Source organism: Trachypithecus francoisi, unplaced genomic scaffold, assembly GCF_009764315.1.
Source record: "Trachypithecus francoisi isolate TF-2019V2 unplaced genomic scaffold, Tfra_2.0 Lachesis_group17, whole genome shotgun sequence".
In the NCBI taxonomy this organism is placed as follows: Eukaryota; Metazoa; Chordata; class Mammalia; order Primates; family Cercopithecidae; genus Trachypithecus; species Trachypithecus francoisi.
The window spans coordinates 10,279,332-10,351,420 of record NW_022681462.1 but is presented as its reverse complement, the minus strand read 5'-3'; the positions used below and the strand labels follow the sequence as shown (position 1 = coordinate 10,351,420).

General features: G+C 42.9%; 1 long non-coding RNA gene across 1 annotated transcript; it reads left to right on the top strand.

Moving 5' to 3' along the window:
- Positions 1 to 35,750: 35,750 nt before the first annotated feature.
- Positions 35,751 to 47,357, top strand: LOC117099678. Its single transcript, XR_004443947.1, has 4 exons — positions 35,751 to 37,867; positions 38,429 to 38,535; positions 39,025 to 39,149; positions 46,501 to 47,357. It is a non-coding gene; the product is annotated as an uncharacterized LOC117099678 (long non-coding RNA).
- Positions 47,358 to 72,089: the final 24,732 nt, after the last annotated feature.

The following is a 72,089-nucleotide window of genomic DNA, read 5'->3' as shown; positions in this document are numbered from 1 at the left end:
TTTTCACCCTGAGTACTGATAATGATTGTGTTATTTTGAGATTAGTAAGTACAATTTTGGACACTTCTTGCTGGATAGAAGTCCTTCTTGAAGGAACTTGGGAAGGTTTCCTAGGAAGGCACGCTGGCCAAGGCCTGGTTTGGGAAGATTTGGTGGATGTTCATTATGATTGTTTGCAGGAAAATTCAATTGATGTGATACTTTGAACATGTCACCCAAAGAATACCAATGTTGACCCCAGACACTTGGGATCTCAGCTCTTTGCTGGAGCTGGGCATTCTTGCTGAGTCCAGAAGGAAAGGAAACAGCCAGGTGAGCAGGACACCAGGAGCTCCAGGTCTGTGTGGCTGCTGGCTGTGGTGCAAGGCTAAGGGCATGTGCCTTGGGAAGTTTGTGCCTGATGCAACAATGAGGTTTCCAAGAAGTCTTTCTATTGCTCTATTATTGTTTATAAAGAAAAGAAAGTTTTTGTTTTTTTCTTTCCAAACACACAGGTAGAATTTGTCCAGTAGAACTCAACACCCTGGGCCAAGGAGGAGGGAAAGGAAAGTCATTTCTTATTGTCTTATCGGTGATCGCAGTTGTCGTTCTGAGACTGGCGTTGTCCAGGGTCTGGCATAGTGCAACATCCTAGGAAGTTGTGGGAACATTTAGTATTAGCCTTGGCATTCAGATCCAGGAGCTGTGTCAACACTGGGGTGGTGACATTCTCTTATCTGTTCACTTAACAAGTTTCCTCCCTACCGCATTTATGCCTCATTCTTTCTAGAAGAGATGCTATTTTCTGAGAGAATGTTTTGAAACATCTGAGGATCCAGTGGTAGAGGCTGTGGTGGGCAGCCCAGATTCCCGCTTCAAGACCAAGGCACCCATTGTCCCAGCTGCCCAGGAAGAATCAACTGCTGATGGTCCACAGCTGGACTTTCTCTGGGACCAGCCCTGGCAGAAGGAAGTGGCCTTACCCCATCTTACTCCTATTCCTCTGGGGAACCCCGCAGCCAATCAGTTGGCTGAGGAGTAGAAATGCTGGGCTCCCTTGCTCTAACTTGGGACAGCTCAGAAGGGCATCCCACCTCCAGAGCTCCCTAAGGGAAGGAGGAAGTCTCTGTTACAACCGCACCCCACTTCAACTCCCTCACCTGCCTCCTCCTGCTTTCCCTTTTCCCTGACAGGGGTTGTTCCTGAGTGTTCCTCAAATTGCTCTGTACCACAATCTCTGACACAGAGTCTGGTTCCAAGGAATTTGATGTAAAGTAAGTCTCTTGGCACCATGATTAGGGATGTAGCGGTGTCTTTAGTCTCTGTCATTTTCTATCTTTTCTAGAAATGTTCCCTTATCATTTTTTTCCAGCAAAGATCTTGGGGGCGGGGACTTTCAAACCCATCTAGGTCAAAATTGTTTACATGCATATATCTGCATGTCATGCAGATGGAAAATCTGAACGGACACTCTCTGAGGTGTTCACAGTTATGGTAGGAAAGGAAGTGAAGAACGAACTCCGATTTTAACTAAATAAACTTCTATATTGTTAAGATAGTATAATGAAAATGAATTAATGTATCACCTGTATAATTACTATTGTTTCTTACATTTTGGCCTATTTTAGAATCTGAGGGTGATCATCTCACCAACCCATGTATCCGAAATCCCCAACCTTGTCGTTTCTTCCTCCTCACCTTCCTCTCATTCTGTGGGAGCTCCGTGCAGCTGGTCCTGAGTGTTGGGGTAATGGTGGGGTGAGAGGTGGGGAAGTGAGGATGACCCCAACCACAGGGGTTAGGGGTCAGCTTCTGCCACTCGCTTATTGAGATGAGTCAAAGTACAACAATAATCTGTATCCCTTGCCACGATAAGTTGATGAAACCTTCCTATCCCAGTGTTAGAGGAAGTGTTTACTATTTTGTTATAGTTAACAAGAAGGGCTTCCCTTCTTCCTGATGAATTCCACATAGAAGCATGAGGATTTAGTGCAAAGCCAGCACTCTGATGTGGCTCTGTCTTTCCAGATCTTTCATGGTCCAGAAGAACATGTCTGGTCCCTGATCTACTGATGAGGGATGGTTAGTTATGAGAAGGGGCCCGTGGATGGCTGTCTTTCTCCCCGAAAATTGGTTTCAGTGTTTAGAGCTACCTCTTTGGTTTTGCAACTTATCTATAATTCAAGGTATCAAGGTCTGACCCTTTTCAGTTGGGGCAAAGACAGGCTGTTTTCACTTTGGGGAGATGGAGAGGGGTGAACTTTCATACTCACTCTCTCTCCCGCCCCTCTGTGAGTGCCAGTCTTCTGTTTCTCTCTTCCAGGTAGTGCTGATTACTCAGAGCACAAGATGTGAAAGGACATGCAGGCCACAGACATCGAATCTGTTAAAATCATTAACAATTGAACAGTAACTCCTGAAATGGAAGCCCAGATCCTATACCTTGTTCTAAGAAAAGTTACTCTCCACCATCATGCCTCAGTTTACTCATGTGGAACATTGAAGTTATAGCACCAAACAGAGGCTAGAGGGAGTGGGTGTTTGCTAAGTGGGACCTGGGGCTAACCTTTCTGATCTGGCCTGCCTCCCTCAGGGGGCTGTTCAAGACTCAATCGGGTTAATGAATGTGGCTGTATAAAGCAGAATGTTTGTAAATATAAGACAGTCATCAAGTTAAAGCAAATATATGGTTTATTTGCTTTAAATAAGGTCTTCAAATAAACATCTTCCTGGAGGTCAAATGCTAAAGTGCACATTACCATGGGTGGATAAAAGGAGACTATTTTGTCCTGGGGCACTGTTTTCCAAAATGTGTTCCAAAGAACCCAAAGCACAAAAGATGTTGCTGTAGAAAAAAAGCTGTATGTATGTATGGATGGATGGATGTATTTATGTGATCAATGTGTTTGGCAAGTAATGCATACACATTTGGGTGAATGAGGCTATGAAAGTGAATTCTTATAGAGGAAAAAATAAATAGTTATACAGTTATTAAAACACTGATAAATGCCACAAACATGACAAAATCTAGAAAACTCATGTAATATTGTTACTCATTAATTGCTTGACATATTTCTATAATACTTTATTTTAATCTATATTTTACAGCTATGCACTCTTTGCTCACCTGTTCATATGACAACAATTTTGAAATCTTTTCTACAAAGGGGCTAGAAACATAACTTAGTCTTTCCCTAACATGACTGATGAAAATTTGTTTTATTTTGTTATTAATAATTAAGAAAATGTCAGCTTTGTTGCTTGTTATTGGTACTATCATGTGAAGTTTTAGGATTGATGACAAATTTGGGACATCTCTTAAGTTTCCTTCATATGTGAGCTGTAAGATTTCACTATGTTCTGAGTTTTCCATTGCAGTAATTTATCTCACCTATTCTTTAAACTGATGACCCTCATTAACCAGGCCTTGCAAGGGCCCTATCTAGAGAGGGGCATTGACACTTAAGCTTTATTCCTGTCAAGGTACATTTGCCCCTTTACAAAACCTCTTCTCCTATCCCTCAAGTATTTATTCAGAGAAATTTCAAACCTAAGGAAAAGTTGGAAGACTAGTGCAGTGGACACTTGTACACCACTCACCAACATTCACCAATAAACATTTTGCTATATTCGCTTTACCTCTTTCTCAATCTCTACCTCTCCTACTCTCCTGTTTACACACACACACACACACACGCACCCTACCAACACATCACACACCACACATACACATGAGTTCAGGCTATATTTTCTAGGAATGAGGACATTTTTGTACATAGCCATAATACTATTATCATGTCTCATAAATTTTACATAGACATTATAATGTTATCTAATAAACACTCCGCATGCTATATGCTTATACTAACTGGTATCAAAAGTCCTTTGTAACCTCTTCCTTTCCTTTCCTTCCCCTCTCTTTCCTTTTCTCTTTCTTCATTTCCTCTCCTTGCCTTATCCTATCTATTAATCTTTGATTACATCCTTACATTTTGGTTCACAACGTCCTAGGATCACATTGCTCTATTTTACCCTCAGAGCTGAAATCAGCCATTCTCTCCAAGGAACTCTGGTTCAAGGATCCCTGTCAAAAACAAAACATCTATTAACATGTGGCGGATGTTGGGACATTACACTGTGGGGTGAACACCTGTTATATCTGGATCCTTGTGTCCCTCTCCCCTCTTTGTGAGCCAAGTCCTTGGGCTTGCTACTTAAGTACCAGGGAGGCCACAGATGTTGGTGACACCTGGAGACTTTTTGTCAGGTATTTGAGAGATGCAATTTGTTCCATGGAAGAAGGCTCAGTCTGCAGACCCCTGGCCTTCTCTTGTGTACTCCTCCTGTGGTTGGGAAGTGGGGTGAGGAGAGAGTAGACCACAGAGACAGCCTGTGTTAAAGGAGGAAGAAATTTCTGGAAGTTTTTCTATATCTAAATACTACTCCTCCCTGTTATTGATTTCCAAGTCATTGTTTAAGGTCCAACTCAGTGTCATCTCTTAAAACACCAGTATCATGTCTTTAGATAGCTGGGAAGTCAGTCTCCATCTGCATCTCTGGACCCTGTGGTGGGAGCCTATGAAGAACAACCTGAAGCTTTGCCAGGGCCTTCAGCTATGGGTTTTAACATTGTGCAGAAACAACCTTATAAATTTACATAGGTTTACATAGGTTAAATTTACATAAATTTAAAAACTCCCCTTACAACCTCTGGGAGGACAGCTTTGGAGACCTGCGTACACCTCCTGAGCTAGGGATAGTCAGCAGGCCTAGGCCCCTGAGGGGCAACCAGGGGTGACAACCAGTGTGTGTTGCTCAGCCTTGCTTCCTGGTACCACTTCAGAGGCATTAATATGTTTCTTCTGAGAACTGTCCTTTGAAAGAACTCCTGGAGTGGAGCTGATTCTGTAAACTTGATGCTATCTGGAAACCAGAGGACCAAACAAGCAGCCTGTGGAGGCCGGGAACACTGGGGATACGACCCAGGTATTAGTTGGAGTGCCCAGGAGAGGCCCCAGGGAGGCGCTGATGAGGTGGGACAGGACGTGATCACTACTGTGAGCTTCTAGGTGGGGGATGGGGCAGGAGAAGCCCCTCCCAGGGCTTGCCCCGAGTAGGTGCCTGTGCTGAGACGGAGGACCTTGGCAGGAAGCCCTTCTAGAGAGACAGGATTTTCCATTTTTCTTCTACAAGTGGCTGAAGGAGGAAGATGGAAAATCAGTTAACGTTTCTCCAGTGCGATCTCTTCACCTACAAAGCTGGGGATTAGATGACTAGTTTTCATGAATAAAAGAATTTTAAAAAATCAGCAAAATGAGACCTTCTGTGGAAGCCCAATTAGGTAGAAGTGTAGCTGCTCTATTTGAAGAGGACCCCAAAGCCTTCCCAGAAGCCCCCTTTGCCAACCTTCCTCCACCCCCTCCGTGGCCCCTGAAAGGAGCTCTGGTTTTCTATAAACAGATTCCATCTGGAATAAAAAACAAAGGTCTGAAAAGTTTTTCTCAATCTAAACATGCAAATACAGGCAGAAAATTGATTATTTGGAATCCTGCGTGGAATGCACTTGTGAGGGCTGGTGAGGAGGCGCAGGAAGTGCCTTCAGCATCATGTGTTTAGATGGCCGGGCAGGAGGGCCATCGAAGGACCCTGGAATCATTGGGACTATTGGTGCTGACCAGGGCTAAGTGGACCAGAGAAACCCCTGTCCTGTGGCTGTGGGTCTTGGCTGTGGGGAGTCAACGGAGCCATTGGGTCCAAGTCTGAATGTGTCCTGAAATGTCTCCTAAAGCCTTCATTGTTTCTGGTCTGCTAAGCACAGGTCTGCGTTAACATTGTGTAGAATGGTTATAGCCTTCCTAGAAAATAAGAGCAAGGACGGTAGTTTTGAGACACTCTGTCCTATGTAATTCTTGTTTTAGAAGAGGATTCATTCTATGTTTGCCCAAGATCCAAGATCCATAAAGAGTCTGTGCATACTAGACAAGAACTGACACTTCTGGAAGGTTTTAAGTTTCAAAGAACATCTTATGATCTCATTTGATCCTCACAACAAATTAGAAAAACAGGCAGGGTAGGTATTACACTCATTTTCAGATGAACAAACAGAAGCCTAAGGGAGGGTGAGTGGCATGCTCACACATGGCTGGCACCTGTGAAGCTGGGACTGCATTTTCGATTCTCCAAGCCAGCCTCAGCTTCCCAGTTCTGTGTAGACAGTGGATCAAATGCAGGTGGTTAGAAAAGAGTTTTGTTGCTTTGGCTTCTGTGAGGAAGATCAGCCACAGGCATGGTTAAAGGTGGAATTAAGATCCCTTACCAGCTCCACTAAGTGGCTACTCTAGGCTTCAAATGCCACTGCACATTTTGGGATCCACTGGGGAGAGTAGTGCCCACCCCCACTCCTGCCCAGCCTTCATTTGTAATTGCTTTTCCTGTAGCTCCCTGGGGCAGCAGGATGTGGCAAGAGTCTACGGACTTGAATGCTACTTCTAACTCTACTGCCAATGGTTCTTGTGTCTTGGGCAACTTCATTGACCCTCAGAGGATATTGAACTACAGCAGTGTTTCTCAAAGGGCTGTGCTGGGGCCACCTGTGGCAAAGTTATGTGTGTGTGTGTGTGTGTGTGTGTGTGTGTGAATGTCCTTTGTGTGTGTGTTCCCGGGCTGCTCCCCACATCCACTGAATCAGTCTCTGGGGCTTGGGTACCTTCTCCTTTGGTGATTCAGCAGCACACTCAGGTTTGACGACCACTAGGCTGGAGAATCCCCAAGTATCCTTCCAACTTAATGCCTCCTTTCTGCAATAACCCTCTTCCTTGACTCTGGGTGGGCTGAGATTTCTGTAGCAAAGGGTAGCACTTGATTTAACAGTAGATTTAAAAAGCTGTTTCAGGCGGACTTGCAAAAACCTGAGAGTCCAAGGGGGAAGTTACAGAGTAGGGGGTGCAGGAGTGAATGTGGAGTGAGAAGGCACCTGTGTGCCTGTTTCAGAAATGAAGGTAATTTCCTAAACTCTGCTCATGCCAAGCAAAAATATGGGGACTATGTTGCCTCTTACTAAAGACAAAATAAATCACTGTTCCAGGGAGACACTTCTTGCCTTTTTTTGCTATCCTGTGTCTACTTCTCCATGATTCAGGTGTTGACGAGGACTCTCACCTGGGAGAAGAGCTCATTCTTGCTTCCATTTCCCTGGGAAGAACATGGCTGAAATGACTTACTGTACAGACCACAGAAGTGAGACCAAAAACACTGAGATGAGGAAGAGGTCAGCAAAAGAGTCATATTTTAAAATATGTGCAATACTTATTATAATTGTTCTGTGCACTCCTATGGTGTGTTAAAAGATTTCACACTTTATAAGGTCTGGCTCCCAAGCTGAATATGATATTGTCTTGTACTCAGGTTGCATATAAAAGTGGCTATAACAGCTTAAAGAGCTAGTCTTAGGAGTAGACTCACAGACTGGTGTTAGATAGTTTATGCTTATGAATTTGAATTTGAATATTTTAATACACCAGGGTTGATGAAGTCATCAAAAGTGTCATGGTAAAAAGCCAATTCCTAGGAGGAGACCATTGTCTTAAAAAATTATTAGCATTTATAGCTTATGTGGGAACGTAAGTTCTACTCATCGAAGACTATAGAAGAGGTGGTTTTGTGATACCAAATATGCTACCTGTACAAATTTAATGTGAAGTCCAAATAGTGTACCTATGTGAGTGGGACACCATGCAGATAACTTTTGGTTATCCAAGGTCTCCTTGTATAATTTAGAAAGTTATTTGTTGTCAGCAAATACTTATAAATTATTTCCAGCTGCCATGAACTAAATTTTAGGTACACTCTTTTCTGTGAGACAGAGAGGTGCTCATTTGGGAATGGATTCTGGCCAAGAAGTATGCAAGATCTACTGGAACAATGGGAGGTAACATTTGGAAGAAGGAAATAAAATTGGCTGGGCGGGGTGGCTCACGCCTGTAATACTAGCACTTTGGAGGGCCAAGGCAGATGTATCACGAGGACAAGAAATCGAGACAATCCTGGCCAACACGGTGAAACCCCATCTCTACTAAAAATACAGAAAAGTAGCTGGGCGTGGTGGCATGCACCTGTAGTCCCAGCTACTTGGGAGGCTGAGGCAGGAGAATCGCTTGAACCCGGGAGGTGGAGGTTGCAGTGGGCGGAGATCACGTCACCACACTCCAGCCTGGCAAAGGAGACTCTGTCTCAAAAAAAAAAAAAAAAAAGAGAAAAGAGAAAAGAAAAGAAACACTGACCCCCACCTATGTCCTGGGTCTTTTGTTCTCACAGCGGATCTCAGGTCAAAGCTGCAAGTTGTTTTAGTATCCTGGGATCTTCTGTAGCAGAGCCAAGATTTGAGTTTTTTCTAAACTGGTAGGCTTGTTCTTCCTGGCCGGTATCTCTCTCCCTGTGGCGGTTGCAGGGTCCATCCATGAACAGCCTCATTGCAGCTGCCAAGTCACCAGCCAGCCTATTGGACAACTGGCCTTTATATTGAAGCAGGAGCTTGACATTCCAGCCCTGTTTCCCTGCTGCCACTGCTGCTTCCTCCCATCCAGTGATACTGAAATAGACTGTTCAGGTGAAATGAAAATATCTAGAAAGAGGCCTATAACTGAGTCAGTGGAAAGCTACTTGGGATGTGCATTAGCTCTGCAAGCAGTAGTGTGGGGAGATACTCATCCTGCCGGGGTAGCTGTCTCCATGTCAAACATCTTAATTTGGGTTTACTATAGTTAGAATATTTTGCATATTACTGTTCTTTATTTCAAAATTATGCCTACTTAAAAAATAATAGTTCTTTAAAGAGTTGCTAGGTTTCCATTTCTTTTTCATCATAAAGACAGAGCATTATGGATATTTCGAGAAGTAAAGATAAGGGATAATATCACTCATGATCCCTCACACGATTATTATTTTTGTTTATTTCCTTCCAGCCTTTAAAAAAAAAATGCTTTTATCTAGTTGTAACCACAGTGTCATACTATTTCCAGTTTCTTTTCCCACTTAGCATGTGTCGTTTTGCATTTTTCCATGTTACTGTGCGGTCTTTATCCTCCTAATGGCTACATGATGGTCCATGGCTGTGTATCATAATTTACTTAACCGTTTACCTACTGTAATCATTTTGATTGCTTTCAGTTTCCCACTGTTAAAAGTCATATTGTGATGGGCATATTTATGCATATTGTTTTTTCCATATTTGTATTATTTGTTGCATTTTTAAAAAAGTGTCATTGAGGAACCAGGATATTTGCTCAACAGGAGGCATTGCATTTGAAACTAATGGGGAAAAGGTGCTTTATAGAACAATTACAGTGGGAAAATGGGGCATTATTTAACAATGTATTGGGTCTTCACTATTCCATAAGTTGAGGAGAACGCGTAGCATTATGGTATTACCACAGTCATAGGCGTTCAGACACCTTAAAAGTACCTGTGATTCATTCAGAGGTCTTATGGTGTTGTTAGGACTCTTCTGTCCTTCACAACATGCTTATGTGCTTTGGTGCTGGTTGTTATTGCTTTATTGCAATTTCACTGCCATATGCAGGTACACAAGAGCCTATGTGAAAAGGTGTTAAACAGAGCAATCAGAGTATTCTTTGGTCAACATCCTCCAGGAAGGATATCAGTGATATCCTATTTACCTGAACTTCACCTAAGGTGTGGGTTTTTGTTGTTGTAATAGGAATACCATTCTTGTCTTTTTTGTTTGTTTGCTTGTTTATTTTTCCTCAAAAGGGAGTCTTGCTCTGTCACCCAGGCTGGAGTACAATGGCATGATCTAGGCTCACTGGAACCTCCGCCTCCTGGTTTCAAGTGTTTCTGCTGCCTCAGCCTCTCGAGTAGCTGGGATTACAGGCATGGGCCACCACGCCTGGCTAATTTTTTGTATTTTCAGTAAAGACAGGGTTTCACCATGTTAGCCAGGCTGGTCTCGAACTCCTGACCTTGTGATCTGCACACCTCAGTTTCCCAAAGTGCTGGAATTACAAGCATGAACTACTGCACCAGGTCCATTCTTGTCTTCTTTAATGTCAGTAATATGGCACTCAGTGAGTGTGCAAATGAAGGCTGTGATCCTCTACTTAATATTTTGGAGGCACTGGATGTATTGGCCACCAGCATGCCAAATATGAGCTTGTAATTACAATGACATTCTCTTTTTTTAAGGTTTGTGAAGGTTTTATTTAATGAAACATGCTTAAGACTAACTAGAACACCTTTGTGTCCCTCATTCTACCTCTTTGTTTTCTCCATTGAACTTCATGACCACAGAGTGAATGTCAAAGGGTGAGTTTTGGGAGGCTGGGAACCAGGGTGCACAGTAGTGGGTCTATGTGAGTTAATAGCAGGGAAGAAAAATCAGCACTGCATTTTTTAAATGGGGGAAAAATCAGGAAAAAGGCATGCATAAAGGATTTATCCTTTCCATGAAACATTGATTAATGAAATCTAGTATAAACGGGTGTCATGCCCTTTAAATATTAGATTTCATTCCTTAGTGGATGGTAGGCTTCTGAAAGGGGATACCCTGTCTCTGCTGGCTCTTTATGGACACAAATGTTTCATGCCCTTGCAGTGATCAAAGATTCAAATGCCTTGGGTAACCGAATCATGGGACAGGGTGAAACATTGTGCTGGACAGATGTGTCGTCAGGAAAGGGCTTTGGTGATAAAAGGGACAGCTGCCCTCAGGATGGGGGTGGGGGAGAAAGGAGTCAAGCAAGAGGGAAGGAAGTATGCAAGGGAAGGTGACCCAACCACACGAAGCCAGCTACTTGGGCCCCCAGCTGGGAAACTCCACCAGCTTGCTAGCTCTTCCGGTTCTAGTAGGGCTGGCCAGACATCTGGCCTCTGTTCTAATTAAAGTGGGCAACCAATTTGGTGGCTGCAGTGAAGAAAGCGGCAGTGAAATCTTGATGGCTGCAGGGTCATAATAAGGCCCCATACAACTTTCCAAGACTAACGCATTGCCAAATTATTTCCATCTCCTAGGGGCCATTCAGTCCAATTCTGCTTAGATTTACTGAGCACCACCTATATGGAAAGCCCATACTCTGGCTCCAGGAAGCCACTACCTGTTGGGGAGGGCACACGAGGAGACTTTGGTGTAAAAGAAACGAATTAAAGACCATGATAGAGGCACATGCAGTGTTCTGTAGGAATGTAACAGGGAAATAATTCATTCCTATTGAGAGAATCTGGGAAAGCTTCCTGGTGGGGTTGGCATTTGCTCTGAACTGTGAATTCTGAAGTTTGATTCTAGGCAAACATTCTGGAGGATGAGAGGCAAATTTGTCTCTCATGAGCAGAGAGGCAAATTTTCTGAATGGAATTTCTGGAATTTGTCCTCTATGGGAGTGAGATAAGGTCATTCTAGTATAGTCACAGAATGCCCCACATTTCATGGGCAGAAGCCCAGGCCCTGTGGCCCCTAAGACTAGGACTTGCACAAACAGAAGGAGCTGGGAGCCTAGCTTTTCACCTGACTTGAATTGTTGGAGAAGGATCAGGTTGGCCCCTCAGTATCTGGCTTATGTTTATGCTCCAAATGGTGCATATGGTAACCTGTTACTATTAGGAATAATTAAGCCGCAATATACCCAAGTTATCTCCCGCTAGGTAGTTAACCTGCACTTGGCTCTGTTGGTGGCACTGGCGGCAGGCAGAGTGAGGGCTGCCCACCTTCACGGAAATGAGCCAGCTGGAGCCCATTTGTTAACCATTTCCTTCCCTTTGGTGCCCCTCCTCCATCCCTCTCCATGCGTCCTCCATCCGCCTCTTCCCTAAGGCCTTTCCAAGTACCAAAAGAATGGCTGGCAGGACTGTGCCAGGAATCAAAAAACTCCCTGATTTTATCTTTGTAACTGAAGGCAAAAATGATCTGTTATGTATATTTTATAAGAAAATGTGTTTTGTTTATAGTTCTACAGCCAGCCCTCCCTTTCCGCCCCCTAATAAGCTCATATCAGAACTCTGAAGTCAGTTTGCCATAATGGTAGCCTAAAGGACATATTTTGTAAAAATGAAAAATGAACATATTATTTATATATCAATAGTGTAAAAAGCATTGATCAGTGCAAGCAGCCTGTTGTTTTGTTTCTCTGCTTCCCCTCTAAACCTCCTTCGCCATCTCCTTCTTCCCCCTCCCTTCTTGCCCCAGGTGCCCACGACACTTCTACTATTTAGAGAGGGAGTTCTAGCCTGTCCTGGTCAGTTTGTGCTGGGATTCGGTCTTTAATATGGAGCCTTCAACGGCTGAGCCTCCAAAATGACTCTCTGACAGCCAGCCATTAATTACCATCATCCGCGTCTAATTCATTCATCCCTCTCCCTCTCATGTAGAGGGACAGCTAGGGCTGAGGGCACTCAGGGAAATGTAGGCACGATTCCATGTTCTTTATGCAGAGAGGGCTGCCGGAGACTTTGTTGGATGCAGGGGCTTTAATTGAATTGGCTTGCCAATAAAGCTGTTGTCATTCAGTAAGTGAATTTGTTGTACTACTCGAAGCACAGCTGCTGCAGACAGCCCGGAATTTCCTGAAGGCAAGCCAGGCCCTCGGCTCGCCTGGGTTCTGCCTTTTCCATTGATCCTGAAGGCCATGAAGAGTGTCCCCCTTCAGGGCTTGGTTTTGGCACTGATTTGGATGCCTTTGAGGAGCACAGGCAGGCTGGGATTCAGCAGGAACCTGGAGAGCCTGTGGGGTGTGATCCTAGGGGTTTATAGGGAAGAAATAACTCATAGGAGTGTTAGGGGTGGTAGCTATCAGGCAGGAAAGGCCTACGTACCACAATTGGGTATTTTTTCAATGCCCGCAAAGACGCTGCCCTCAGCTCCATCAAGCTAGTCATAAGAAAATATCACTTCCCATTGTAAAAAAAGAAATTGAGAATATGACAGTGAATATATTTGTAGGGCCTTGTTTAAGAGGTCAAGTGGTATTGAGAAAATGCAGCGGCATTAGAACTGGCATTTGTTACTAGGAGATTGTTGGGCCAGAAATGCTCTACTGCTCCCCACAGTTTATAAAACACAACAAGATTGGCAGGTTGCATGATTTATGATGGTTTTAAAGTAACATCAAGATTAAGGAAAGTTTTTCAAGGGACTGCAGGCCATTTTTATTTTCTGCATCCACGCACATGAGTGTAGTGGGCTCAAGTGAGTAAGAACAAGTGTGGGAGGCAGATTTTCATGTTTCTGGTGGTGTCCTTACACTTTAAAATAGATGGGGATTGCTCACTGAGCTCTTCATTCAAGGGATTTTCCCCCTTGTAATCTGGAATGATCTGAGCAGTGCTTGAGCCTTTTCAGGGAGCCTACTGTCCAATTGCAGTGGAGGGTTCACAGAACACAGGGATCCCTGGTTTACTTTCAATTAGTCAGGACTAGAGGATTTCTCAGCTGTTTACACCTGTTCTCCAGGGTCTGTCTACCTTTTGGCTGTTTTGTTGTCTCCTTTACCAGGAGGCTGGACAAAAAGGACCCTGTAAGTCAAACATAGTTTTTGTTTGAACCCTAAAATTCTGGCAGCCCAGAAGCTCTTTAAAAGAAGCCTATGTATTGGCCCCATTCATTTTTTTTTTTTTTGATCCAGGGTCTTGCTCTGTTGCCCAAGCTGAAGTGCAGTAGTGCAATCATGGCTCACTGCAGCCTTGACCTCACAGGCTCAAATGATCCTCCCACCCAGCCTCCCAAGTAGCTAGGACTACAGGCATGTGCCATCAGAACTGGCTAATTTAAAAAATTTTGAACAGACTGGGTCTCCCTTTGTTACCCAGGCTGGTCTTGAACTCCTCAACTCCTGATCCTCCTGCCTTGGCCTCCCAAAGTGCTGGTATTACAGGCATGAGCCACTGTGCCCAGCCTTGGCTCTGTTTTTGATGTGGCAAGTGAGAGTTGGTTCCCTACATCACACATGTAGTTTGAAGCTTATAAGGAAAAAAAATGGTGGAAACGCAGGTGAGAGAGGCTTTGGGACTTGGTATCAACATGAATATCTAGCTGGTGTGTGAGAGAGTGATGTATGTGTAGGTGCTCGTGTGTGTGTGTGTGTGTGTGTGTATTTTTGAGAGACACAGGTTTGCTTCAATGCCTAACTTTGGCATGAAATAGAGAAAATGATGTTCCTTACTCTAATAAGTAAACCTTTCGACCATACTTTTTGCTAGGTACAATCACATCTTTGTAAACTCTTCCCACAAATCAAATCGTGACAGAAGATGTGGCTGTGGAAACAAAATAATTACTGTTTTGTTTCAAGAAGGTGGACTGAATCACAACTCAAGTGGAAGGTCCATCTTCTGAAGTTTCGGGCTTATACTAGTACTAGTTTTTTTTTTCCCCCAAAATGGTTAATTTTTTTTTTGATGGAGTCTTGCTCTGTTGCCCAGTGGCACGATCTCGGCTCACTGCAACCTCCGCCTCCCGGGTTCAAGTGATTCTCCTGCATCAGCCTCCTGAGTAGCTGGGACTACAGGCGCGTGCCACCATGCCCGGCTAATTTTTTGTATTTTTAGGCGAGATGGGGTTTCACCGTGTTAGCCAGGATGGTCTCCATCCCCTGACCTCGTGATCCGCCCACCTTGGCTTCCCAAAGTGCTGGGATTACAGGCGTGAGCCACTGCGCGCGGCCCCTATCTTCTCCTCTTCCTGTGTTTTCTGTTCTCTTTCTTCTGGGCTTTACATTCTTCCTATTGTTCCCTACTCCTCCTTCCTGGCCTTCCGGGTCCTCCCTGGCCTCCTGACTTCTCCTTTCTTTCATATCTCTTTCCCTCTTGATTTCATCATATATCAAACTATCTAATATTAAAATTTTACTTGTCTTATCTTTACACACATGATTTCATTAACCTGCTTCTGCAAGTGATTATTCTTCCTCCCTTTGCTTGGTGAGGTTTGCGTAGCTGCTCCTCTTTGAGGAGGCCGCCATGACTCTGGCAATTTGCTCCGAAACACTACTTTCCACCAACTACCATGTTGGGTGGAAGAGGCAGATCCAGTTTTTAACTTTCTAAAGCAATAAATTCAGGAAACCTCAGCTGAGGCCAACTCATAATATCATTCATTTTGGTTTCTGCTTTTCATAATTGAGTGCCTTTTCGTACTTCTCTTTGTTTTTTTTTTTTAGGATGGAGTTTTGCTCTTGTTGCCCAGGCTGGAGTGCAATGGCGCAATCTCGGCTCACCGCAACCTACACCTCGCAGGTTCAAGTGATTCTCCTGCCTCGGCCTCCCTAGTAGCTGGGATTACAGACACCCGCCACCACGCCTGGCTACTTTTGTACTTTTAGTAGAGACAGGGTTTCTCCATGTTGGTCAGGCTGGTTTGTGCTTCTCTTTGATAAGTGGATTTAACATCTCCATGTGAACTGGAAACGCTAAGTTGGTGGTAGTCCCTTGAGGATTTTGTGTCTTGCTCTGACATCTTCAGTGACTTAATCAGAATTTAGATGTATTAAGGGATCAAGGAGTTGGGCTTATGTGCATGAAGTTCTCAAAGTGTTTGGAGAGCCTGTTCCTAAGCCAAGTTCTGATGGTCCCTAGGAGAGAAAACTTTTCACATGCCAAATGAACACAGTTTGGTGGAAAAGTTCATGACAAGCCAACGTAATACTTTAATCATTTTCTAGCAGTGACTCAGTGGTTATGGAAAATGACTATGGGAAAAATACCAAAAAGTTCTTCTTTTCTGTCTTCCCCTACTTTGGTAAGCATTCTTTTACCTCTCCTTCCAAGATTCAGAATTCTACTTTCGTTCCCTTGTTGCTTTTCTTCTCAAACTGGGGAGTGTCGAGTGAGGTGGTGGTATGCTGGGTGAACCCTGGGCTGTGGGATAAACATGGCAACTTTCATGGAGCATTTATTTTACTTAAGAATTTTTGAGGAAAAGGTAGTTAATGGAAAGATCATCCTTACATGATGGAGTCAAATGCAAAATTGGCATTAATGTTAAAAGCAGGAAATTTCAAACTTTTGTTGTTGTTGTTGTTGTTATTGTTGTTTTTTGTTTTTTTTTTTGAGCCAGAGTCTCACGCTGTCACCCAGGCTGGAGTGCATGGAGTGCAGTGGTGCTATCACGGTTCACTGCAACCTCCATCTCCTGGGTTCAAGTGATTCTCCTGCCTCAGCCTCCTGAGTAGCTTGGATTACAGGCACCCACTGCCATGCATGGCTAATTTTTGTATTTTTAGTAGAGACGGACTTTTGCCATGTTGGCCAGGCTGGTCTCGAACTCCTGACCTCAGGTGATCTGCCTGCCTTGGCCTCCCAAAGTGCTGGGATTACAGGCGTGAACCATGGCCTCAGCCAGGAAACTTCAAACTTCTGCTTGAGGTTCTCCAGTTCAGCCCCCATCTCACAGTCTCCAGAAGTAGGATTCTGCTCTTCAAAGGGGTGGGGAGGTGCATGACCCTTGAACCAATTACTCTAGTGGATTTCTTATCAGAGCTGACACAGATTATTTGTCTGAGAGTGAATCTTAACATCCTTGGAGCATGGATCTTACTACATCTATAATTTCAACTTCAGTCATCCCTACTAAAGGCACTAGATATTTGCAGTTGTGTTATCTGCAATGTAGGAAGGGCAAAAGGCTTGGGTCAATTTTAATTCTTCTTAGTTTATGAAAATGTCTGGAGTACATATAGGCAACCCAGAGTCATTTGGGGACTTGTTATTTGTGTGTGGATTATCTCCGCTTCTTATGTTCTACATTTCCATTTATCTGCTTTTGGACATTTCTTCACTCATTAGGTTACTTGTGATGAGTCAAATCCCAAATACACAATCCCAGATCAGGCTCAAGGGAGATATGCAGAGTATGTGCTCTTGGTGAAGGCCTCCTGATTTCCACAGGACTTTGACCCCATGCTCGATGTGAAACTCCTTTTCTCGCTGAATCTGCTGCACCAGGCATGGGTCTCAGGACTCCCTTAACCCTCCGGCTCAAAGCCAGCCTCAAAGCAGTCTAGTAGTCCTGTTAGTCCTTAGCCCCACACTCTGATCTTGGTCTGTCAAGTTTCCCTTTTGGAACAAGAGCAAGCCCAGATCCTCAGGGAAGAGCAGGCAAAGAGGAAATTTCTCTTGAGGCCAGAGAAGAGTTGATCCAAGATGCCCACTCTTGGCCAACCCTCACAGGTAGTGGTCCCAGGCACATCTTGTCCCTCCATGGCAAGTGGATACTAAGCGAGAAGTATGAATAGATGAAACCCCAAAGAGCACCCTGAAGCAGGCACCCACACTTCCTCACCCTTCTCTCCTCACAGTCAGAAACTTGGGAGAATTAGGGTAGCAAGGCAGGCGTGAGGGGGGCAGGGTTGGAGGGAAGTTTAATGTTCGGAAGTGTCAAGTTTCTCCCCATGGCTGGAGTGTGAGACTAACATTTTGCCCCTATCAAAGGAAGGCCATGCCTGAGAGAGACAATGATATTACATGCAATGCTTCTTTCTTTTCATTTTTTTGGTTCTTAGGTGTGGAAAAATGGCTTTGTTGTGGTGGAAGATGAATTGTCTCAAGGGGGCGGAGGACTACCTGTGCGCTTCCCGGACACGGAGTCTGAGACCGGTGTTTGCACAGTCCTTAAGGAAAGGGTTTACTCAGGAAATTAACAGTGTGAACAAGACTGCAGGAGGGACCATTTACCTACCTGAGAACAAACTGTTTTCTAGCTCTTTAGCAGCACCACTTACACACAATTTTCATGTGCTAATGGCAAGTGATTATTACCTAGTTAGTGAATCTACTTGGAAGACATAAAATAGCCTTTACTATCCCCTGGTTGAGACAACTCGCTAACTCAGACTGGGCGCTCTGAATTAGAGAGGTGCGACAGGAGTGTTCTCTTGGATTTTTGGCGTTGAGCATGCACGCATGTGAGCAGAGTGCCATTTCTTCAGAAGAAATATAAACAACAACATTCTGTTTTGGGGCTTGAAACTTCATGACTGAAAACATAAAGGTGACAACTGTGATATGCTTTTTTAAATGAGGGCAGAGATGTCAAGAGAAACCAGCCTTCTAGGAACAAAGCAATACTCTGTCAGGTGCAGTGGACTTAAGACCTTTTTCTCTCTTGGAATAATGTCCTTAAAAATAACCAAATTTTCCATTCAATAGAAAAATGTTCATCCCTTCCTCCCCATCAATATGAATTGTTGTCATGGAGCATGGGGCACTAGCAAGCCATATTGATTTTGGAAATTAAAATGGGAATGTTGAAGAGCGTTTTCAAAGAATTATATGGGATTTTAGCCATCTGAATGGCTTTCTTTTTAGGGTCAGTGAGAGTATTCTGGCTAAAATGTAGCCCATTGCTTTAGAAATAGTTTCCTTAATGTCTTTCCTGTCGCCCCTGCTGGGTCTGTGCAGGAAATGTAAACCAACATACAATATGTGTGTTTATTTTCATGTCCCATTTTATGGGAAATTGGATGGGGTATTCCACTGAGGCTTCAGCTACGGTGTGTTGACAATATAGGGGAGTAGGGCAGACTATTGCTGAAAGAGTTTACAAGGGAAGAAGGGGGTTCTATAACCTTTGAGACCTATGGGGAAGAGCCAGGCCTGCCAGTGAGAGCTCCGTTACTCAGGGACCGGAGGGAGGCGTTCAATAATGAAACCGGCTGGTGAGTTGCTCATCCATTAAATGACATCCTCACCAGCCAGCCCCAGTTTCCAGCACAGTTGGGATGTTGTGCCACACCTCATCTTGTGGGATGTTATGTCTGATACTGTGTGGTCTTCCTGCCTCTGCTGGCCACAGGAAACTCAGGCTACCAAACACCCAATCCAAAATCCATAGGGGTCACTAACTGGGTGGGGGGCAGAGTTACCCGGAGGACCCCTGCAGGACTGCAGAGGTTAGAGATTGTCAAACCAGTCATATCCTGGCCATGTGCAGGTGGTGGTGAAACTGAACCTTTCCTGGGATCCTACTGGAAAAGCAATTTAAAAAGTGTCTGGGTAGCACGGGTCCTGCTCAGGGAGTGTGGGTCCATGTATTTCCTGTAAAATGTTTGAAATGTCAGTGTTAGGCCCATCTGTAAGACAGCAGTAGGTGTCAGTGGGAATGCAAGTTTTTCCTGCAGAAGGAAAAAGTTAGTATGTTTGCATTTTAAGCTCATAAACAGCTGCAGCCCGGACCTTCATGGCAAGCACGTTGGGGCTGGAGGAGCTGAGTGCTGCTGTTTGCCGGTGCACCGTGGCAGTTTCCAAGTTGTAGACTGAAATACTGTATAAATCTCCAATTTCAATAGGACTTTGTTTTGTGTTTCTAAACAAGGAAATTGAGGAGTGTCAAATTAATTTTGTAGTCCTGGTCATTTTTTAATTCCAGTTGGCCAGCTCAGCCTGGATTTGCGCAAATACTGATTCCAGAAAATAGTCGAAGTATTAAACTTGGTAAATAAATGTGTTTATCTTTCAAATAGATTCAAGATGAAATACCCAGCACTTCTCCAGGGCATTTCTGTCCCTGCCTGTTCATTTTAGCAGCTTGACCAAACTAATTCCCTTCCCTTAGTGTAATATTTAAATGGACTTCTGGCATCTGATGCATTGCCTGCTGCTCCAATTCCCTAAGAAAGTCATTTAAATAGATTTTGACTATCTTGCATCTACTATAAAGCCAATCAACTAAAAATCCTGGTCACTTCTCTCTAATTTTAGATGAGCCATGTGGAATTATTGGCTTTTGAGAAAATTCATCTTATCAGAGCTGAAAGTTTTGGATTTAATTTTTAACTATCTTTTATTTTTTTTCTTTCCCAGCAAGAAAAATAAATGAAAAGACAAATAGGAAAGTGTTGCCATACAAAGTTAGCGAGCTGTCAGAGAGATATCACTGCTAAATGAAAGTCCACATTAAACTTTTGGGGGAAGATTCTCACCCCGCCTTCCCTCAACTCCCAGCCTTTGCTCCATTCTACTCATGCCCAATCTGAGAAAAGAAGCAAGTTTGACAGTTATCTTGCCTTCCAGGAATTTGCAATCCAGTTGAAAAGACAAGCTCTACCCATTCAGAGGATGGCTTGTGTGATTTGGGTTTTCTGCTGGGCACAGGATGAGGGGTGCAGAGAGGAAAGGGGAAAATAGATCCTTATGTATTGGCTGGGGACCAGGACTTGGGGGTGTTATAATAAGTTGGCCTGAAGGAATAGCAAGAGGTGGGTATGTGAAAAGCAAGGGAGGAGATGCTGATAACAGCATAGAGATGGCAAATATAAGAGGGAAAGTGGCCACAAAAGTGAGAAATGGAAGGCCAGGGGTAGTGGCTCACACCTGTAATCCCAGTGCTTTGGGAGGCCGAGGTGGGTGGATCACAAGGTCAAGAGATTGAGACCATCCTGGCCAACATGGTGAAACCCTATCTCTACTAAAAAAATACAAAAATTAGCTGGGTGTGGGGATGCACACCTTTAGTGCCAGCTACTCAGTAGGCTGAGGCAGGAGAATTGCTTGAACCTGGGAGGCAAGGGTTGTAGTGAGCCAAAATCATGCTACTGCACTCCAGCCTGGCAATAGAGTGAGACTCCATCTCAAAAAAAAAAAAAAAAAAAAAAAAGAGTAAGCAATGGAGAGCAGCAGGTGGAGTTGGAGGACAGGGACTTGGCCAGTCTGACTGCATCCCCAGGCAGAGAGGGGATCCTATGGAGAGTGTGGGGCTATAGTAGGGAGGCATGGAGTGTTGGGCCAAGGAGTTTAGATTTTTCGTTGTAGCCAGTGGGATGGGGTTGTCATGAGATGTGATAGAGGACACAGAAGCCTGAGGCAGAGAGGCTCCTGTTCTCCACGCTCTGGGGCTTGGGTGGTGTTTATGTTAAATCATGACATGAGTCACCAGAAGGAGAGCCACCCAGATGCTGGAGGACAGAGCCTCTCTCTGAGTTGGGAGTAGGGAGAGAACGCTGAAGACTGGAGTTGGCTGGGAAGGTGTCTTGGAAGATGAGGATTTTTGCCAGGTGAGAGGGAGTAATATGAAAGTTATGGCATTTTGAACCATCTTCTACCACAGGAAGATGATTATTAAAGCAGCACTAGACCCTACCTTGGCTGTCAAGTTGCATGAATAAAAATACACTTGTCACCAAATTTACTTCCTGTTCCCTTTCTTCCCGTTTAAAATAGTAATTGATGCTTTCATTTTTTAAAACAGATGTTCTCAATTTTTCAGCATGTTGTGGGGTTGCAGAGTATGCGTGGGGCAGCAGCTGGCGATAACATCTTTTATTTTTTAATTTTCTGGCTGTGGATTGGAGTTAGAATCAGGATTTAGAAATGGGGAAGCCGTGGCTTGTGGCCTGCATCCTGACATCTTACATTACATCTCAGGTAGCAGTTTGTCCTTATGAATCAAACCTGCCATGCTACTGACAAATAGGAGATATTTTTATATTATGTAAGTTATACCTGCTTGCGGTAAAACAAAACCAAACCAGAAGGTTTCCTTTTCTCCTAATTTGTCTCTCTAGAGGAAACCGCTGTTAACAGTTTGGTTTATATCCTTTCAGTCTTTTTTCCTTTGCAAATAATAACGGTGGTAAGAACTAACCTTTACTGGGGAATCTGGACATGCCAGACACAATTCCAAGTGCTTTACATATATGAACTTGTTTAGTCCCTGTGCCAGTCCTCTGAGGCAAGTATGACTGTTTTCCCCATTTGACAGATAAGGAAACTGTGATGTTAAGTAATTTTCTGGAGCTCACATAGATAGTAGGCAGTGAAGCCAGGATCAGTATCCAAGTGTTCTGAGTCCTAAATCTGTGCTCTTAGTTATAACTTTATGCTGCTGCCATGAATATGTATAGTGCATATACATATTACTACCTAGTTCTTAAAAAGATGAAATCATAGTATCTGTGTTGTTCTGTGGTTTGCTTTTTTGACAAACACTATAATGGGGACATTTTCCCATTTCAGTATATATAAATTTAATTCTTTTTAAAATGTGCCTACAATTATACTGATGTAGCATCATTTTCAAAACCGATACTCTTCCTGCTAGCCATTTGAACTCGCTCCAGATTTTTGCTATTATAAACAATATTACAGTGAACATTTCAACAATAGCAGTAGCAACAACTACCATTAATCCTGAATAATGTGCTTACTGTGGGTGGGGTCCTATTCTAAACCTTTTCCATGTATAAACTCATTTAAACATACATCTTTATATAAGTGGGCTTGTGTTTCTATAGGCTAGATGCCTGGAAGAGGGATTGGTAGGTTACAGGCCAAGTGCATTTAAAATTTTGATTGCAATTTTTCCTCCCCAAACAGGCAAGTATTTATTAAGTGTCAACTCTAAATGCAACACTCTCTTAGGCATTCGTTGGAATGCACAGACACATGAGATAGGGGCCCTCCCAGAGGTTTACAAGAGTGGAGAGACAAGCTGGTACAAGCCGCCAGGTGATGAAAACAGTCATTCCACAAGGCAAGGCTGGTGGCATATGCTAGGAGCACTACAGGTGTGTAGAGAGCAGGGAGGTCTGTGAGGGGTGGAAGGTATCAGGGGGAGCTTCAGAGAGGAACTGGGGCCGAATGAGGCTTGGAAGGATGGAAAGATGGAGGGAAGGGGTGGGAGAGCAATCCTGGGGAAGGGCCAAGAAGAATGAGGCTTAGGCGGGAGGTGGTGTAGTTGAAGAATGAGACAGTGAGTCTGTGGGATTGCCGTCTTGACTGAAGCAAAGAGCGTGTTTTGGGAACTGGTCAGCCAGCTGATCATCAAGAGAAGAGTAGAATAAGAGTAGAATAAGAGTAGAAATGGACATTCACCTGTCACATGACTAAATTGCTTAACACAAATAAAAGCTAATCAATTAACAAATGAAGCTAATCAGCTTCTAAACTGTGTGCTATTCTTCTGCCTTGACATAAGAATCTTTGACCTGCAACAGGTTAGAATTTAGAATTTTCCCCTCCATGGACTATGGCACTGGAGGGTGGTGAATTATATTTCCCAATCAGTGCCAATAGAAAGAGAATAGGGCTTGTGATAATCAAGTATATTTGCCTGAGTCACTTGGATAAGCTTTTCTCCTCCGACAATGCTGAAGCACGCTGGTGCTGGTGTAGCTGTTTTCAAGAGCAGGAAATCACAGCCCAGAGAAGGTGAGCGGGTGCCCTGTTCACACAGAGCTTGGAACTTCTAATCTCTGACCCGAAGTGAGACATTGAAATAGAAATCTTTCTCTTCCTCCTCCCTCCTTACCCTACCCCCAGCCAACAAAGAAAGAAATGCAGGTGCATTTAACTTTGCCTGTAACTTTCTGTTCTGCAATGAAAATGGCCTCCCATGTTTTTGTTTCACAAGCACAATTAAAAGTCTAATTTCAAAGCTACAATAGGGAAGCAAGGGTGACGGTAAGAAACCCAGAACTTGATGCAAATAATTGAGCCATTTTTAATTTGTTCGGTGTGATCAGGTAGGGGGAAATTCTATATTTAAATATAACCAACCACCTTGAACCTTGTATGGAAGTAACTGTGTAAGAAATGTTCGGTAACGCATTGCTGAAGTTGTAAAATATGTACCTCCCAAAACAAGGATATTCAAAAGTTAAGTTTCTCACGGTGATATTAACACATCCGCATCACATTGCACATGCTGTACAATTCTGCATCATAAAAAATGGATTTACAAGCTTAACTACTACTCGGGAATATTACATGTGTGGAATGTGGCTGGGTTAATGTCACTGTGAGACCCTTAGCCGTAGCCAAGGAGGTTTCCTGAGCCTCATCTGGGGCCAGGCGGGGGCAGACTGGAGAAAGCCGCTGCTGCCTGGGCCTGCAACTTTGCCTAATGAACAAAAACCACCATTTTGGCCTCAAGGATCTTGAGTTCCACAAGCCACAAATCACAACGAGGAAGAAATCAAGCATTAAGGTTTCTCCCAGATTATATTCGACCAGAACGGTCTGGAAATTACAGGATCTTTCTAAATGTCGGCAGGAGCCTCCGTGAGGTCCAGCAACATAGTGGTGTTTGCTTTTACTGCTGCTATTGCTCCATTTCTGGTTTTACTTACTCTGACCCCTCTCCACACCAGAGCTGGTGCGAGAGCTGCTGTCACCTGGCCTTTCCCAGAGCAGGAGGGAGTCCCTGGGGGATGAGTTGGGTGGCAGGTGATGCATGTAGACTGGGGTGTGAGTTTTACTCCAGTCCAAAAGGGTCCTGGGATAAAGTACACATGTCCGAACATATCCATAGAGGAGGAGTGGAGTGGAAATAGGCTTCAGGGGCAGCCAAGGAGGGAAAAACGCGAGGACAGTGTGTGTGTGTGTGTGTGTTGCTGTGATGATGGGAGGGAGGATGCAAGGTAGGACTTATAGGTCCTAGCCAGTTGTGCTCTACCTGGTCCGTGAGGCAGTATGGAGTCCACCAAAACGACACTCAAGTCTGACACCAGTTCCGGAAGCCCCGTTGGCAACTCTGCCACCTTACACTCCTCTCCCTGTGGAACTGCCTGGGGGTGCTGGCATGGGGACACGAGGGATGTCAGACAGGAGAAAAAAGCATTTCAAGAAGCATGTGGTTTGCTTTGTTGTCCTTTGTGGGGTGGAACTGGAATCAGTCAACCAGCAAGTTGGTTGTTATTGCACACCTTTTATGTGTTCTGCTGGGCCGCAGGCTGCGGAGGGCGCTAAAGAGGTAGAACAACGCGCTTTTCTTGAAGATGCTTAGCCTTTGATCCCATGACCTCAAGCACGTGCACAGTCTAAGGGGCAGCCCAGAACTCATGACGGGTGCCCCGTTCCTTGGTGCCTCCTGAAGGAAATGCTGCAAGCTGTTCAGAGGATGGAGACCACATGGGGGTGTTTGGAGGCAAGGAAGGCTTCAAGAAAGAGGCAGCCCTGTGCTGCTTTTCAAAGAAGAGAGGATTTAGACAGGCAGAGAGAAGTGGGGAATCACTCAATAGAAGAAGTAAATTCCACAAGCCCTGATCTCTATCCCTATAGGGAACGGGGCTCCTAATAATAACTTTTTTTTTTTTTGGTCTGAATTCAGGCCCGACTCCCAGTTCCAGCCTGAACACTGGTCAACTGAAGACAACGCTGCCGCCTTCATCTCTTCCCTGCCTGTCCTGCTTACAACAACAACTGTAAGAAGTTTATACCCACATGGTAGCCAGCCTTTGCCACTGGTGTAGAGAACTGAGTCAACCACCCGGGGTTCCTGGCTGCTCCCCCTGAGACCCTTTCCCAGCCTGTTCCCTGAGACAAGAGTCTTGGCTGGGCACCTGCTGCACTGTGGACGTGCGGATGCGGCCTCCAGAAGCAGGAGGGGAGCCATGGCTGGCTTTTCTGAGATGTGTTGAGTGGCTTGTCATTGAAGACTGTTTCCCCACTCAGGCAGCTGCATGCCCCAAGTGAGTGACTTCCTCTCTCTGGACTCAGTTTCTGAATCTGTAGACAGAGAGGGTGGACCAGATGGTCTTGGAGGTCCCTTCCAGGTCAGATCTCTCCTGTTCCTAACAGCAGGTGGAAGCAGGTGAGGAGGGCAGTGGGGCAGAGAGGAATGGAGAGGAATTCCCCAGCAGAGGCTCTTGGGAAACACACAATTCCCCATTCTGGTGCCACCTGCTTCAAGGGTGTGAGTGAGAGCAGTGCTGGCCTTGCAGGCTACATCAGTGGGTAGTCTGGCCTCCCCAGATGTGTCCTTAGGTGTCATGGGGCCCATATCTGGATCATCATGGAGACCTCACTTAGGCCTCTCTTGACTTACCAGGAAAGGCTGAGTCTTGCTTCGGGCAGGCAGTTGCCTCTGGGGCCCAGGCCTGTGGCCCCAGGGGAAAGAACTGTTGCTCCAAGATGCTCACGCAATGTTGTGTGACTGTGGCAAGGCTGTGCTGTTGTAGCTGGGATCAACACGCCAGTGGGCACAGGTCCAGGGGAATTGCAAGTGCCTTCCTGGGTGCAAAGTGGCCCTCACCCCCATAGCACACGATGTCTGCACAGCTGAGGCTGGAAGGGCGTGGCTGAGGGTCGTGCTGGTGTGAGCAGATCCCTGGAAGATCAATTGGGCCATCTCCTCATTCTAAAGATGAGAAGAACGAGGCTTGGAGAGGATGAATGGCTTGCTGAGGGTTGCACAGCAAGCTGGGGACACAGCTGCAGGAAATCCAAGTCTCCTGATTCCTAGCCCATCATGCTTTCTCTCCCACCAAGTTGAAAGACTGAGGTAATGGGAGGCCTGGCATACCACAGATGGAAACTTGTGTTGTTGCCCCTGGGGCTCAGATGATTCTCTAAAAATGTGTCTGAGGAAGTGAGAGTGCAGGGCCTCTCTTCACACGTTGGAGCTGTAGATAGGGCACGTGCTTTCAGCTCCAGGCAGGACTGGAGAAGGGCAGCCAACCAAGAAGCATTTATTTAAGCATTTTTATGTGCCTAGCCCTGAGCTAGGCATAGTAGGGGATAAAGGAGCTTTGAGGGACCCTCCCCACACAGCAATTTCACTGCAGCTGGTGAGCAAATTTAACTCACAAATCAATTACAAAAACAACCTTATGCAAGCTACTGTTTGTGTAATAAAATGTAAGAACATATATTTGTATTTGCATAAAGGAAATCTGGAAGGATACAAAAAGCTAATAAAAATGTTAACTAAACAGTTATGTGATGGGGTAGGGGTGAGATTTTTGTCCTTTGTACCTTTTAATTACAAAATTATTTTGAACTATGTGAATGTATTTTCTTTGCAAAACATTAAATACAAACAATAACCAAAAAACTAAATGTGAATTGGGTGACAAGGGACCAAAGGAATTTGGGAAAAGCAGAGTTCAGATCTCCTAGAGCTGATCCAGGTTTCTGGAAGGTCAGAACTGGAAGAGACTCTTGGTATCATTTTGTCCAACTTCAATGCTGGTGTGTTTTGTACAACAGCCAAGACATGGACCTTCCAGAGTCCCTCACTCAATAATTCCTAAATGTTGCAGCATGACAGTGCTGACCTAGGGGTCACAATGCACAGATGGGTCGGTCCCTGTCTCAATGGCCTTATGTTCTCCAAGTGTGCCCTTGACTGAAGTGCCAAGGGGATTCTGAGTCCTAGGGAAAAACAAGAAACACAAGGAGTTAAAGGGCTTGGAATGAGGATAGAATTAGGGAAAGCAGCAGAGTTTAGTTAGCATTTGAAATAAATCTCAAAGGAGGGGTCAAGTTTTGACAATCAGAGGGCAGGAAATCCAGGTGGTAAGCGTATAGATAAAAACAGAGACATGGGCATGTTCTCAGGATTAGCAGGGGATTAGGCCAGGTAGGGTGGAATAGTAGGATGGAAATCTGGGTGAGTATATGTTGTAGATTGTACTGACTGTCAGTCTGAGTTTTTTTTTTTTTTTTTAATTCGATAGAACATGGAGAATCAATAAAGATTCCTGAGCATGTGCTTGAGTCATTCTTCTTGAAATTCTCCAGTGAGTGGGAACTCCCTATTTCATCCAAGAACTCATGAGGATGAGCTTCTTGGAAGCAGTAGAAATTGATCTGGGGCTTCAAGGATCAGAATGTAGAAGGCATTCTGGATGGAGGGAAGAAGGAGTCTGGTGTTGATGGGCCCTGGGGAAGGATTCTGAGCATGAGAGAGCATATCCATGCTGTGCGTTGGGAAGACAGCTCTGGCTGTGCTATTTAGGATAGGCTGGAGGAGGGTTGCTTGAAGCGGCGTGGCAAGTTAGGAGGCCCTCACAATTGTCCCAAGAAGAGATTCTGAAAGCCTGACTTAGTTGGTAGTAAAAGGAATGGAAAGGCACACTGCAAAGACTCATTCCTCTCCCATCCCTGAGGTCCTCTTTGCTTGGATTTGAACAAAACAAAACAAGACAAAACAACCAACAAACTTTTGACTCACTTGCCAGTCTCGAGGGAAGAGACAATCCTTAGCTCAACAGTCCAAGATCTCTGTTTACCAGATATTTTCCTGGGTCATTTCTTTATTTCCTGTGCAACTGGCAGGGAGTGGCAGCTGTGGTCACTTTGACCCTGGTGTTTTTTGGCATTTTGCTACAGTTTGGATTGTGTTGATGGTGGGATAAACATTTCCATCCTTGAGCATCTTGTTCCATGCCAGAGGGAAAGGTGCTCAATGGTGGTGAAGCCACTGATACAGCTGGCCTCAACCTTCTCATCTTGCATATAAGGAAATGGAGGTCCAGAGAGTTAAAGAACGTGTTCAAATCATGTGGGGAGAAGTGGGGACACAGGAGCAGAACTTAGTCTTTGGACTTTTTTTAAAGTATACTTTGCAGTTTTTATTGAATAATGCTAATATTTACTGACCACATACTGTGTGTCATACACTGTTTTACAGCCTTCATTAATTTCATTTAATCCTCTTGATGTTGCTATAGGTAGAGACTATCATTATCTCTATTTCTTCAGATGACAAGCTGAAGGTCAAAGAAATTAAGTAATTTACTCAAGGTCTTGTAACTAGGAAGTTGCAGAGTCAGAATTTGAATCCAAGTGTATCAGATACAATGTATGTATCCAAGTATAAGGAACCCCCTTAAAATTATTTATTAAAAATAACTCTGACATCTCCGGTCGGGTGTGGTGGCTCACGCCTGTAATCCCAGATCTTTGGGAGGCCGAGGCAAGTGAATCACTTGAGGCTAGGAGTTTGAGACCAGCCTGGCCAACATGATGAAACCCAATCTCTAGTAAAAATAAAAAAATTAGCCAGGTATGGTGGTGTGCACCTGTAGTCCCAGATACTTGCGAGACTGAGGCAGGAGAATCACTTGAACCCAGGAGGGAGAGGCTACAGTGAGCTGAGATCATGCCACTGCATTCCAGCCTGGGCAACAGAGGGAGACTCCATCTCAAAAAAAAAAAAAAAATTAAAAAAGAAATTATGACATCTCCAATAGAAGTTCTACTTTTAGAACATTTACTATGTGAGTAAACGTATAATGAACTCAGTAATGCATTTAGGTGAACTTGTATTTTAATAATCAGTCTCTATAAATGTTATGGAATATATACTTTTGGAAAATAATGTTGTGTATTCACGCAAGACATGATGGAAATGAGTTTTAGAACTTGTCAGTTGGGTAGAGGAGGTAGTAGGTAAGGTGGGAGGATGGTTGCTTATAAAGTACATACAGTAAGGGTCATCTCATTGGATTGAATTTCTAAACCTTTTCTGGCTTCTCGTATAACCTGACCCACTGGTGTAAGGGTATGAATGAAGTCACACGTTTGACTGGCTTGTTACTCCTACTTGCAGAACTCATGACCTCAGCCCCACTGCAATGTTTCCTACTTCCAGTAGTACTTCTGGAATGCACTGAGTAGCATCGCATGTGAACAAACTTGGACCTACTGCTGGGCTCTATCTATTCATCACGTGTCTTGCCCTTCTCCCTGGTGCCCTACTCTGTGTCCATGTGCTCACATATACTCTGTGCTGGAGGCTGGTGGTCTGTGGAAAAGCAGAGGGAGGGATGGACAGGGAGGCCTTAGTAGTCTTTGTTAGAGGCATTTGTTAAAGGGGGTCCCACAGCAGGGCTGCTGGAGCACCAATGAGTTACAGAGCTTAGAAAAAAAACCAGCTCTTTCCAGTTTTTTTTTTTTTTTTTTGAGACGGAGTCTCGCTCTGCCGCCCAGGCTGGAGTGCAGTGGCCGGGTCTCAGCTCACTGCAAGCTCCGCCTCCTGGGTTTACGCCATTCTCCTGCCTCAGCCTCCCAAGCAGCTGGGACTACAGGCGCCCGCCACGTCGCCCGGCTAGTTTTTTGTATTTTTTAGTAGGGACGGGGTTTCACCATGTTAGCCAGGATGGTCTCGATCTCCTGACCTCGTGATCCGCCCGTCTCGGCCTCCCAAAGTGCTGGGATTACAAGCTTGAGCCACCGCGCCCGGCCTTTCTTTCCAGTTTTTAATTGAGTATAATTTATATTCAATACAATGCATAGATCTTTAGTGTTTAGTTCAATGAATTTTGACAATTGTATATGCCCATGTGATCAAAAAAGTTATAGAATATCCCAGAAATTTCTCTTATGTCCCTTTAGAGTCAATTCCTTTGTTCCCCAGAGGCAATCACTTTCTAATTTTTATCATCTTAGTTTTCTCTAACTTCTCCTAAATGGAGTCATACCATACATACTTTTTTATGTCTGGCTTCTTTAACTTGGAAAAATGTTTTCAAAATACATCCAAGTTGTTGCATGAATCAATAGTTTATTCTTAATACATACTGTTAAATTGTATTCCATTGTATGGATGTGCCACAATTTGTTTTTCTATTCTCCTATATTTGCATAGCTGGGTAGTTTCCAGTTTTTGACTATTATGACTAAAGCTGTTATGAATATTCTCTTACAAGTCTTTTTGGAAGCATGCTTTCATTTCTCATGTGTAAATAGTAGTGAAATTGCTGGGTCATAAGGGTAGATATCTATTTAACTTCACAAGAAACAGCCAAACAGTTCTCCAAAGTGGTTATACCATTTTATACTTGCGCCAAGCAATGTAAGAGGGCTTTATGTCCTCCGTATTGACTTCAACATTTGGAATTGTCAGTGATTTTCATTTTAATTATGTTAGCAGTTTTGAAATTATGATTTTGATTTGCACTTTCATAATTATGTTGAGCACCTTTTCATATTTAATTGACTGTATATCTTGTGATATTTTTAAAAAGTCTTTTTCCTATTGTTTTAATGGTGTTGGTTTCAAAATTTTTGGTTTGTAGGCATTCTCTGTGTAGGGTGAATACACGTTCTTTGTCAGATGTTTGTATTGTAAATATTTGTTTCCAGTCTGTGGATTGCCAGTTCAATTTCTTAATGGTGTTTTTTGATGCACAGAATTGTTGCTGTTTCTTTTTTGACAATGTTCCAGTAACTATGGGTGCATAACAAACTTTCCCACATATTTGGCTTAAAATAATGAAAACATTTATTTTGCTCATGAATCTCTATTTTTGGTAGGAATCAGTAGGGATAGACTGCTTTTGTCCCCTTTGGTGTCAGCAACTTTATGGTAAGCCTTAAAATCATGTAGTATAAGTCCTCCAACTTTGTTATTCTTTTTCAAATTGTTTTTGATATTTTTTATCCATATGAGTGTTAGAATCAGCTTGTGAATTTTTCAAAAAGGCCTGTGAAATTTTGATCTTAATGGTATTGAATATGTAGATTCATTCTGAGAGAATGCACATTTGACAATATTTTGTCTTCCATTTCATGAGCATGACATATCTCTACATTTATTTACCTTTGAATTTTTTTTTTTTTTTTTTTTTTTTTTTTTTTTTTTTTTTTTTTTTTTTTGAGACGGAGTCTCGCTCTGTCGCCCAGGCTAGAGTGCTGTGGCCGGATCTCAGCTCACTGCAAGCTCCGCCTCCCGGGCTCATGCCATTCTCCTGCCTCAGCCTCCCGAGTAGCTGGGACTACAGGCGCCCGCCACCTCGCCCGGCTAATTTTTTATATTTTTTAGTAGAGACGGGGTTTCACCTTGTTAGCCAGGATGGTCTCGATCTCCTGACCTCGTGATCCGCCCGTCTCGGCCTCCCAAAGTGCTGGGATTACAGGCTTGAGCCACCGCGCCCGGCCTACCTTTGAATTTTTTCTGCAAGATTTTTATGCCCTGTACAGTTTTCAGTATTTTTGTTTCTAAATGTTGAATGTTTTTTGATGATATTGTAAATGGGATATAAAAATTATTCTCCATTTGTTTATTGGTATTACATAAAAATTAAATTACTTTTAAAATGTTCATCTTGCTAAATTGATTCCATAAGGTTTTCTACATATGCAATCATATTATCTGCAAATAACAATGGTTTAAATTATTTTCTGGTATTCATGCGTTATATTTCTTTCTCTCTCTCTCTTTTTTTTTTTTTTTTTTTTTGCCTTATTGCACTGGCTATTACTTCTAGTATAATACTGAATAAAAGGGGTAAGAATGGATATCATGTCCTTACACAATGTCTTTGTTAGGTTTTGGTATCAGAGTTATATGAGTCTCATGTAACAACTGGTGACATGTTCCCTCCTCTGACTTTTGAAAGTGCTTATGTAAGATTGGTATAAATTCTTCCTTAAATATTTACATAATTTATTGGTAAAGCCATCTGAGCCTGGATATTTTTTTCTTGGTAGGTAGTTTATTATGAGTTTAATTTCTTAACAGACATAGGACCATTGAGATTTTTGATTTCTTCTTACTTCAATTCTGGTACATCTTATTTTTCAAGAAAATTTTCCATCTTGTATAAATTGTTGATATTTTGGCATTCGTTTATGTATACAATCTTCTTACTATTCTTTTAATATCTTTAAAATTTGCAGTGATGTCTCCTCTTTTACTCCTGTTTTTGGTGATTTGTGTTTTTTCCTCTTGCTCAGTTTTGCCAAAAATTGATCAGTTCTCTTAATTTTTTCAAATACGCAACTTTTAACTTTTTTGTTTGTCCATTTTCTGATGTATTTATTTCTGCTATTACATTTTATTATTTGTTTTCTTCTACTTAATGTTGGCTTGAATTTGTTCTTTTTGTGTTGCTTCTTGTTTTGTTTTTGAATTGAGTTATTGCTCTGTTACTCAGATTAGAGTGCAAGTGCATGAGCACAGCTCACTGCAGCCTCTACCTTCTGAGCTCAAGTGATCCTCCTGCTTTAGTCTCCCAACTAGCTAGGACTACAAGTGTGTGCCATCACACCCAGATAATTTTTTATTTTTTAGTTGAGATGGAGTCTTACTATGCTGCCTAGGCTGGTCTCAAACTCCTGGCCTCAAACAATTCTCCCTCTTCAGTCTCCCAGAGTGCTGGGATTACAGGCATGAACCATCGTGCCTGAACTTTTTTGTTTCTTAAGGTGGAAATTTAGGTATTTGATTTAGTTCTTTCGTCTAATATAGACATTTAAAGCCCTAAATTTTCCTCCAAGCCCAGATTTATCTGCATCCTACAAATTTTGTTATGTTGTACATTTTTTATTCTTCAGTTGGAAATATTTTCTAATTTCCCTTGTTTTTTTTTTTTTCTTTGACTGATGGGTTATATAGAAGTGGTTACTTAAATTTTGAAATGTTTCAAGATTTTCTAGATATCTAATTGTAATTGATTTCTAATTTCTATTGCAATCAGAGAATATTATTTTGATCCTTTGATATGATTTTGAGCCTTTGATTTTTTTTTTAGATTTGTTTTGTGGCTCAGCATGTAAACTGCCTTGGTGAATATTTTAGGTACAATTGAAAATAATGAGTATTTGCAGATTTTGGCTACAGTATTTTATAAATGTCAAATTGATTGAAAGTGGTATTTCAGTCCTTTTATATCCTTACTGAGTTTTTGCGGTTTATTTGCTGAGAGAGAGAGAGGTGTTATAGTCTCCAAGTATGAATGTGAATTTCTCTATTTTTCTCTTTAGTTCTGTTGATTTTTTCTTTTTGAATTTTGAAACTCTGTTATGAATATATATATACACATTTATAATTATTAGGTCTTCTACATAAATGGATCTTTTAAAAATGACAAAATACTCACCTTATCTCTGGTAATATTTGTTGTCTTAAAATCCACTTTGTCTGATTTTAATATAGCCACCAGCTTTCTCATGTTTATTGTTTGCATGGAACATCTTTTTCCAATATTTTCCTTTCAATCAACCTTTCTCCCTCTCCCTCTCCTTCTTCCTCTTCCTCTTCCCTTTCTTCTTCTTTCTCTTTCTTCCTTCTTCCTTCTTTCTTCTTTCTTTCTTTCCTTCTTCTTCCTCCTCTTCCTCTTCCTTCTCCTCTTCCTCTTCCTCCTCCTCCTCCTCCTCTTCCTCCCCTTCCCCTTCCCCTTCCCCTTCCCCTTCCTCCTCCTCCTCCTCCTCCTCCTCCTCCTCTTCCTCTTCCTCTTCCTCTTCCTCTTCCTCTTCCTCTTCCTCTTCTTCTTCTTCTTCTTCTTCTTCTTCTTCTTCTTCTTCTTCTCCTCACAGTTTCGCTCTGTTGCCCAGGCAGGAGTGCAGTGCTGTGATCTCAACTCACCGCAACCTCCGTCTGCTGGGTTCAAGTGATTCTCTTGCCTCAGCTTCCAAAGTAGCTGGGACTACAGGCACACACCACCATGCCCAGCTAATATTTTGTATTTTCAGTAGAGATGGGGTTTCATCATGTTGACCAGGCTGCTCTCAAACTCCTCACTTCAAGTGATCCACCCGCCTCAGCCTCCCAAAGTTCTGGGATTACAGGCGTCAGTCACCACACCCGGCCCAGTCTATCTTCTTTTATCTGTGTTTTTATATTAATAATTAACATGTTACTTTTAAATTGCATATAGGTAAGTCTTGCTTTTCTATTCAGTCTGACAATTTCTGCCTTACAGTTGATGTGTTTAATCTATTTACATTTACTATAATAACATTTATGATTGGGTTTAAGTTTATCATTCCAGTATTTGTCATATCATTCTGGTATTTGTCATATGTTGCTTCATTTTTTTCCTGTATTCTTTTAGGGTAAATCAAAATTTTTTTATTACTCTATTTTGTCTTCTCTATTGACTTTGTAGCTATATTTTTTGTATTATTTTTATAGTGTTTGCTTTTTAGAAATTAGATTATGTATTTTAAATTATCACAGTTTACTTTCAAATACATTCCTAATGTTTTATGAGCAATGCAAGAAACAGAAATATAATTACATTCACCTGCTTCTTGCCCTTTATGCTCTTGTTTTCATATATTTTACTTCTATTTATGCTATAAACTCCATAATAATTATTATTTTTGCTTTTAACAGTGAGTCTTTTTTTTTTTCTTTACAGAAGTTGGAAATATACATATTGCGTGTGTGTGTGTGTGAGACATGTCTAGGTATGGTTTTCTTTATGTTTATCTACTTGGGTTCACTGAGCTTCCTGGATCCATGGGTTGATTTTGGAAAGTACTTGGCTACTATCTCGAAAAAAAAGAAGAAAAAATAAATTTTCCTTGTTAACATTCCATTTTTTTTCTCAGACTTATTTTGCAACTGGCTTCAAATAATTTGAAGAAAGGTTCATGGATCTCCCTTCAGCAGAGTTTGGGATCTGAACATTGGTGAGATTCCAGAAAATTCCTTATGCTTTACAATGTGGCTGCCAGCTGTTTTTCTTCTTTTTCCCACTGGGGTGTTCTCTTTGCCCTCCAGTGTTGCCCCCAAATGTCTGTCTCTTGAGAGTTCTCCACCCAGTGGTCCTGCTTGCATCTTTGGAGGAAGGTGGCAGTGCACTCAGTGGAGGCCGAGGGTGCCTCAGAGGGATTTCTCTTGGATCTCCTGTCCTACCCCAGCTTCAATGTTGCAGTTGGAGAAGGCCCTGGATATCTCAGGGTAATCTACCATCCCCAGCCCTACAGCATACTGGCCCTGTGCACTAGATAAGAACAATAGCAGAGGGTTGTGGGCTGGTGCAGACACACACTCTCCAGGGTCCTAATCTGCCATACCAACCCACTGACTGCTGCAACTCTATTAAAAGTTTGGTGGGGCTGAGCATGGTGGGCTCATGTTTATAATCTCAGCACTTTGGGAGATCGAGGTGGGCAGATCACCTGAGGTCAGGAGTTTGAGACCAGCCTGGACAACATGGCAAAACCTCTCTTTACTAAAAATATGAAAATTAGCTGGGTGTGGTGGTGGGCACTTGTAATCCCAGCTACTTGGGAGCCTGAGAAAGAGAATTGCTTGAACCCAGAGGCAGAGGTTGCAGTGAGCCGAGATTGTGCCACTGCACTCCAGACTGGGCGACAGAGTGGGATTCTGTCTCAAAAAATACAAAATAAATAAATAAATAAAAAACAAAACAACTTAATTAAAAAAAAGTTTGGTGGTTTCTCCTTACCCCCATCCATGGCAGATTCATTTTTCTCTGCTCCTTCCTAGCGATGAAAATGGCTCTCTTCTTGCTAGGAAGGAATCTTCACTTTCTGAAATTTAGTTCATTTCACTTCTTTGCATCTGCAGCTCTCTGATAGGTTTTAAACAATTGTGATATTGTACCTTACCTGGTTCATTCTCATTGTTAGAGTGGGAGCAAGTCTTCAGTGATTTTTGGCATCCTAAATGGAAGTAGAGCTCAGTTCTTTTTGTTTTTATTTATTTACTTTCTATTTCTAGTAACTAGATGCCAATCTACGCAGCTGGGATAGGAATAGATTTGAGTGATCCCAACTCAAAATCCCGATTCCTTTCCTATGCCAAAAACTTTCTGTTGGATAAAGCTCATAATTTCTGATACCTTCTCTCACTTGAAGTTGCCCCCAAGAGGCTCTTCAGAACCCATTAAATGGATTTCTATTGGGCCCACCCATCAGTGTTACGGAGACGTCTAAATGTCACTATTCAAGGCATGGCAAACTCCTCACCCCTCAGCTACTCAATGCATCTATTTTTACAGTAAGAATAAGCTGGAGAGGGGCAATCCCTCAAAAGCATTTTCAGCTTGGGTGACATCAAGGCTTTCAGAAAAGGGAGCAATTTCAGGGTGAGAGTAGGGTAGGAGCACCTACCTACTAACGTTTCTTTGGTATCTTCTCTGAGCCACCCTTTTGCAGTTAATCCTGTGGTACTTCCTTGAGATAGGTCTTATCATTTAACACACAAGGAAGCTGAGACTCCACATCGGGATATAACTTGCTGGAGGTAAGTGGCAGAGATGGGATTTGAACCCACATCTGACTCAGCCTAAAACCTAGGCTTAAAAAAATTTTTTTTGACCGATATGGAGGAAGGCATGGCAGAAGACGGAGTAGGCAAACCACTGCTCCCCAGTTGGGCCGGGGACTGACCCGGCAGGTGTCGGCCCTGGGGTCAGAACCACGTTGGAGGCTGTAGCTTCTGAGGACAGTGCTCTTCTGTCAGGATCCCACGTCACAATGGATTCAGGTACTCTCTGGTAACCTTGAGCAGTGCGTTTAGTTTTTTTCTGAACATCAGCAGTTTCCTGAAAATTGGAGTTGTCCCAAATTCTTCTAAAACCTTCCTGTGGGAAATTGGGAGCCACTCCTCCAAAGGTCTCTCTCCCAATAACTGGATTTATAGAAAGGAAAGGACAGAAAGAAGCAGCCCCCACGTTCACCCCAGCCCCTGCCCATCCCAGTCTGCACAAGCCTTCTCGCCACACCAGAGGCCACCTCATGCTCGGCCTCTTCTCCCTGGCACGGTGGCTCACACAGGAAAAGCCAAAGTGTAATTAGCTAATAGCAGAGCTCCTCCGTTAATGGAAAGGGCATTTCAAACTTATGCAAACTGATACTGTGGGATTTGTGAGAAATCATCAATAGGATGCAACAGAGAGGACTCACAGGTCACTTGTCAAGTGGGGACAAAGCTTTTCTCATTTAAGCTTTGAGACCCAGAGTGGGTCCCTGAATCTCTGGCCTGCTGGGATGTGAGAGCACTGGGGGAGGAAGCTGAGACCCTTTTTTGGAGCATCTTTTCCCTCATAACAGTTCCGGTCAGTACTGCTACATACCCAACAGGCATGATCTCAGCTGTTCCTCACCACAACCCAATGAGGTAGGTACTAGTATTGTCCCCATTTTATAGCTGAGGAAATTGAGACTCAGAGAGGTAAGTAACTAGACTAACGCTAAGCATCTAGTCAATGGTGAGCCTGGAACATGAGCCCAAGACTGCTTGAATTGCAGGTCAAGGTGGTTAACCACTTTCCTGGTACCTTTCCATTCAGTGGTTGGCCTATTCTAAAACCTAGGTTACTAATAGAAGATGACATGGGATCCTCCGAGGCTGGTTATTGATTACCACACCTCTTTTCTCCTCTTCTTGGGCTTATGCCCACACTATATTTCCCAGACTCCCTTGCAGTTGGGTGTAGCCATGTGACTGAGAGCTGGCCATTGTCATGTGAGTAGAAGTGTTTCCCCTCTACCCCCTTAGGTGATCTTCATGCTCATTCCATGACTGGAGTGGAAGTGATTTCCAGGACTACCTTGAGAACCATGTGTTGAAGGTGGTTGATCCATAAGTTAGAAAGAGCCTGGGTCCCTGATTCATCACTTGGAGGAGAATGTTCCTACCAAGCATACTTGTATCACACTCTTTTATTGGGTTAACCCACTTATGCATGAAGGTTTACCAGTTGTAGCAACTGATGCTACCTTAAGCTATGCAAGTGTTACCCATCAGGAAGGGGTTGGAGGGCCACTGAGGACCTGAGGGCATGACTCTGAATACTCCTTCTGCTTAACTTGCCTAGGGAGGAAGGAGTGAGGAAGCTCAGTCTTTCTCGCTGCACAGATTCAGGTTTGGGTGCAAGGCTTAATGGATTAATGAACCTTCAACAATTTAATTTTTCTAAAATCACTATTTTTTGAAAGTTAGAATGATATTTGCATCATTCTGTATGAATTTAATTTAGTCAACAGATTTTGTTGAGCACTTACTCTGTGTTGATAATTGTTCTAGGTGCTGGGGAGAGGAGCAGTGAGCAAACACAAAATCCCTGCCTGTTTAGAACTGATCTTCTAGTGGTGGTGGTTGGGGTCAGGAGCAGCTGGACAGTGAATTACTAAGTAAGTATGCCATGTGGTGATTAGTGATGTGGGGAACTAATAAAGCAGAGTCGGGGGAGTGAGAATACCAAGCATGATGGGTGGAGGGCAGGTGGTCAGGGAAGGTGTGTCTACTTGAGGACATTTGAGCAGATACCTGAAAGTAAAGAATTGGGCCATGGAGATCTTTGGGGAAAGGGTGCTGCAGGCAGAGGGACTGCAGGGTCATTGTAAAGACCCCAGGCCAAAGAGCATGTGTCATGTTGGAGGAGCAGCAAGGTGGTCGGTGTGGCTGCAGTGGTGAGGGCCAGGGTAAGTGTGGTCATGTTGGAAAAAGCATCCTTCACACCACCTGCATATATGTAGATAGTCCATAAATGTTGAGTCCTTCCTTCCTAGATAATGGCTTTGTCGTCTCCCAGGGAAATCCTCATTGGTAAGAACAGACAAATAGATGAAAATGGAAGCAAATCAAACACAAATTTTCTTTATTGACTTTTATTTCACTAGGAGGCGTCGTCCTTTTAGTCCAAGGCTCTAGTTCCTGTATCATACAAATGCTTCTGGCAAAGGATAATATTTCAAGCTATTTTGGTCATTAAACCTTAAAGAGGTTGACTGCAAATTTGGCTGAGGTGAGTGGAGGAGAAGGGACTGAGAGATCTGGTTGCCTGGAGAGTATTGAAGTAAAGATCGAGTGAGGACCAGGGAAGGAGGGCAAAGAGGTGTGTGTGGAAGCTTAAGCCTGTGTGTTTTGAAGCTCCTCTGTGCTGTAACTTTATGTGGGTATCAAAGGAATTTACATCTGCAGACATCACTGATTCCCAGAAAGGATTGCTCCTAACTCACAAGCTCACTATACATTGAATGAATGAATGAGTTTTCTATATCCCCAGGAAGGGATGATCCTTTCCTCCCACCCTGTCACTGAAGACCAGGAGAAGAGCAATCTCCCGAAATACCCTCATCTCCTGAAATGTCCACTGTCAACATTCTTGGTTCCAGACACATATTTCAAGCATAAAATAGATCTATTGAATATTTGGGATCATTAGGAGTTGAGGGGCAGGGAAAGCAAGTTCCAGGTTAAGCTTCCAGGAAAAGTACCCCAACCACACTGTAGAACTGGACTGAAGATGAAACCACCATTGCAGCTACTGAGAACTCAATGACAGGAACTTGTTGTTTCTACCCCGTGCACAGCTGCTTCCAAAGAACTGATGCTCCTGTGTCAGTGAAGGGATTCCCTTGACTGAGTCCAATTCCTTGCACTGCTCACTTCTTCATTTCTAAAACAAAATCTTACGCAGATGTGTACAAAGACAGGACTGGGTCACAGGCCTGCATTCTAACTACAAGAGAGGCTGGCAGTTTGAGTTGTGACTACACTGGGGAGGCAGGAATGCTATCATGAGATTTTCCCCCAGTATAGAAAGGATTGGCAAAGACAGAGCCAATGTTCCCTGTAGGAGATGTCTACAGAAGGTCCGATGAAAATTCGAAGTCTTATTCAGAACAAAGGCCTAGATTACCTTCCAGAGACCCTGGGAAGAATGATGCCCAGGAAGGTGGCCTCTGTCATGAAGTGATCACCAACCATGGCAATGTCAACCGGGGAATGGCAAGGGGGAGTGCTGGGCATAGGGTCCAACTCCCAGGAAACTAGAAAGAGCCCAGGAAGCTAGAAGGCGAGCTTATGTCGGCCTGGTCTTTTTAACAGTGCTCCACTCTGCCGAGAGAACAAGGCCTTCATGGGAAATTATGAAGAACGAAAAAAAAAATCATCTGTGTTTGGTTTGTGTGGGGATTTAATCACTGACTTATCCTGATGCTTATGTATACTTGCAGCTTAGAAAAGTGAAGAATTCTTTCTGGGACAGTTCTGGGAAACAGAATCCCATACACGCTAAAAGGAACCGAGGAATGTTTTCCATTTATCTTGAGCTGGACACCAAACAAATGTGTTCCTCTTTCTTTGCTCACTTAGAAGTCCTCTTCCTGTTCTGGGTTAATCAACTTCAAGTTTGAAGGAGATGATGTTTATTTTCATCTTCGAATCTGACCTGAAACCACTAAGAAATTATGAATAAATTTTAATACATTGGAACCCTATCTTAAACCACAATGTATGAGTGGATGAGTCACAATTCCAAGACAGCCCAATGCCCCATACGACTCAGACACCAATGACTTTAGTGCTCCCCAAATCACTTTCCCATGAAGGGCAAGGTTCTCTCGGTAGGGTGGGGCATGGTCAGAAAGGAGAACTTCAGCTTCTGCTTCAAAACAGGCTTCCACGCTCAGATGGGCCCTGCCGTCTCAAACACGGCTCTTCACCCTCCCTGCCACACTTTGTCCTTACTGGGCTTGCCATCCTTCAAGGCAGGCCAAGGGCCCCCCTCCAGGAAGTTGCCTCCTCATGACAGGCACCTTGCTGGTAGCTCCCAATTATTTTGTGAGATGGGATGCAGAACAGAGTTGCTTTGGAAGCCCTGGAGGGCACTGAGGGTCTGACTTTTGGGCCGCAGGACTCTTGCAAAGCCTGATTCCTTGAAGACATCACTTTGACTTACTTGGTCCCAGAGCCTGTCTTGTTTTTAATTTCCCTGCTAAGTTTCTGTTCTCCAGCAATGTATAACCCCCTTTTTCTACTTCAATAACCTCAGTGGTAGCTCTCACCATGTTAAACAACGGTCTGATTTGGCATGGAAAAAAAGCAGTCAATTGTTCCCTTTAAATCTTAATGTTTTCAGCCCTGGGAACATTTGAAGTAACTATTTAATGAGAAGACTTCTGGTGAAGCATAGGTAAGATCTTAAAGGCCCTAATTGCTCCCCAGAGAAAGCTGTCAGGGCTAAGTAACCTCATTCAGGTTGTGTACGCAGAGCAGGGAGAGCAAAACAAGGCAGAAGTGAAGCTGAGGGGGCAGAAGTTACGGACACTTCTCGGACCTGGAAGTATTTCTGGAGTTGTGCCTTGCGCTGTCTGTTTTGGATACCTGCTGGCTGACTGCTATGCCCCCAAATGGTCAAACAAATGACTTACTCTTTCCTGGGCCTAGTTGCCTTCTAATTTGGAACTCAAATTATAGTTCTTTCTTCTCCTCTTTCATTTAAATACAAAACAAAACAAAACAAAATCTGAAACTATTTTTCCTTCTAACCCCCATTTGAACTTTTTATTCGTTTTATTTGCATTCATTTGCTTATTCACTGCACGAATGTTCATCACGTTTCCCTGGGGTTTCGGACACTGTCCTAGGCACTAGGGCTGCACCCTATTATTTATGCATTGTTGGTTTAGTGGCAATAAGATGAATTTCTGCACAAGGGTCAAGAGAACAGATGCACATCACATCTGCTGCCAGGGGGCACCTCCTAGGCCAATATCCCCTACCTCTAAATTTGGGCTGTGTGAGGTAGAATGGGGGAGTTCTACCATACAATAAGAACGTTCACTGTGTGCCCAAGGCACGTGGAGAGCGAGGCACTTTGGAAATTGGGCTCAAAATGACTTCTTATTTAATTGAAACAAAAAGCCCTTTGTGTGAGCCTTGCTCCTTCCAGTCCACGGAGGCGGTCTGTTTGCTCTGACAGCAGCCCTGCAGCCCCTGAGCTGCCTCAGGTGAAATGCTGCCTGGCTGCCAATGGCCACACTGCCTGTGACCATTATAGGGCCTAAGTGGGTTTGGGAGCCATACCCTTGGAATTAAGTAAGAAAAATGGAGGTGAGAGCAGGGCACTCTGCAGGCCACACTGTTCAGTCTTCTCTTGATGTGACTGAGACTTAAATTGGGAAGTATTTGGCTGATGGCGAGGGCAGATAAACGTTACGGATTTGATGTAATCCCAGACCTCAGACTTGAAACGGAGCTTGACCCTTCCCTTTGAGCACTTTTATGCAATACTACTGGACATGTAGTAACAAGAAAGGAAACAGAGGGAGGATATCGGTGCAGCCATGTGTCGAGTCTGGGAGAGAAAATGACAGCGGGAGCAAGGCAGGAGATGTGAATCAAATCAGGGGTTAAAACAGCAAAAGAGAATTCCATAAAGTTAGACTTTGTGACGGGGTTGTAATGGATTTTGGGGAAGGGGGCTAGGAATGTCATCTGGCTGTTTAGAAATCCGGTATAACCGTATAGCCTGAAATTGAATTTATAATTATTACAAATTGCACGTATGTGTCCTTGTAAGACTGTGGGGGTGGGTGGAGCAGCTTTTGCTCTGCCTGGTTTTCACACAGGGAAACTGAGGCACAGGAAGTTTCTATGACTTGCTCGGGGTTGTAAAACTGGTGGCTAAATTTTGTATAAAATATAGTGTGTGTATCCTCCCTTTCCATGGTAATGATGCCTTGAATTTGTCAAGTACATTTGCATTTATCATATCATTGGACCAGCCCAACAACCCTGAAGGAGGTGTAATGGGTGAGAAAACCAAGGACCAGTGAAAGACTGAAAATGGACTGGAATTCCCAATTCTTGGGCACTTTCTATGTGCTTTGTGCCTTGTGCATGCTGTCTCAAAAAATACTGTCTTTTAAAGATATCATTTATCGCTCATTTGCAGATGGGGAGGCTGAATTGTGGGAAGTGTAAGAGATATGTGGGAAGGGTAAGAGAGATGCCCAAGACCACCTAACTAGTAAATGGTAGACTAGAGGCAGCTCCAGGTGTACGACCCCAAAGCCTGGGCTGTTCCATGACAGCAGGTGACTCCTACCACCGGCTACCTGCCCGTGGACACCTGGCAGCCCGTCAGGGCAGAGTTGGCCTTAGAACTCCATTTCTCCACTCCTAACGTTTCCACCAGACAAAGCGGCTTGCACAATAACAGCTTTGTGGTGAATAGCAGAAGTGTGGAATCCAAGAAGCCTGAGTTTGGTTATGGGTTCTTCTACATGCTAGCAGAAGGTCTAGGGTGATTCTTTGGTCTCCCACAGTGGTCCAGTTGCCACCTGTATAAAATAAAGATGAAAACTCCCCCTTGGAAGGACTGTAATGAGAATCAGTGTGTGTAAACAGCTGACAGCTCTCGGGGTGTGGTGAGCGCTCAAGTGGTGATGGGTGTAGGGAGGGACAGCTGGGCGTCTGTTTCCTGACTTGGTCTCTTCGTGTTGCCCTATCCTGTCTTTCTCATTTCCACAGGTAGGCACACAGTTTCCTTTATTTATTTTTGAAACAGGGTCTTGTTCTATCACCCGGGCTGGGGCATAGTAGTGTGATTATGGCTCACTGCAGCCTTGAATCTCCTGGGCTCAAGCAATCCTCCCACCTCAGCCTCCCGAGTAACTGGGACCACAGGTGTTCATCACCACACCTGGCTAGGTTTGTCTATTTTTTTGTAGAGACAAGGTCTCACTTTGTTGCCCAGGCTGGTCACGAACTCCTGGGTTCAAGCGATCCTCCTGCCTTAGCCTCCTAAAATGTTGGGATTACAGGTGTGAGCTACTGTGCCCAGTGGGCACATAGTTTTGAAGCTTTCCTCTGTGCTCTCTCCTAGACCTCTCCTCTTTTTTCTTGATTTCTCTTCTGAGGTCTTGCCATGGATATGGAATAACCTTTATTTTTCAGTCGTATGTGCCGCAGCCAATGTGTGAGGGTACAGAATGGAGCCATCAGCTTCTCTTCTCCTGGAGCCCCTCCTTGGCTTCTGTATCCCTCAGGTTCTTCAGAGAAACAGAACAAGGGGCTGGCAAGTCAGAACCCTGGAGGGCAGGCTTGTGGGCTGGAAACTCTCAGGCAGGAGCTGAAGCTGCACTTGACAGGTGGTATTTCTTCTTTCTCAGGAGAACCTCAGTTTAGCTTTTAAGGCCTTTCAACTGATTGGATGAGGCCTACACACATTATTGAGGCTAATTTCCATTACATAAAGTTAACTGATTATAGAGACCAACTACATGTACAAACACCTCCCCAACACCTACCTTTGTGTTTGATTGGATAATTGGGTAGGATAGCTCAGTGACATAGGTCCATAGGACTCATTGTCGCAGCTTCCATGACCTGCCCGTGGTGTCTCTGTTCTCCTTTTCCTCTGCCCCACTCTTTAAGTATTTATGGTCATCAAGGCTCCATCACTAGCACTTTGCTCATCCTAGATGCTCCCCTGGGCAGCCTTGTCTCCCTGCGGCTGATGAATTATGGCTTATACGCTAGCAATTGCCTAGTTTTCATTTCAGGAAGCCTATTTCTGCTTGGCCACTGTACACCTGCACGGGATGCCCCCACTCCCTCAGGTCCCACCTTATCCCCCACTCCCTCCTGTCCGCTTTCCGGGATTCTGCCCTTTCCCTCCCCTTGGTCACTCCAACCAGAAATCTGGCTGCCATTCCCGACCCTTACCTCTCCATCTCTTGTCACATTCAATGGGTGACCAAGTCCTGATGATTTCTACCTATTAAATATGTCATTCACCTAGGTAACAAAATATTTATTGGTTATCTACACACAGCACAGACCTAGGCTTTAGGGAGTTCTTAATCTTGGCACTATGGACATTTTGGGTCAGATAATTCTTTGTTGTGGGGAATGTTCTGTGCGCTGTATGATGTTTAGCAGCATTCCTCTTGTATTAGTTGCTAGGGCTGCCCTAACAATGCCACAGGCTGAGGGGCATAAGCCATGGAAACTTATTTTCCCAAAGCTCTGAAGGCTGTGAGTCCAAGATCAAGGTGCCAGTAGGGTTGATTTCTCCTGAGGCCTTTCTCCTTGGCTTGTGGGCTGCAGCCTTATTGCTGTGTCCTCGCATGGCCTTTCCTCTGTGCGACCACATCCTTGGTTCCTTTCTTCTTCTTATAAGGGTACTGGCCTTATTGGATTAGGGCCCCGCTCTAAAGGCCTCACTTTAACTTAACTGCCTCTTTAAGACCTTGTCTACAAATACATTTACATTCTGAGGTACTGGGGATTAGAACTTCAACTTAGGGATTTTAGGAGGGGCAAATTCAGTCCATACAACTGGTCTCTACCCACTAGATGCCAGTAGCATCCCTTACTCCAAGTTGAGACAACAATGAACAGTGTCCCCAGATACTGCCAGATGTTCCCTGGGGGCAAAATGGACCGTGTTGAGAATCACAGCTCTATACAACAGAAAGTTTCTGACAGTGACTGCACATTAGAATCACTTGGAGAAATTAAAACCAAACCACCCACAGAGATTCTGATTTAATTTAATTTTGGGTGGGGCCCAGGCAGGGATATTTTGCAAAAGCATTCCTGGCTATTCTAACTTGCAGCCAGAGATGAGAACCTTCTAGGACCATTACAGTGAACAAGACAGACAGTAAATAACAAATTTCATGATTAAAATTTTAAAACATAATTAAGATTATATTATGCATACTCTTTAGTAACATTCTCTTTAAGTATCTTGAACATTTTCTTGTGCTGTTAGAGAATCTGCAATAAAAATTTTCATGAGTATATAGTGGAATGTGCTGCAAGTCTTCTAATCAAGGCGCTATTATTTATTTTAGAGGGTTCAAATTCTCCTTTATTGACGTGATACTGCAAAGAATATTCTTGTATACATATCTTTGTAAGCAGCTTTGATCATTTTCTTAGCATAAAATTTGAGAGGTAGAAAACCTGGTGAATATTTGTGTAGCTTTTGATACATATTACTAAATTGCCCCTCAGAAGTGTTGTATTAATATAAAGCCCTGCTAACAGAATATATAGTTGATTCTTGAAAAATATGGGAGTTAGGGGCACTGATGCCCTGTGCACTTGAAAATTCAGGTATAACTTTTGACTCCTTGAAAACTTAACTATTAACAGCCTACTGTTGACCAGAAGCCCCACCGATAACATAAATGATTGATTAACACATATTTTGTATGTTATGTGTATATATACTATGTTCTTACAATAAAGTAAGCTAGGGAGAAGAAAATGTTATTAAAAAATCAGAAGGAAAAGACATTTGCAGTACTGTGCTGTATTTACTGACAGTAGAAGACGGCATCATCTGTTTACAGGATGAATTGTTTGTCTGAAATGGGCAAATGCAGCTGCAGACCTCCGTCTAAGGCACATATCAAGCAATTCAGCTTTTTCTTGTAATGTCATGACTTTTCTCTGCTTCTTGGGAATAGTTCCAGCATCACTAGCAGCACTTCGTGTGGATCCCGTGGTGTTATTCAAGGTTTACGGCATTGCACTAAACATGATGAAAAGTATGAGGGAACCACAAGAGATCACTTTTCACTATGATACACAATTTACTGGGGAGACGAACTGCTCACCCGAAGATGATTAGAATCACACGGCGGCGATTTAAGCAGATACTTGTAATGCTTGAGTCACCACAATAGCAACAGGAGGTGTCTATGAAGTGACTACAGTAGTACAGTATGTACTACAGTTAATTTTATGCAGCTCTGATTTAATACTATATCTTTACATTTGTTTATATATCTCTTGACTGTGAATGATGCCATGTATGTTCTGTGTTTGTGTGCATACGTCTTGATAAATTCTAACTTTTTATAATAGATCTATGTATACTTTATGGTAGTAAATGATAAAATAGACTAGTATCTACATATAGTTTATACATTCATGACATACCTTTTTCTTAATTTTTTCGATATTTCTAGTCTATACAATTGTTCTGCAAGTCTTTTTAAATTGTTGAAAAATCTTTAAAGGATTTTCAATATATATATTGAAAAAAATCCATGCATAAGTGGATACATGCACTTCAGACCTGTGTTGTTCAAGGGTCAACTGTATCAAAAATCATTGCCCTATGTCTTCACCAGCCTTGGGTATTTCAATTTTTGAAATTAAACAAAACATAGTGCCTTGTTTTAATTTGAATTTCTTTGGTTATAATTGAAGCTAAACTTTTTTTTTCAAATACTATACATTATTTGCAGTTTTCATTTTTGAATTGCTTGTTCATGCCATTTGTCTATTTTTAACAATATTTTAATTTTTTATATTTATTTGCAAAAGCTGGTTATGAGCGTATTAATTATCTGTTACATATTGCAAGTTTTTAAAATCAAGTTTGTGTTTGCCTTTGGCATTTGTAAATGTCATGTTTATTTCTAAAAGTAACTTTGTTATAGTTAAGTCTATTAATATTTCTTCTCTCTTTCCCTTTCTCTCTGCTCACCTTCCTTCCTAATTTTATTTATAGAAAACTTTTCCATATTCGCCATCAGATCAATATTCATCTATGTTTTTGTTCTTTTTTTTTTTTTTTTTTTTTTTTGAGGCGGAGTCTCGCTCTGTCGCCCAGGCTGGAGTGCAGTGGCCGGATCTCAGCTCACTGCAAGCTCCGCCTCCCGGGTTCACGCCATTCTCCTGCCTCAGCCTCCCGAGTAGCTGGGACTACAGGCGCCCGCCACCTCGCCCGGCTAGTTTTTGTATTTTTAGTAGAGACGGGGTTTCACCGTGTTCGCCAGGATGGGTTTTTGTTCTTTTATTATTATATTTTGAACATTAGATTTTCTAAATTTATTTGAAATTTTGGCATGCCATGTGAAGTAAGGAATGAATTCACATTTTCTTCCAAATAGTTACATAATTGTTCTGAAACTACTTCTTAATAATTTTATCTTTTCCTGTTGATTTGAAATGTCACATTTTCCTAGATGAAATCCTTATCTGACTGGGTCTGTTTTGGTGCTTTCTGTTCTGTTTTACTCTGCATCATTTTCTTTGCTAGATTTCTAGTGTGTTTTGGCAGATGATGTTCAAGTTCTTCTCATTTTAAATTTTTCAAAAGAATTTTTGAAATTCAGAATCTTTTGTTTCTTTCAGATTCTAAAAATTCCCATTGTGATTTTGAGTAAAAGTCCATTAACTTGGGGAGAATTTACAGCTTTCAGTATTACGACTTATCTTCCATACTCATGATATAGCACTTCTAGTTTCTTTTTTTTTTTTTTTTTTTTTTTTTTGAGGCGGAGTCTCGCTCTGTGGCCCGGACTGGAGTGCAGTGGCCAGATCTCAGCTCACTGCAAGCTCCGCCTCCCGGGTTCACGCCATTCTCCTGCCTCAGCCTCCCGAGTAGCTGGGACTACAGGCGCCCGCCACCTCGCCCGGCTAGTTTTTTTTGTATTTTTAGTAGAGACGAGGTTTCACCGTGTTAGCCAGGATGGTCTTGATCTCCTGACCTCGTGATCCGCCCGTCTCGGCCTCCCAAAGTGCTGGGATTACAGGCTTGAGCCACCGCGCCCGGCCAGCACTTCTAGTTTCAAACATTCTTTATGGATCTTTGTAAAGCGTGTTGTTTTCTTTATAACAGTCCCATATGTTGAATTTATTTTAAGGTACTTTGTATTTTTGTTGCTATTTGAAGTGGACCCTTTTAACCATTATATTTACTAGGTGGCTATTGTTATTATTTAACTTTGGGAGGCCGAGATGGGCGGATCACGAGGTCAGGAGATCAAGACCATCCTGGCTAACACGGTGAAACCCCGTCTCTACTAAAAATACAAAAACTAGCCGGGCGAGGTGGCGGGCGCCTGTAGTCCCAGCTACTCGGGAGGCTGAGGCAGGAGAATGGCGTAAACCCGGGAGGCGGAGCTTGCAGTGAGCTGAGATCTGGCCACTGCACTCCAGTCCGGGCGACAGAGCGAGACTCCGCCTCAAAAAAAAAAAAAAAAAAAAAAAAAGCTGTTGTTTTAGATATATTTATTTTGTAGTTATCTAGTTTACTGAGTAATTAGTTTCAATGATTTATTAATTTTAGTTTTCTGGGTCATTGATTATGCAAACAGTGTTCATTTGGTCTTACTGTCAATGTTTGCATTTCATATTTCTTCTTGTCCTACTGCATTGGCTAAATGTCAGGAAAAAATTTCTTCTATATTGGGAATGATGAACATACTTAACCTGCTCTTGATATACTTTGATCTTTTTATCTATTCTAATATAAGATTGGTCAAAGTTTTGTAAGACTTTATTGTACTTTGTCTGATTTTTGTATTGACATTGTATTGCCTGTTGTCTCTGTCAGAGTTTTGTATTGACATTATGCTAACCTGGCAAAATAAATGAGAGCTTTCAAAGAAATTATATGGTCTGGAACATTTTACGTAACAAAAGGATAGTTGATTTCTTAAAATTTTGAAAGAATTTGCCTATAAAACCTTCTGATTCTAATCTCTTGGCAAACTTTTCCAATTTCTTCCATAGCATTTGCTTGTTCAACTTTTAGGTATAATTTTGGTAGTCTACATTTTCTTAGAAAATTATCTGTTTTATAGAGATTTGATTTTTTAGATTTGTTGTAGTGTGGCACATGAAATTCTTGTCTAAGTAAAAATATTTTCATGTCTGTAGATTAATATACATTTTTGCTCCTAATTTTGAATAAAAAATAAAAATTTGAAAAAATAAAAATTTTTTATCTTAAAATTATGTTCTATTCTTTTTCTTTAAAAAATATATTCACTTCCATTTTATTTTTGTTAATTGCATCTTATTTAATTTTTCTAAATTATTTGATTTGAAATTTTAGTTTATTCTTATCTTTTTAAAATTACTGATGAAACTATTTAAGGCTACATGTTTTTCCTCTGACTCTGGATTTGAGAGCATCTCCTAAATTCATGTATAAACTTTTCTATGTAGTCTGAATTGAACTGTTATTTCTTCTTTAACTGAAAATTATTCATAAGTGAATTTTGACATTGTTAAGGAGTTGGGACTATTTTTTGGAAGGAATGTTGTAATTTTTGTTAATCTCTAGATTTGTTCTAGGGTGCATTGAGGATGTGGTTGAAACAATTTCTACTTGTTTCCAACTAACTGTAATTTTCTTTCTGTAAGAGTCTTTTTAAGTTGAAATCTGAGTGTGTTCCTTTCCTATGTAAAATTCTTCAGTACTCCTCCATTACCTTCAGGATACAATCTTAAGTCCTTGACATGGCAAGACAAATTTTCTAGAATTTAGCCTCTATCAATTTATTCTAGCCTCATTTTTTGCCACTGACTCCCTTCTCCCCAGCACTAGTCAACCCCTCCTGCCTCCCCATCACAAACCCACTGAGTTAAAAGCCCCTGCTTTGGGCTTCTGCTTTGTGTAGATATCTAGTTCAGCACTTCTCTTTTATTACAGCTATGTGTCTACATGTCTGCCATCCTGTTAGCCAGTGAACCCTGTGAGGCCTTGGTCATTTTTGTGTTTTCAGTGTTGAGAGCAGTGCCTGGTATATACTAGGCATCAATAAATATTGGTTGGATTGACCTTGAACAGATGGGAGCATGGCATGAGCTCAGCTGGCTAAGGGGGCTGAGGCTGCAGATTCCAGTTTCACCGGTTGACTTTACTGATCCACAACGAAAGATCAGGTACAAAGATGTATTTGTAGAACAAGTGAAGTATGTGTTCCCATTTGTAACAAATTATCATCCTCTATTGACAAGATTAAAGTCAATTCTAACTTTTTTTTGTGATGCTACCACAGAGTGGTATACCTGTTCTTAATTTTAGGAGAAGAAGCAGTCTAGATCATGGAAAGCAGTTAGACCTGAAGCTGCAACTAGCAAGCAGTCAGTCCAATGTTTGCTCTGGCTGCCCCCACCCAGGCTTGCAAGCCCTCAGCTTCTGCAACTGTCAGAGAATACACTGGACAGGGTTATTTCTAATGATTTAAAAAAGCATCCTTGGTAAGTAGCAGGAAAAAAATAACTCACACCACCAAAAGAAGAAACATTTTTATTTTTTAATATTATTATTTTTAAACTACTTAGATTCCTGAAATAGAATGCAGAATTTTATGAGTTTGTGTGTTGCACATTTTTTTTTGTTCCACAGAGATCTAATTAGGTTTCCAAAGTGTATATGATCCAGAAAAGCTTAAAACAACTTACTTAGAGGGTTCCAAACTTGAGAACTAAGGGCCACAGGCCTGATGAAATATTATTTCTTTTTCTTCCCAGATTTCCCCATCATATCATCCCCTTAACTGTCAGTCAATAAAAAATATTTAGAGCAGCTTCCATGTTGAACAAAATATTCTCTTCCAATTAGAAGAAGAATAAGAAAAAAGGGCATGAGCTTGTCCTTGCCTTTTAGAAGCTTAAGGTGGGATTGGGGAGAGAGGAAAAATAAATGTGGAAAGTTAGCAAATAAGACTTCTGGTATAAGGCAAATACATTGGCCACAGGCTGCAGCCTCCCCTTTCTACTTTGAATACTCACAAATGATAACAGAAAAGTTTTGCAAGCACATAGCTATGCTTAAACAAGAGTAAATTTCCATTATCAGATATGGAGGGGTTTCTGTAAAGTAATTTAACACAAAAGTCATACTGGAATTTGGAGGCCTTAGCTGTTAGGCTTGTGGGGAATGGGAATGAAACTGGACTAATCAGTGGGCTCTAACTGGAATCCCATTAGCTGGAAAACCTGGGGCTGGAGTTATACAACTTGTATAGAGCTAAGGCCTGAAAACACACTCTCCTCATTAAAGGTGGGAGGGGGCAGTAGAAACACCTTACTTTTGTGCCTAGGCTTATGGCTAAGGGTCTGAGGAATGCCACCCAGCATGACAAGATCTTGGCACCATCCTGTATGTTCAGGGCCAGGGCCAGTGAGCAGATTACTTTGAGGTGAGAAGCCTGAGCCTTAGTATCAAGGCCTCCTTAAAACTACTTTGGGTTTTTAGAGTGCATATGTAATATAAATAAATAATATACATACTGTATATTATTACAGTTATGTGTCTACATGTCTGTCATTCCATTAGCCAGTGAACCCTGTGGGCTTTGGTCATTTTTGAGTTTTTGGTGTTGAGAACAGTATCTGCTGTATACTAGGCATCAATATATACTGAGTATATATTGAGTCAGTATATATATATATACACACACACACACACGTATTATTGAATCTCATTGAATCAGTATATGTATATAGATATATAGCTATATCAATATATCTATATCTATTTACCTATCTACTGATCTACTGATACATGTACATGTGTATATACATACACACACACACACACGTATCAGTCAATTTTCCTAAAAGATAAATTAACAAACAAAAATGACAAAATGGAAGTTCAACACCGTGGAAGATGAATAACAAATTCAGAAAATGGATGAACCAACATCCAAGGAAAAGAGATAATAGAGCAATCTAAAAAAAAAAAAAAAAGACACAAAAAAGAATCTGAATGTTTTCAGAGATAAGGGAGGACATAGATATAATGAAATAAGAACAAAACACAGCGAAACAAGAAGAGGTGGTTGTGAAAAGATTAGAAACTTCATAAATAAAGAAATAGTTACTGGAATAAAATTATTTAGTCCATGGGTGTTTTAGTTAACAAATCATGCTAAAAATTAGTAGTTTAAAACAATAAACACTTATTATTTCAGAGTTTCTTTGTGTCATCATTCAGGCATAGCTTAGCTGGTTGATTTTGGTTCAGGATCTCTCATGAGGTTATAGTTAATATATGAGCCAAATCTGCAGTCATCTGAAGTCTTGACTGGGGCTGAAGAATCTGCTTCTAGGATGGTTCACTCATGTAGTTGTTGGCCAAAGGCCTCAGTTTCCATAGTGCTGCTTGATGTATTCTTATAACATGGCAGCAGTCTTCTTCTATAGCATGTGATCCTAGAGAGAGCAAGGATTAAGAAAGCATAAGGCTTTTTATGATAAAGTCTTGGAATTTACACGTTGTCGCTTCCACCATATTCCATTAATTAGATCAGTCATCAAAACTAGACCTAACTCAAGAGGAGAAGAATTAGATTCCACCTCCTAGAGGAAAGAATTTGCAGGTATATTTTAAAACATACGGTGGGATAAATAGCCTATTGTACACAGCAAAAAATGAGTTAGGAAACTGGAAGACTGAGCTGAAGAAATGTTTCAAGATGTGACATAAGGAGCTAAAGGGATGAAAAACATGTAAAAGAAGTGAAGAGATCTGGAGGACAGATCAAAATGCCCCAATATAAATTTAATAGTGGTCCCAAGAGAAGGAAATAGAGAAGAAGATGCAGACAAAATATTTGAGGGTATAATGGCTGAGAATTTCCCTAGACTGAAGATAATATTTGCCAGATTGAAAAAAATCTCATCAGGGCTGAAAAGTGTAAATAAAAATTAGCCAACTCTACAAAGCAGTCACATTGGCAAAAGGGTGGCAGAAGACACTGCTTCAAAGTAAACAAAGGGCAAGAGATTTCTAGGGAAGGAATAGTCAGAAAACTCTTTGTAGGTGGTAGTGGGAAGGCTAGGTCTATTTTAGGCCCAGAAGGCTGACTGTGCTCAGTAGAAAGGGACCAGCTTATTGGGCAGTCATGATGGTGCTCATGCGTCTTCAACTGACCTTCCACTGGCTCCTGGGACAACTTCCTCCCCACCTCTGCCTCACCTCTGCCACTATAAAAAGTCTGGCAAAGATGACTGAGGCTGCCCTGGAACTCTGATATCCTGAGTGTAGTGGCAAGGCCTGAATACACCATGCTTTCTACCTTTCCACTCCTCAGTGGGGCAGGATAAGGTCCCTTTCTGCTCCAGGCTCCTCTCTCCAGTTTTGGGGCCTCAAATGTCAAAATGCTGCAAGCAAATAAATATATTTTTTCTTCTGCACTAAGGCCTGGACTTGCCACATTCCTGTTTATTTTCACCCCCAAAAGCTGTAATTAGTAGTCAGGCTTGATTTTCCCTGCAGACTCAGAGACAGGAATAAGTGTTAATTTGAACATTTGCAACTAACAAATACCTTCCCATTGGCCCACACATAACCCAGCAGTTTTGAGAGATGATGAATCCCCTAAGGAAGGCACAGGGTGGGGTAGAAGGTAGGTGGGGAGGGTGCAGGGAGGCAGGAGCTGGTGAAGTCCAGCCGGGGCTATCTTGCTGACACCACAAGGCCAAGACCTGGAGAAGTGGCAGTTTTAAAAAAGTGAAGGCCTTGATGGGAATTGGCAGAAGGCAGCTAACTACACCCAAACTCACAAGAGATGAACACCACTGAACGGGAGCAAAAGCTTTGGCTGGGAAAATCAGTCATCTTAAGAGAGAAAACATTGTTGGGGGAAAAATATCTTTGACCAGGCAGTGTGATCCGACCCCATGAGAAATTTTTCTTAAGTCCAAACCTTTGCCCTTTGCATCCTGATCTCCTGCCTCAGGCAGAGGCTGCCTGGATATATGTCTCTATGCTGAGGTCACTATTGTCTAAGGTTCAATAAAGCAGGTCTGAGGGAACAAGTTTCGGGGGATGGAAAGGAAAAAAGTATTGGCAAGGAGAAATCAGAGTCATAAAACCACAATAATTCGATCTGCCACATGAACGTTCACAGTCAGTTCAGAGTTCATTCATGGTTCTTTTTCTCCCTCCTGTTGCTGCTGTTGTATTTTCCCTGTCTGCAATTTTTTTTTTTTTTAGCTTCCTGAAAACTATTTAAAAATTGGATAAAGAGAAGGCATCATCCAATTTTCCTCCCTTTAAGGGAAAAAAGAGGTTTCCAATATCACCAAGCAGGATGGCCATTTCTAATCCCTGGGGATGTTGAGGGAAAGGGGGCACTCTATCTTCCCCTCCTCTTTGTTTCGTTCCTCTTGTTCTGTGTCTCTTAATCACTCGGTCACATTCTAGATCTTTCTTTTTGTCTCTTTTTCTCTCTGGGTATTCTGGTCTTTCTCTTTGGCTACAGCCTCTACATAACCAGACCCACACCCAACACATCAGTGAGGCATTCAGCATCCTGGGCCAGCCACAATCTCACAGCCTGCACAGCAGGCACATTCCCGGTTGTATTTTCAACCTTGTTTCAGCACCCCTAGGCAGTGTGCACGCTGAGAAACTTTGGTTCTTTTAGCTCTCTGGATGATCTTTTATTTTAGTGACCCTGGGCAGAACACAAACTGAGCTCAGGCTGCAGACCGAGACCTGACCTCTTTTTATGTAGCTGTGTCGAAAGGGGCATCTGTGGGATAGCCAGGTTTTCAGGCCAATAGTTTTGGGATGGCTGCACGTGCACATGCCCCCACACACCCACCCACACACACACACACGGCATTACAGAGAAACTGATTTATTTTTGGGATGGTATTTGATTCCTATGAAGTAATTTGAAAACTTTTATGTCCCATTTTCCTTATTATTATTATTATTATTATTTTTAATGAGAGAAGGAAATGGGTGATACCTCCAGCCAAAGCTGTCATGTTATGAGGCAGGCAGAGGACTCAGCAAAGAGTGTGGTCTTTCGGGTAAAGGAATCACGGCTGGGAGAAAGGAGGGCTAGAAACTGCATGATGGCAGGGAGGCTGCTGGACTCTCCTCCTTTGCAACCGGGCACTAGCTGCAGGATGATTCAGGTGCAGTCAGTTTTTTTTATTTTTTATTTTTGACTCAAGGACTCCAAATGATTCTGAAGACAAGGGGAAAGCATGGCGTGTTGACATGAAATCTGAGGCTTTCTTGGGTGTTGTGGTGCGTGCGAATGAAGGTTAGGTTTTCAATGAGTTTGAACAGCACGCCAGAATTTTAGGGAAAGAATTGGTATTTACAAATTGTTGAATCTTTCTCAGTGAATGGGGGTGCTGGTGTACATGCTTGGAGTCCCAGGCATTTCCGATATTTGTAGCAAACACAGGGCAGGAAGGATGAGACCAGCTGCCTAGCGATTAGTAACAGTTTCTCTGCTGGTCTGAGTATCTGAGAGCCCTGGAGTTCTGCACCTTGCCTGGATTTTGGGACCCAGGCTTATTGATAGCTGAGTGGAGGAAGACATGCACCAGTCTCTTGTCTCATAAATAAAACAGTAACTTAGAATCTTGGCCTTTAATCCCATGGCTATTTGCACAATTACCTCCTCATGACCAGCACTAATCCTCAGCAAAACTGCAAAGTCAGGTGAATCTTGCCTCAGTGGCTTCAGCTTTTTTATCTCCTCCCCTATCCCCTGGATGGCCCACCCTCACTCATTTCCTCAGCCCCTATCTTCCCTCTCAACCTGGTGTTCTGGGTTCCTTTCTCTCTGCCCTATTAAAAAGTTCCGTAGAGAACACAGACCTTAGTAACTCTCATCTCAGCTTTCCCAAGAACGTTTGCATCTCTCATTATATTCTAAAAGGCTTTGTCCTTTATGGGAGGATAGAATGCAAGTTCCATGGGGATAGATATTTTTGTTAGTTTTGTTTGCTGTGGTATCCCCAGGACCTAGGGCAGTGCCTAGCGTATGGCAGATGATCAAGAAACTTAATTGAGTGAATGAGTCCACTAAGTGAATTCAGGTTTTGGTCAGCACATAGGGACAGCTCTTCCCTGGGCGGGGGAGCAGCTGGAGAGAGACAGGCACTGAAACTACCCCTACTCTCTCTAAGGTTTCACATACAGGCTACCACCTCCTCCGACCCCGCAGAAGGCCAATCCCTTAAATAACTTTTTAAAGACGCAACTTTCTTTCGTCAGACTCTCTGGGATACTAAAATCCCCTGCTTCGGTTTCTGGCAAACTTTCCATTCTTTCATGGCAAAGATGGTTTCCTTTCCCACTCTCCCAGGCCCCCGGCTTCATTACAGTGACCTCTTTTAGCATGGTGGTCAGTGCCTAATGTTCATTCGCCCCCGGGGGATCCCAAAGCTGCATATGCAATGCCCACCTCTGTCCTCACGGCGACGGGAATAGAACAGTGTCTTCCCTTTCGCAAACCTCCAGTGCCTGCGTCTCCTTTGCACGACTGACTGCTTAACAGTAAAATCGATCTGCTTCTAGGCAGGGGCTTCAGGCCTGGTGACTTGGCCTTAAACAAAGTCACGCCTGAAAAGGACGATTGCTCAGAGCTGTCCCTCTCTGAGGACTGCCCCTTGTTAAGGTGTGAGATGGAAAGTCGACAATGGAGTTAAAATATTTTGGGCTGTTTGGGGAGCTATTTTTAATACGTGCAAGGGCTGTAGTAGTCCTTGTTTAGAACATCTTCAGTTTGCCAGGGAGCTCTGCGCATGGAAAATGTGAGCCAAAGGCCTGAGGTGGAAAGGGAATCTAAATGACCTGGACATGTACCCGCTGTTTTGAGCAGCTGGGGGTGTGGGTTCTGTGTGTATTAGGGAAGGCTTTTCTTTTATTTCTAGACAGTCTCTCTCTCACCTTTCAGTGGGCATGTAAATACCCATCAGCACCCTGGTCCGCAGGACTGTCCCAGCCAGCTGTACCATCCACAGCGGATTGTATACATAATGCAACACCATTAACTGTAATGCTGTCACTCGGCAGAAAGAGCGCTGGGGAAGTGCTGGGTGGAAGGCAGGAAGCTGCTGACCAGCTGGCTCTCGTTTATGTAATCATAAACTCAAACCTGCATCTCTCTGAAAGCAAGAAAAATCACCCACCCACCTTTGGAGTACACTTTTACACAAATTAATGTCATTTTCTTTTCCAACAGTATTGACTGCAGGGCTGAATTTGGCCCGGCAGGCACAGGAAACAGGAAGCATGCTAAGAGCAGCTGAGTTAACGGCATCCCTCTCGAGAAAGAGGATTCTCTGAGCAGGGTGAGAGAACAGAGGGAGAAGATGAAGAAGAAAAAGAAGGAGAAGGAGGAAAAAAACCCAACAACTTGCAAACACATCCACCTCCCTGTGTGCCGCTGCTGCTTGGATGCATCGAAGATGGCACCTTGGTGCCCTGCCACATTCGGTCTCCTTGGTACCGAAGCGGCGCTCAGCTTCTTGTCACTGAGTGGATGATGATTATCTGCACCAGGGTCTCAAGGGTGCTCAGGCTTTGCTGGCGATTGGAGCTGAGATGCTTCAGCTGAAGGATTTTAAAAGCTATACAAGGCCAAAGAACCATTACCAGTCACTTGCTGTGTGATGCCTGTTGAAGAGGGGGTGGGTATGAAAAGGAGGGGTGCTGGGGGAGCCAGCAAGGGGAGGGCATGATATCTTTATCCCCTCCCTGTCCTCTCACTCTCCCCCTCTCCTCCCACCTCTCCACTTCCCCATGCCTTTTTAGCCACTGTACCCTTGCTGAGGCATGACAAGGTTATGTCAGTGTGGTCTGAGAATCTATTGATCACGGCCATCAAAGATCTTTGCAGGAGTTTAGGGATTTGGTGCTTTGCATAACACCCCACTCATCTCGGTTAACTCTTCCTGTTCTGGGCTGGGCTCCTACCACCTCAGATCTGAGTTGTTTGCAAAACTTGCTAATTCCTGTGACAGCTGCTTTCCGAACTGTACTCATAAAGCTGTCAAAACCATTGTAATTACTATTATAACAGAGCTCAGGTGCATGACCCAGGCAGCTAAGAAGAGATAGGATTGGATGAGACATAGCAAAGGGAAAAAACCCACATATAGCTAGTAACCCCCCATGCATGTGCCTATTCACAGATACACGCGCATGTTTGCCTCATCTTCCCCTTGGAGGACCACAAAAGAAAGGTTCAATAAGCAGAAGGGATCGTGTTGATCTCCTATCCACGTGAATTTTCTTTGAATCAGTGGAAAAACAAAGAGATGCTAGAAACTACTGAGTCGTATACTTGCATTCTGACATGTAACATCTCTCAATAAATATATATTGAGTGTGGACTGTGGAGTCAGCACTATCCTAGATGCTGCAGCTAAGCAGGATATAAGACAGACAAAAAATCCCTGTCCTCATGGAGCTGTCAGTCTGGATGCAGTGATACAAAGCTGCCTGTCTTCAAAGTCTATGAGTGACTGAGGCCTCCCCTGTGACCAAATCATGACTGGATCAGTATTTTCCCCTAGTGCAATTTGCACAAATACACGTACACACTCACATATAATACTTATAGACTTTAATAGTAAAAGAGCAAGAAAATATCTGAAATATTTCTCTTTGGAGTCTGCAAAAACAGGAAAAACTAAAATGTCCCAAACCATGAACCTCAAAGAAAAGTGACACTAGTTTTCAGCCTGATGATGCACTCTGTCCTGGGAGGTGTTTGTGTTAGCTAGATTTTACCCACCTGGAAGGACAGTTACAAGGGCTTGCAGTGCATGGGAAAATCTAAGTATTTCTTACAGTAAGAGAGAGGTGGTAGTTCTCCACAGGCTCTAGGATGGGCAGTGCCTGTGGGTACCTGCCCACAGGTTTCCTGGGATGCTGCAGGGAGAGTAGGTTCAGAATACAGAGATGTGAGTGGAGTGGTCCTGGACAGGAGGCTGCAGAGTAAGAGGACTGGCCTTCAGAGCAAAACTGTATTTTGCAAAGGATCTTGGGGGCCCTTCTGGGATGCAGGGCATCATGAACCCCCCAGATGGTGACCAGGCTTGTGGTCCCAGCTGATTTATACCACAGAGCATCCTATTCAGGGCACAGCAGAGTACCCAGGTGTCTAAGGACCAGGGCACATTCAGCCTGCCTGAGGAGTCTTTTGGCCACATGTGACAACAGATGAGCTTCTGGTTGTTCCTCTCTGCCCTTAGCACTGGGTGTCACTGCAGGGAGGGTGGATCCCTTTAAAGACCTGTAGGGGCCAGGAATTAATCACCTGGCTGAAGGAGGGAGTGGGTGGAAGCTGAGAGGAAGGGAGGGGCAAGAGCATGAAAAGTTTGACAGAGGGGAGGAAAGAGAGGGATCTTTTTGGCTCAGCAATTCTCAAACTCCCTGAGAATCCAGCTCTTCATCCTTGACTGTCCTAAAAGTCTCCTTTGTAGAGACTTATCTAACACCTCGGCTGAGCCCCAGACGTTTTGTGCATTAGTGCTCTGCCTTTGCACATTTTGGGAGCGGGAGGGTTAGAATCCCAGGCACTTACATTTGCAGTAGGACTGCCGATTTCTCTGTTAACAGATTTGAGGAGCAGTGGCATTTGCATGCAGGAGAGTCGTTGCTTCGGAGGCAGGAGAATGCTGGGTCTGGGCTCTATGTTGGGAATGAGTAGTACTTGGCAATGTCACTGTTAGACCCGAAGCCTCCAATCTCAGAACGCCCATCTGAGTGGGAGCCGGCAGAGAGCTCAGGCAGCACACAGCCCCACCCTGTGGGTCCAGCCTGCAGCAGGGTGGGGAGGGAGAGCTTCTTTTCTTTTTTCTCTTCTTTTCTTCATCTTTACACTGTCTTCAGAGTTGGGGAGGGGGATACATTTTGGATGCTTCCCCTCAAAAGCCACCTTGTTTTGAAAAAGCATGCCTACCCCAACCATGCTTTTGAATCACACAATGACTTTATTCATAAGGTCGTGCCTTTCAAGGCAATAGATGAGGAATGAAGAGTCTGGGCCCACAGTGAAATCATCACTAGCTAAACCCAAAGAAGGGATGATAGAAAGAGAAGTTGACATCTTCCTCCTAAAAGGGTTTATTTTTAAGCAATGAGAAGAAGACAAGGAGTGTGTGTCTGTGTGTGTGTGCTACATTCACTTGCCAAGCATAGCATAACTCTGCACGAAGACTACAAGCCACTTGAACTTGGCTTTGGTGATGCCCTGTGTATTTTTATAATAAAACACAAAAACAGAATTTCTAAAACCTGGCCCCACCTCCAGAAAGGTCCTCCTCCTCTTTCTCCTCCTCCTTGTCAGACAGTTTCACTTCTGCCATGATTTTTCATTTCTCCTTTAGGTTCTTGTGCCTTTTTGAATACCTTTGTAGTGAGGAGCCGGCTGCCTCCCCACCTCTTCTCACTTCTGCTGTTTTGTGATCTTGCCGTTTTAATGAGGGCACAGTCAATAACTATGGAGAGGTGCTGACGACATTACAAAGGAACTTGCCCTTAACAAGTCAACTGTAGACAAGGTGCCAACGGGATGGACAAGAGGATTAAAGTATTTATGCCAAAATATCAGAAGCACACGCAGAATTAGCTCTCTTCGTGTTAGATATTTTACTTTTGGCAAGTCTGCATTTAAAAATCTTTTATCCTTGTTTTGCTTAAAGTATTACAATAAGCCCTGGATTTTTCACAGTTACACTTGTATATTTTCACAGCTGTTTTAATCAGAAAAAATTAATGTGCTTTTGATAGCTCAGAAATCTATCACTGGCAAAAGCTTTGCAAAGATGTGCTATGGAGCAGAGTGGAATTCTCAACATCATACATTTTGCTGGCTATTTGAAATTCATAGAATTTCCCCTAAATATTTTCTTTTGCAATTCTTGCCTAAATTAATCTAACAGCTCGGGCTGACTTCTTTGATAATCTCTTTTGTTATGAATGCAGGGATTGCTATTGTTAACATGCTTTGGTAACCCAATGTGAACTGTCTGTTACTGGAGGAAAATACAATTGTTATTTTTGCATGTATTGGAAGCATTTCCTAAAATAAAATATACACCATAATGGATAGGGAGGACTGGCACTCTCATTGGCGGCTTTATAGCTACTGACTTAACCAAAGCACTCCCCTGGATTTTCACCAGCAGCTCGTAAAAGAACTTGACTTTTGCTTCTCAAGGTCTGAGACTCATACAGATCCATGGACACTCTGCATCTCGGGCATGGTGACAGCACATGGCCTTGGACCCAAATGCTAGGTACACATCATGCACTGTGCAAGAGAGGGAATTAGGAGTAAAGTTCCTGGCAGCGTGTCAACAACATCAACACCAAAAATAATTTTAAAAAACCAAGCAATACAAAAACAACTTGCAACAAGGGAAAGGAAAGATGGGAAAGGAACAAAAGAGATGAACAAAAGTCTTCATTTGCCCCGGTTTGCCTGGCAAAGCAGAGGCTGGTTTCAAGGGGAGGGGGAGTCAGTGGATTAATGTGAACTTTAATACCGAAGCAGTGCGTGTTTATTGCTGGTGACCACAAGACATAAATCTTGTAAGCACAATATACAATGTGATGCAGCCCCCAGTTTTTTTTCCCTCTCCAGTCTCAATTTGTGTGTAAGTGTGTGTTAAGTGCTGGTGAAAAATAGTGACCTTTAATAAAGGATTGTATCCTGAGACTATTTTCCCAGACACACAGTGACCTTTCAAACCAGACTGAGGTGAGGGGGTGTGGAGTTTGGACTTTGAACCGGCCAGACCCCGCTGCGCTCCTCTGTTAGCCTGGCCACTTTTTATTGTGTCACCAGGGAGTGTTCTGTATGCAAAGCAGGCTGGGCTGGCAGCCTGAACCTTTGCAAATCAATTTGTCTGTGAAGGCGAGTCCACTGGAGTGAAAGATGGTCTAACAGGGCACACTGCCCCCTCTCTTTGTGACATCATCGCCTGTGGTACTCTTGTCAGTCATGTCTGCCCAAAGGATGGTTGGAAAGGGGGGCCATGCTGGGGAGGGAGTGAAAGGGTGGGAGGGGTTAATCCTCATGACCAACTGTGGCCTGAGAGACAAGGGGCATTCTTCTTAAGAGGACAAAGCTGGGGGGTGGATGATCTGCCTGGTTGGGAGGGTTTTGGGGGAGGGCGCCATTCACTTTCAATGTTGTTGTCTGGATATGGAAGCCAACCCTACTGTTTCTTCTCTCTTCTGGATCTAGGTATTGTTACAGGAAGGGATCACTATCTCCTTTGAACCAAGAGAGTGTCGGGTCCTAAGGAAATGCTACTTGCTTCATAGTAGCAAGAAGGTTCACACCTGCCAACGGAGCTGGCACCCATGAACTCTAACTTTTGACTATTTACCATCAAAGACCTTGAGCTACAATCCTATCTCATATCAAACCTTTCCATAAGGGTTAATATTATTATTGATTTCCTTAAGTCTTTCCAACATCCATGACTGTGCGTTAATCAGTAGCTAAAAAAGCCAGAAAAGATAGAAAAATTTAATTACTTTGTTCTCTAAGTCAAATTTCCTCAAGAAGTCCTTCTAAAGATATGAAAATCTTGCATTTTTGATAAAACAGTGGTTAGATCTATTTCCATGTAAGTAATGAATCATCCTTATACTTATGGGGAGCAAAGTTTGACTTACTAAAGAAAGGCTGACTGATTAGTCTCTGGGTGAACAGTCTGGTGGGAAGACCCAGATTCCTGACTCCTGCACAGGTTTAACATGAAGCCCTCCAAGGAACCTTTCAGAACTGCAGCAATGACTTCTGGTGGCTTCAGAGTGGGGTGAGCTTCAGTTCTAATCCTTGCTCTATCACTTGTCAGATTATGAGAACTTCAGCAACTTACCAACCTCTCTAAGCCTTGGTTCCCTCATCTATGAAATGGGGATAAGGCATATCGACTGCATGGGGTTCTTGTGAGAAGGAAGAGTTCAGAGGCTTCCACTGCTTGGCAGAGTGCTGGCATGTAGTTACCTTCCATAAGTGGCAGCCCTGGTAATAATATCGTAAGTGATGATTATTGAGGTTGGGTACTAAACAGGATGTTGCTGTCTACAGATAGATGAAGGATAATTGGGTTTTAAATAGCTTTATCATCCATGAAGCAGTTGTTTCAACTTAAAGATCCTGGGATGTTTGAGGAGAAGTTGTATTTTATTTTGCAAATTGTCACATTGGATTTAAGATGATTGACATGTGCATCATATATATGTAGCATCATATATGTATACATATATATGATGTGTATATACACACAGAGAAATATATATTTGTGCTATACACACATCATTTTTTTTTTGTGACTACCAAGCTATTTTCAGTTATAACCCCCAAGCATAGGACACTAAAATTTATTTGTGTGTCATGTCCTTTCTACATGGGATCACAGGATGATTTGCGGAGAGTCAGTGGCAAACTGACAGGGAGAAAATGTTTTTGGGAGCAGGATTTGAGGGGGAAGTCACTGTGAGGCAAGGCTAGCCATCCATTTGTAAAGAGCACAGATGTGATTGGCATGGGCTGAAGACTGAAAGAATTCCCAAAACCGTTTAATTTTTAAGTTGAGTTTGAAGTTAAGTTTCACCATGAAAATGGTGAAAAGGAATTGGTTGAGTGTATCTCATTTTGAGGGAAATAATCTTACCTTTTTATTTAAGAACTCACAACTAAGGGAACAGTAATGGGGGATTTGGGAAGTAATATGAGCAAAGGTAGGAATTTCAGAGAGACCTGAGGCAGCATGGAGTATTCTAGGTGAGGAAAAGGAAATATTAGAGGCAGAAAGCTAAGAATGAGGTCGCATATCAGATATTGGAATCAAAGTTAGGATGCTAGAATTCCTTTAAGGATAGCAACAAAAAACAAGAAACAAACAGAAAACCAAAACAGATAATACAGAAACAACCACAAAAACAATTCTTTTAACCACAAGTTAGTGGTGTAGAATGAAGCCTTGAAATAGCAAGCTAAAAAAAAAAAGGTTATATTAGTATCCCTTATGAAACAGTGAAGACTTTGAGATGGAAAGTAGATATAATTCTTAGCATGGAGTTAATGAATGATACATTCCAGAAAATGAAGAAAGGATGATAGATGAAGACACGTAGGTCTAGTCAGATCTCATTTACATGTTTCATGGATTCAGTTATCCAAGGTGTCAAATCCGGACCATAAGTGAGACGGTTCCAAAGCCTTACCCAATACAAGCAGCATCTGAGGTGGGCATCTTTCTGGTCCCTTGATTCAGCTCATCTTGCAGAGGGTTCCTTTGCACTCCCTAAGTGAGAGAAGAATCAAGGCCAGGTTGAGAAACAGGAAAAGGGAGAGAAACTTCTTGGAATTGCATGAGCAGAAACCATTCTTAGAAAGGCTGGCTGTCCTAATACAGTTCAGTTTGTAGGCATAAATGCTCTCAGTGTTCCCAGAGGCTGAGTTGGAAGAAGCCACGTGGGAAATTGGAAATAGCATGGCCCCTTTGTCCTTGCTATATTCTGCTCTGTTTTTCTTAGATGTTGGAAAACTCTCCTAGAATCCTGTCCTTCCATTGCTTATGAAGGCAGGGGATTACATTATCTCAGACCTCTTCTACAGTGAGAGAAAGTTGATTACAGTTATCAATTGTATTGTGGAGAAAAATGAGAAAAGATTAGGCATCTATAACAAGAAAAGGACAGATCATGGGTCCGTAGGGCAGGGCAGCTGCTAGCCAGGTGGAAGTGAAAGTCTAGGTGCAAGTGGTCTGGGAGGTGGAGGCTAATCCTGCTGGTAAAAGCTCAAACCTGCATTAGGGAAAGGAAACTTGGACACTGTTTTCTCTTCTCTGTCCACAAACGAGGAATAATAGAGCCATTTTCTGCTCTTGTTCTGGCCATAGGGTGTGTCCTAAGAGAGGTCACATTCTAAGACCCTGTCCAGTTTGAACTGAGGCATGATCATCTTGATCAGTCATAAGGAGATTTCTATGAAGAGGTGAAATGGAAAACGGCAGGGCTTCTTATTCTAATATACTCAAATTGGTAACATTAATTATCCATCAGATAAGAAATCAGGGCCTTGCCTGGCACCTCTGACAGCAGTAGGATGGGAGCTCCCTGGGGGTTTCCAGCTGCCTCGATGGCTGCTGGCTGTGGCTGATTCCTGGACCAGGTGCTGGGAGCATTCTACAAGATCACCTAGGGTAGTGCCTGATGAAAACGAGGTGTCTGGTAAGAGGGAGCTGTCTCATTGTGCTTTGACATTTAATTGTACACTGTGTCTTCAATGACAAAGTGAAGCCTTGAGGGCAGGCCCCATATCTGCACATTAAAATTCCTCAGGATCTCATACTAAACTGGCATGTAGTAGCCAGAAATGTAGCTAGTGAAATGACTTTGTTGTTTAGCTATTTAAGTGGTGAGTGAAGGAGAAGAGGTCCCAGAAAAAATCTCCCAGTCATTGGGAAGGGAGGTGGTAGGGGAGAGGACTTGTGGGTGGTTAAGCTTATTTTTCTGAACGCTGATTAACTTTATCCAAATGTTTTATATGCTTAGAGCTTATCTGATCTCCACATGGGCCATGAAAGCTACTGGGGCTGGGAACTCCTGCCTGTTACCAGTTAGACCTGGGGTTAGGACTAAAAACAAAAGAGCTTTACTTTGTGTAGCACTCCACCATTTTCTTTTCTTTTTTTTTTTTTTGAGATGGAGTTTCGCTCTCGTTGCCCAGGCTGGAGTTCAATGGTGTGATCTCAGCTCACTGCAACCTCCGCTTCCTGGATTCAAGTAATTCTCCTGCCTCAGCCTCCCGAGTAGCTGGGATTACAGGTATGGGCTGCCACGCCCGGCTAATTTTTGTATTTTTAATAGAGACAGGGTTTCATCATGTTGGTCAGGCTGGTCTTGAATTCCTGACCTCAGGTGATCCACCTGCCTCAGCCTCCCAAAATGCTGGGATTACAGGAGTGAGCCACTGCACCTGGTCCACCGTTTTAATTTTCTTACTTTCTTTTAAAATAGTTTTTAAATTAAGGTATGACTAACATACAAAAAAGCTATAAATATTTAATGTACACAGTTGTCCTTGGGGGATTGGTTCCAGGACCACTACAGAGACCAAAATCTGGGGATGCTCAAGTCCCCTATATAAAATGATGCGATATTTGCATATCATCTAGTCACATCCTCCTGCATACTTTAAATCATCTCTAGATTACATATAATACCTATTACAATGTAAATGCTATGTAAATAGATGTTATACTATATTTTTAAATTTGTATTTTAAAATTGTCGTATTGTTATTTTTTATTGCTTTTTTTCTCAAAAGTTTTTTGGGGTGGTTGGTTGAATCTGAGGATGTGGAACCCGTGGATATGGAGGGCTGACTGAACACCCTGATGAGCTTGAAGGTAAGTATACACCCCCGAAACCACCACCACAAACAATGCCATAAACTTAACCACTGTCTCTAAAAGTTTCCTCTCTCCTTTTTTCTACAGTAAGGATATTTAACATAAGATCTATCCTCTTAACAAATGTTTAAGTGTATAATATAGTATGGTTAACTATACGCACTGTGTTGTACAGTAGCTCTCTAGGATTTACTTGTCTTGCATAACTGAAACTATGTACCTTTTGATCAACACTTCTCCAGTTCCCCCTCCTCCCAGCCCCTAGTAAGACTATTTTAGATTCCTCATATAAGTGAGCACTTCACCGTTTTCAAACTGCATTTGTAAAGTTGATCTCCAGGTAGAGTTGCAAGATAAAGTACAGGACACTCAACTACATTTGAATTTCAGATAAACAACAAATAATTTTTTAAATATTGCATGGTTCATACTTAGAACAAAAAATTTTGTTGTTTATCTGAATCTCAAATGTAGTTGGGCATCCTGTATTTTTTGTTGTTGTTGTTAAATCTGGCAACATTATCTCCAGGCAGAAGACTAGAATTGTGGTTAAAGCACAAACACTGCTAACATAGAAGTGGTTAGTACTTCAAGCTCTGCAACTTACTAACTTGGTGTCTTTGGGGAAGATTTCTTTTCTTTTGAGATGAAGTCTTGCTCTTATTTCCCAGGCTATAGTGCAATGGCGTGATCTCGGCTCACTGCAACCTTTGCCTCCAGGGTTCAAGTGATTCTCTTGCCTCAGTCTCTAGAGTAGCTGAGATTACAGGTGCCCGCCACCACACCTGAGTGATTTTTTGTATTTTTACTAGAGATAGAGATGGGGTTTCACCATGTTGGCCAGGCTGGTCTCGAACTCCACACCTCAAGTGATCCACCCCGCCTTGGCCTCCCAAAGTGCTGGGATTATAGGCATGAGCCACTGAGCTCAGCCTTCTTCTTTTTCTTCTTCTTCTTTTTTTCCCCCTGTAACCATGATTTTCTTGTGTGTTTATCATGCATTGTGTGCCAGGCTGTGATGTGAGGACTTCATGAGATAATGCACATACAGGCTCAGTACATAGTGCTTGCTAAGAAAGGTATCATTATTCTCTTATTCAAGCCTGGCACAAAAGACATGTGAGGAAGACACTGAGTCTTCATTTTAGAGAGGAGGAAACTGAGGCTCAAGGTGGTGAAGAACCTTGGTGAGGCTGATTTGAAACTGGATTCCAGAATCCTGCTCTTTTCTCCTTAGGCAGCTGGTAGGATATTGCCAGGTGATTTCCAGGCCAGGGTCTTGCATTGTAGACTGTCAGTTCAGATGTCTTAGATGGGACTCAGAAGGTGGAGGTGAAAGGGGCAGTGGTGCAAACCCAGTGGAAATGGTTGCTAAACACAAAAGACAAGTAGGCGGTGTCTTCTTGGGCCAAACTCCCCAGTGAGCTGCTATCAGTAGCATTTGCTCAGGAATGAAACACACACAAAGTGTGTTCCTGAGAACTGCTAAGCAAGTGAACTTTCCCTTCCCTTGGGTCAGCACCTTCCCTCTCAGGGAGGCCTGGAGCCCTTGGGAGCCTCTTGCTTCTGTGATCCCTCTCCAGCCCCATGGAGGAGGGATGCTGGCTTGAGTACCCCATGTGGGGGTGGCAGCTGGCCTTTGCCATGGCTCCCACCTAATGAAAACATTGCAAGATGGACAAAGCATAAAGCAAAGCGGAGACACTGATGTGTGGGCAGGTGTGGGCCAAAAAAGAAAAAAAAAAGTTCGAGCATGCGAAGTTGAATTGCTGAGACATGGGATATCTTAATAGCGTGGGAAAGGGGGATTATGAGATCAAAGGCTATGATAAGAGGGAGATTATTTCATCACAACTCTGCCACAAAGAAGGACAGTCATATAGGAAGGGCAGGCACTTACACATGCCCATTTCTTTGATTTCAAAGTGTGAAACACTCCACCAGATTCCACACAGCCTGCTCCCATTCCTGACTCCCCGTCCCTCCAGCCCCTGTCGCCTCCCACTACTGCCTGCTTTTGCTGGTAGAATGCAAGACTTCTAGTGCACACCAAATTTGCTTCCCTAGGATTTTAATTTTATTTCCAGCACATATTTTAATTTTTTCATAGTTAAGTGTTTTTCTCTGGCATTTGAGCATCCTGGCTTTTGCTTGAAGTCTCAGCCCGTGTTCTTTATTTGGTTTTAACATTGGGAGTCAATTTGGAGGTTTTAAACAAATTATTATTATTGCATTTTTAAGAAAAGGAAACCGGTTTGCCAGCATTATTGCTAATTCTTAAAATTCAAAGCAGTTTGTTAGAGACTGTTCTTTGGTCTTGGAGATGGAGCTGAGTTTGGTTTATAATCCGTTGTCTTCACACCCATCTTGGTGACTAATACTGTAAGATGGATTTCCTTTTTTTTTTCTCCTTCCTTGAAGTGGGTTTCAAATCCCCGAAGAATTTCTGGGAGGGGAAAAAAATCCTTTAATTGAAAGCAAGAGAAAACAAAACAATAAAAACATAAGAGAGCTGACAGAAATATCATGTTTAATGAAACCAAGTTCCATCCCTGCAGATGGAGGCACAGAATGACCTAAAGATAGAAAAACAAGTTTCCTTTATGTGCCTTGTAAAGCTTGGTTTTATTTTGAAGGTTGCCTGTGTGACTGGCCAGAGCCTTGCCGAGCTCTTGAGAGAGCAGGCAAGAGGAGTCTAGTCGCCCTCCACCTCCTTCGAGTCTCCCAGGCATAATCCAGACTCAGACACTTACCTCCTGGAGTCTCAGTTTCTTCTCTGTAAATGGGCAGATTCTTGTCTACCTCCATGGGTTTTTGTAGGATTCTTGGAGATGAGGTAAGGAAAGCTCTTGGCACAATGTCTGGCCCTTTTGAAATGATGCTGGCTATTCCTGTGGCCTGATCTTCCCCACCTGTGAGGCTCTGTGTGCAGGCAGACCATAATCTTCCATCTAGTGAGACTGGGCTTTGCACACCTGAGAGGCCTCCTGGGCCCTAATAATACCCGTGGACTGAACAAGTAACCAAGAATCACAGAATCATTTAGGCAGATTTCTTAAACTAAAAAAGAAACCCTGAACTTCCTCTTTAAACAAATTAGGCAAAATACAGAAAAAAAAATTTTTTAAACTCCACAAATCTATAATTAACTCTATTTCTTTAGTAATTAATGACTTGAAACTTTTCCTGTTCTGCTGTCAATTCTTGCGTCTCTTTGAAACCCTTTCTGTCTTTTCCACCTTCTATCTATGGAATTACTCTCCCAGAAGGTTGAGAGGACTTGGGTATGTTTTGCGGCTGGAAATGGATTTGACCCTTATCCACTAGAAAAGGGGTCGGGTGCAGTGGCTCATGCCTATAATCCCAGCACTTTGGAAGGCTGAGGCAGGTGGATCACCTGTGATCAGGTGTTCGAGACCAGCCTGGCCAACATGGCGAAACTCCATCTCTACTAAAAATACTAAAATTAGCTGGGTTTGGTGGCAGGTGCCTGTAATCCCAGCTACACGGGAGGCTGAGGCAGGAGAATTGCTTGAATCCGGGAGGCAGAGGTTGCAGTGAGTTGAGATCATGCCCTTGCATGGGTGACACGGGTGAAACTCCATCTCAAACAACAACAACAACAACAACAACACCACCACCACAAGAGAAACAACAACGACAACAAGAAAAGGGCACTGCAGCTCTAAGAACTGCGTACAGTCTACGAAATTCCTAAATAGCAGGGGCACAGTTTATTCTGGAATCTTCTTTGCTAGAGAATAAGGGTGGAGACTAATCCACCTTTACTATTCTTCACATACTTGCCTCCTGCCCAATCTAGAACAATTTTAAGCACTTGGCTGGTCTCTGACTTTTCCTAGTACTCCTAACCCACAGTTTTCCTCATCTCATTTCCTTTCTTCTCCTTGTCGTGGTGCAGCAACATCCTCTCTTTTCTTGGTTCTCCAGTGGCAGCTCCTCTCCTTCCACATTATCTGCTAATTTCTGTCCCTTTTAAGATACAGCATGGTCACTTTAACTCATTGAATTGGATTGGTTGAACCCAAGGGGATATTGTTTCTCCCTCTCCTCTTCCTTTGCTCTTCTTCCTTCTCTTTCCCTCTTTTAGTTTTTTAGTTCATGTACCTTGCAACTACATTTCTAGCTGGAATTCCGTATTTTCCAAAAATTTAGAAAATTTGTTGATTTTTATGTCCTTTATTTCTGTAAAAACTCCTGTCATTCCTGGCAACCCAAGTTGGCCTGAATGATAAACAGCAGCTGTTTTTTAATGTTTCAAATTGCAAAAGGTTTCCCTCTAGGAATAATAGCTGGTACACTGACACCGAATCCATTTGTTAAAACGATTTCTATTTCATTTTTTCTGATATATATGTCTATTGAGCAGCTCGAGGCAAAGCCTGTGTTACCTTATGGCTTGTTCATCCCACCTTGTATCACGCAAGCTCTTCCTCGCCCCATCCCAGCCCTTGCCAGTTCAGTGGAAACTCAGCAGCAAGTGTACTTTCTTTCATATGTTCATCTAGTGAGTAAAGTTTGGATCTTTGATTTGTACCCTTCCCTTGCTCTGTCAGGGCAAGATGGGGGGCAGGCTGGGTGTGAAGGGAGTAACACTGCTTTTTAATCACTTAGAAACACATCCTTCTCTTTGGCTTTGCTTTTGTCCAGAGGCTTTTAAGCTTGTTAAGAAGTCACACCTGGCCCCCAAATAATTGCATCCTCCACATTAAAGTTTACTGCCCCTTTCAGTAGAAATAAAATGAAAACCAGAGAATTTAGAGACAGACCACAGGCTTTGACCATGCAGTGAAATTCAACCTGGTGTAATATTGTGTGGATGCAAAGCATCAACACAGAGAAAACTTGAATGGGGCTGGACAGCACCCTCACTTACCTTTGGGGTCTTGGGGGTTTCTGAATGTATGAAGCTCACCTACCCCGGCATAGCAAGAATGATCCAGCTTGGAAGATGGGTTAA